The sequence below is a fragment of the Pleurodeles waltl genome, chromosome 12, assembly GCF_031143425.1.
Source record: "Pleurodeles waltl isolate 20211129_DDA chromosome 12, aPleWal1.hap1.20221129, whole genome shotgun sequence".
In the NCBI taxonomy this organism is placed as follows: domain Eukaryota; kingdom Metazoa; phylum Chordata; class Amphibia; order Caudata; family Salamandridae; genus Pleurodeles; species Pleurodeles waltl.
The window spans coordinates 241,565,182-241,637,270 of NC_090451.1; the positions used below are offsets into that span (position 1 = coordinate 241,565,182).

The 72,089-nt window shown below is 50.2% G+C and overlaps 1 long non-coding RNA gene across 1 annotated transcript; it reads right to left on the bottom strand.

Moving 5' to 3' along the window:
- Window positions 1-24,707: 24,707 nt before the first annotated feature.
- LOC138267443 (uncharacterized) lies at window positions 24,708-30,439 on the bottom strand. Its single transcript, XR_011199803.1, has 3 exons — window positions 30,251-30,439; window positions 29,477-29,618; window positions 24,708-25,026 (listed from the first exon to the last, which is right to left on the bottom strand). It is a non-coding gene; the product is annotated as an uncharacterized lncRNA (long non-coding RNA).
- Window positions 30,440-72,089: the final 41,650 nt, after the last annotated feature.

Below are 72,089 nucleotides of genomic sequence, written 5' to 3' on the forward strand. Positions count from 1 at the left end.
CTGATGCTATGGCCACTGTTGTTTGAAATGACCCACTTGCAAGGAAATGGAGCACTGACAGCACCTGCACTTGAGGGGGGATTCCTGTGGGATGGCGGATAGCTGACATCAGGTCTGGCTCCAACTGGGTACACAGTTCCTCGATTGTGGCACGGTCAAACCTGTATGTGATGATCACATGTCTTTCCTCCATTGTCGACAGGTCCACCAACGGTCGGTACACCGGAGGATGCCGCCATCTCTTCACATGTCCCAGCGGACGGTGTCTATGAAGGACAACAGCGAGCACAGAGTCAAACACCTCAGGTACGTACCCACAGCATACCCAGAACACCATTCATAATCTAAAGAGTGGCCTGTAAGTGTGTTGAGTCTAGGCCTAGGTATGTGTGACGCAGTTTAAATTGTAGGCATGTGGGCCCCTGAAATGTCGGCTGCCTGACCTGTAAAGTGGGACAATGGAATGTGAGGTAACTGCGCTGGTGTTGTACACTGTCGCAGTAGGCGGTCGAAGACTGCGGTGCAATGCTGCATTGGTTAACATTGGACCCTATGGGTCCCAGGAGGCAGTGACGATGTACGCCGGCGGTGACGGTACGCTCCACCACGGATGTGACCGCCATTTTCTATCTGTTCAATCACTCGATACCTGATCTTCGACAGGAGAGGACCTACACTGCAAGCGCTGCTGTGACCTCGGTCTGGAAGAGACAATGGCTCGAGTGTCTGGGGAAAGGGCCCCTGCCTTCACATCGGAGGAGTTGGAGAAACTCGTGGATCGGGTCCTCCCCCAGTACACGCTACTCTACGGTCCTCCAGACAAACAGGTAAGTACACTGGGAGCATGCTGTATGGGCTATGCCTGTGTTGAGAGGGGTGGATGTAAGAAGGAAGGGGGGAGAGTGCGGCGTGCATGAAACAACGGTGAGTGCATGTGCCACATGGCAAGGGTAGGGATGGGGGCCAATCACTTTGACGGTGCAGTTGGTAATAACTTTCTCTTCCCCCTTTACAAATCATGTAGGTCAGCGCCCACCAGAAAAAACATATTTGGCGTGCCATCGCCAAGGACGTCCGGACCCTGGGGGTCAACCACAGACGGAGCACCCACTGCCGGAAAAGATGGGAGGACATTCGCCGCTGGAGCAAGAAGACGGCGGAGGCCCAGCTGGGGGTGGCCTCCCAACGTGGGAGGAGTGCCCGTCGCATCATGACCCCCCTGATGTTCAGGATCCTGGCGGTGGCGTACCCAGAGTTGGATGGGTGCTTGAGGGCATCACAGCAGCCAAAAGGGGGTGAGTACACTCGCATTCTGCTGATTTAGCGTGCAGTGGAGGTGTCTGGGTGGGGAAGGTGGGCTGTGGGTTCCCCTAAGCCAGGGGGAGTTCCGTAGGCAAGGTCCATCCGTAAGGCAGGCCATGTGGCACCCCACCGCACCTCTGTAGAGTGCCAACTACACCTAGTCATGCCCCTGTGTCATCCATGTGTGCAGATGTCATCCATAGCCTAGTAGGCCATTTCCCAGGAATTGAACAGTGGAGCACAAGGGCGCAGCATAGTGCAGGGGGCTTCTGTGTCTGTCGTGTCCACCAACGGTAGAGGTAATGCATGCACTCAACATGTCTTTCTTCTGTCGTCCCCCCCTTTTTGTGGTTTCCCTGTTCTTGTGTGCATTAGCATCATCAGGCAGAGGAGCAATGGCACCGGAGCACGAGGGGGCTGCATCCCACATGGCCATGGAGGGCCACACTATGGAATCGGACTTCACCAGTGGGACAGAGGGCGAGGGGAGCTCCACGCGGGGACAGGAGCTGAGACCAGCGACACGGACTCGTCCTCTGATGGTAGCTCCCTTGTGGAGGCGGCAACATCTGTGCCCCGCCCCATCTACAGGCACAGCCGCCACCCCCCCTACAAGCACCGCCCTCCCAGCAGCCCCTCAGCCTTCGCCCCGTGCCCGCTTACCCGGGAGGGTGGGCATCACCGTCACTCCAGGCACCTCAGGCCCTGCCCCAGTCACCACTGCTGCCCTCAGTGAGGAGGCCATTGACCTCCTCAGGTCCCTCACTGTTGGGCAGTCTACCATTTTGAATGCCATCCACGGTGTAGAAAGGCACTTGCAACATACAAATGCATTCCTGGAGGGCATTCATTCTGGTCAGGCGGCCCTTCAGCGAGCTTTTCAGACTCTGGCCTCAGCACTGATGGCAGCCATTGTCCCTGTGTCTAGCCTCCCCCCTCCAACTTCCTCCACCCAGGCCCAATCCCCTGTACCTCAGCCTATCCCAAGCACACCTACAGACCAGCATGCACACACGTCAACACACAAGGGAAGCTCAGGCAAACATAAGCACCACACATCCCACAGGCACTCCCGCAAGCATCACACACATGCAGACACACCAACATCCACTGCCTCCACTGTGTCCCCCTCCTCCTCGTCTCCCTCCTCCCTCCCAGCCTCGTCTACACTCACACCTGCATGCACTACCTGTACAGCCACTACTACCATCACCAGCACACCAACCACCACACCCCGCTCACGTGCAGTCACCACCCCCACTACCATTCACACGTCCCCTGTGTCCTCTCCCAGTGTGTCTGTGACACCCCCCCCAAGATACACAAACGCAGGCACACACCCACCCAACAGCCATCCACCTCACGACAGCCTCCAGCGCATGCACCTTCACCCAAAGTCACCAAACGAACACCTCCTACAACCGCAACGTCTTCCTCCACTCCCAAACCCCCTCCAGCTACCCTTCCCATTGTGTCCAAAAAACTTTTCCTGTCCAACCTTGACCTCTTTCCCACACCTCCCCCACCCCGTCCGTCTCCTAGGTCCCGAACTAGCACCTCAGCCACAACATCTCCGGGACCAGTGGTGCCTGTAGTCACCGGAATCTGGAGTGCACCGGCCACCAGGGCAGCCAGTGTGGCACGGAGCCACAGCACAGACAGTTCCCCACCTGTCAAGCATCAGAAGTTGGCCAGTGCCCGGCGGGAGAGGGGAAAGACTCCAGCCACCAAAGCCGCTCCCAGGAGTACAGGTGGGAGTGTAGAGTCAGCTGCGGCAACTTCCAAGGTGGGGAAGGGGCACAAGAAAGTCAGCAAGTCTGGGAAGAGCAGCACGGCGGAGAAGACTGTCATCATCCCAGCTGCCCAGGAGGCCACCACCGGCACAAGCCTAGCTGCCCAGGAGGCCCCCGCCAGCACAAGCCCAGCGGCCCAGGACGCCACCTCCAGCAAAAGCCCAGGAGGCCACCGCCAGCACAAGCCCAGCTGCCCAAGCCCAGCTGCCCAGGAGGCCACTGCCAGCACAAGCCCAGCTGCCCAGGAGGCCACCGCCAACAAAAGCCCAGCTGCCCAGGAGGCCACCGCCAGCAAAAGCCCCGCTGGGACATGAAGGCCCGCCAGCAGCTGAGTCACTGCAATGGAGACCGCCGCTCCAAGCACCGCTGAACAGGGCACCGCCGCCTCAAGAACCGCTGAACAGGGCACCGCCGCCTCAAGAACCGCTGAACAGGGCACCGCCGCCTCAAGAATCGCTGAACAGGGCACCGCCGTCTCATGCACCACTGAACAGGGCACCGGCGGCTCATGCACCGCTGAACAGGGCATCGCCATCTCATGCACCGCTGAACAGAGCACCGCCGTCTCATGCACTGCTGAACAGGGCACCGCCACCTCATGCACCGCTGAACAGGGCACCGCCGCCTCATGCACCGCTGAACAGGGCACCGCCTCCTCAAGAACAGCTGAACAGGGCACCGCCGCCTCAAGAACCGCTGAACAGGGCACCGCCGTCTCATGCACCACTGAACAGGGCACCACCGCCTCAAGCACCGCTGGCCCATGAGCGCCAAGGACACTGACGCTACTGAGTCCGTCACGGGCAGTATGAAGCACTCTGGGCACCATGCCCCCTCCAGAACCAGTGGAGAGATCCATCCACTTTCTCTGTCCTCAGCAGGATGAAGCACTCTGGGCACCATGCCCCCTCCAGAACCAGTGGAGACTGTTATCCACTTGAGAGACTGTGGCTTTGCACTCCCCAGGATAAGGCAGTGGGCAACCCACCCACTGTAGAGACTAGAGAGACTGTGGCTTTGCACTCCCCAGGATAAGGCAGTGGGCAACCCACCCACTGTATAGACTAGAGAGACTGTGGCTTTGCACTCCCCAGGATGGAACAGTGGGCAAACCACCCACTGTATAGACTTGAGAGACTGTGGCTTTGCACTCCCCAGGATGGAACAGTGGGCAAACCACCCACTGTATAGACTTGAGAGACTGTGGCTTTGCACTCCCCAGGATGGAACAGTGGGCAAACCACCCACTGTATAGACTTGAGAGACTGTGGCTTTGCACTCCCCAGGATAAAACAGTGGGCAACCCACCCACTGTAGAGACTTGAGAGACTGTGGCTTTGCACACCCCAGGATTGAAAGTGGGCATGTGGCCCTCTCGTGGATTTGGCGTCGTGCACTCAACCGGCTGAGGTGCCCCCCCTTTCCCTCCCCCTGAGGTTCCTGTTTTCTTGCTCTCTGATGCCCCTGCAGTGTTCTCTCCGTCATGGTTGGGGATTTTGTGTGGGCCTCGCCCATACCGTGTGGGCCCAGTGTTCCACAGACTTAATTGGAGCGCTACCTGGACTACTATGCTTGGTATATATTTTGTACATGGTGTATATATATATTTTTGCGTACTTGATTTTAATATATTACACTGGTTGCACTAATTTTCTGTTGTCTTTGCATTCTTCCAGGGGGGTTCTGGGGGGGGGTAACTGTGATGTATCAATATGCATTAGCATGTGTGTTGTAGTGGGTGAGGGTGGGGGTGTTGCGTGTGTGTGTCCCTGATTTTTCCCTGTGTCGTAGGTGCAGTACTCACCGTGGTCTTCGCCGCTGGCGTTCGTGTTCCTGGTAGAGGAGCAGGAAGACTATCGTAGGGAGAATTTGGAGTTCCGGGTCCATGGTGTCCTGGTTCCTCGTGGGGTGTGTAGAGGTGAGCGTTTTCCATTCGGAATCCTGTTTCCGCTGTGTTTTTATCTGCGGTGAATCCGCCCCGGAAAAGGTGGCGGATTGGTGGGTTGTAATAGTGTGGGAGGTACAATGTCCTCCGCCTGTCTGTTGGCGGTGACCGCCGCGCTGTTTGTTTGTACCGCCGTGGCGGTCGGAGTGTTAAAGTGGCTGTCTTTGTTGGCAGTTTCCGCCACAGTCGTAATTGCAAACTTTTTACCGCCGGCCTGTTGGCGGTCTTATCGCCGCCTTAACACCGTCCGACAGGGTTGTAATGACCACCATAGTCTGCAATGGCAGTGTGCATGTGTTAGGTGAGGCATCCCTTAGGGTGGCACAACACATGCTGCAGCCCTTAGGGACCTTCCCTGGTCACAGGGCCTTTGGTACCACTGTTACCTTTTACAAGGGACTTATCTGTGTGCCAGGGGTGTGCCAATTGTGGAAACAATGGTTCATTTTTAGTGAAAGAACACTGGTGCTGGGGCCTGGTAAGCAGGATCCCAGCACACTTCTCAGTCAAGTCAGCATCAAGATCAGGCACAAAGTGGGGGGTAACTGCAACAGGGAGCCATTTTCCTACAGTCCTCGTCTCTTTGGAGACAAGGCGGACTTGGCTTTGGAAAAGTTCAAGGACTCCCGGGCTACGGCTCAGCCCCTCGGCCTTTCTACTGCCGCTCACCCCCAAAAGTCCACCTTTCACCCCTTTCGTGGCCAAGGAAGGGCCTCCCTGTCGCGTCCACAACTCAGCCACCATGCCACCCATGCTGTTCAGCCGCTGAGTGGCCAGGGAATCCCACATGGGCGTGGGACAGGGAACCAGAGGTCTGCCCAGTCCACCCCTTGCCCTGATGCAGCCTCCAAGCCTTCCTAGTCTGTCCCCTCACTCCAGTCCAGTTGGCAGCAGGATTCGCCATGACCTGCCCCACTGGGAATCCATCACTATGGACAGGTGGGTTTTCCAGATCTTTCGAAGGGGCTACTCCCTCCCCTTCCAATCTGCCCCACCAGCCATTCCTCCATCAGTCAGCCATATTCTGGAGGATCATTTGGCACTTCTCCACCAGGAAGTTGTGGCTCTCATGGCCAAGGCAGCCATAGCGAGAGTCCCTGCACCAGAAGTAGGCCGTGGTTGTTATTCCCACTACTTTCTGGTGCCCAAAAAAGACAAGGGCTTATGTCCTATTCTAGATCCTCTGGACCTCAATCTCTTCCTCAAGAAGGAGAAATTCAAAATGCTCACCCTGGCTCAGGCCCTGTCTGCCTTGGACCCAGGAGACTGGATGGTAGCGTTTTAATTGCAGGACGCTTATTTCCATATTCCAAACCTGATGGCCCACAGACATTACCTACGATTCGTGGTAGGTCATAAGCACTTTCAATTTACTGTGCTCCCCTTCGGCCTTACAAGGGCCCCTCGGGTGTTCATGAAAGTGATGGCAGTGGTTGCAGCTCATCTGTGCAGGTTGGGGGTTTCAGTCTTCCCCTATCTCGACGACTGGCTGTTGAAGGCGGACTCACCCCAGAAAGTCGTCTCCCACCTTCAGACTACGGTGAACCTCCTGCACACACTGGGGCTCAGTATAAACGTGCCAAAGTCACACCTGACTCCCTCTCAGATGCTCCCTTTTATCAGAGCTGTTCTGGACACAGTGCAGTTTCGGGCCTATCCTCCCATAAAGCGAGTCCAAGATATTCAGGTGATGATTCTGATCTTTCAGCCTCTGTCTTGGGTTTAGGTGAGGCGGACTCTGAGGCTGCTGGGCCTGATGGCCTCCTGCCTCCTGCTAGTAACCCATGCCAGATGGCATATGCGGGCTCTGTTGTGGGAGTTGACGTTCCAGTGGGCGCAACATCAGAGAAATCTCTCCAACATGGTCCAGATCTCAGAGGGGACTGTGAAAGACCTGCAGTGGTGGCTTTCGAATCCACATTGGGTCAAGAGCAGCTCCCTCTCCCTTCACCAGCCAGATCTTTCCATAGTGACGGATGCGTTACTTCTGGGATGGGGCGGCCACATGGGAGCGGTGGAGATCAGAGGCCTCTGGTCTCCAGCGGAGTCTGGGCTCCATATCAATCTTCTGGAGCTCCAGGCAATCAGGATTGTGTTGAAAGCATTTCTTCCCTCTCTCAAAGGGAAAGTAGTGCAAGTGTTCATGGACAACACTACCGCAATGTGGTACTGCAATAAATAGGATGGGGTAGGGTCCTGGACCCTTTGCCAGGAGGCACTGTGACTCTGGACATGGCTGGCACATCAGGACATTACCCTGGTGGTTCAACATCTGGCAGGTTCTCTGAATGCCAGAGCAGACAAATTCAGCCGTCAATGCATAGCCGATCACAAATGGCAACTCCATCTGTAGGTGGCACAAGGTCTCTTGAAGCAGTAGGTAGAGCCTTGGTTAGATCTGTTTGCCTCTGGAGAGAACGCTCAATGTCAGCTGTTTTGCGTGTTGGAGTTTCTAAGGCGGCACTCGCTCAGAGACACTTTTCGTCTCGGCTGGAACTCCGGCCTCCTTTCCGCCTATACCACTTCTGCCCAGAGTTCTCAAGAAGATCAGAAACGACTGGGCCCAAGTTATCTTGGTGGCTCTGGACTGGGCACAGAGAGTATTGTACCCAGAGCTTTTGAGCATGGCCATCGATCCTCCACTCAGACTGCCTCCTCTGGAGGATCTTCTGTCGCAGCAGCTGGGGACGGTTCTTCACCCGAACCTGTCCAATCTCTGCCTTCATGCGCTGAGATTGAACGGCAGCAGTTGACGACTTTTGACCTTCCACCCTAAGTCTGTGACGTTATCTTGGTAGCCAGGCGTCCCTCCAAAAAAACAGTATACGCCTGTTATTGGCATAAATTTATGGCATAGTGTGCCAACAAATCTGTTGACACCCTCTCTGCTCCTCTTTGTGAGGTTCTTTTGTTCATTCTTTCTTTAGCCCACCAGGGCTCTGCTTTGGGCACCATTAAAGGTTACTTATTGGTTATTTTGGCCTTTCTGATCAGCCTTCACTCTTTAAGTCTCCTACTGTCAATCGCTTACTTAAGGGTCTCACCCTTTGGTTTCCTCCCACTCCATTTATCATGCCTCAGTGGGACCTCAATCTTGTACTTACTTTCTTAATGTGTACTCCCTTTGAACTGATGCGCAATTGTCCATTATGACTCTTTACTTTCAAAACAGTTTTTCTTGTTGTCATCACTTCTTTCGCAGAGTGAGTGAGCTTCAGGCGCTTTCTTCAAAGCCACCATACTTGTCTGTGCACCCTGACAAAGTGGTGTTATGCACTAAGGCTTCCTTCCTTCCCAAGGTCCTTACACCTGTTAATGTAGGCCAGTCCAGCACTTTGCCGACTTTTTACGCACCTCCACATCCTTCTCATGAGGAGAGACTCCACCGTCTGGAACCAAAAAGAGCATTGGCGTTCTACCTCAATTGTACTAAAGATTTCTGGGTGGACGATCAACTCTTTGTTGAATATGTGGGTGCGAAGAAAGGGAAGGCGGTGCAAAAACATACCATCTCTCGATGGATACATCTTTGCATTAAGATGTGCTATGATTTGGCCACGAAGCAACCCCCTGAGGGCTTGCACGCTTATTCCACCAGAGAGACTGTTGCTTCCACTGCGTTAGTACACAGAGTTCCTGTCCAGGATATCTGCCAGGCAGCTACGTGGGCATCCTTCCACACGTTTACTAAACATTACTGCCTGGACAGTCAGATCCGTCAGGACAGCTACTTTGGTTGTTCGGTCCTGCAGGATTTTCAAGTATGATCTTGGTTCACAGCCCAACTCCGAGGATGGCATTGCTTGGGTATCTATTCTAAGGTAAGGCATCTGCAAGTAGAAGTCTCTATCAGATGTACAAATGACTTCTTTGGTAATGATATATCTGGTAGAGACATATTCTAGTTGCAGGTTCCTTACCGACCCACCCATCCTCCCCGCTTGCAAACTGATTTCTAGGGACAGGGCTTCCCCATTCAGGGCCTTAGCTCTGGCACACCAATCTCAGTGTTCTTCGCGGCTCTTTGTATGAAAAGAAACTGACGTCACTGCGCTGAGGCAGCGTCTATGTACTACTTTCGACATAATCACGGCGACTACGACGCTAGCAACACCCGCGGAGTCGACTGACGCCACCTACTGATGCGCAAGGGTACTGCTCGGAGAAAAAATCTCCGGATCTAGTCTGATGCCTGGGGGAACATTCTAAGGTAAGGAACCTGCAACTAGAATATGTCTCTACCAGATATATTGTTACCGAAGGTAAGTAACTTGTACTTAAAGGAAATAAAGCTAGACCTTGTTCCTTCCATTTAGAAGTTGTTCCTTTCTAAAGTAACTTCATTGACAGTTCAGTTAAGTTACTGAAATGTGCTATGCACTTGACATAATGTGCTACAAACACTATAAAGATGTGATGATATGTGGATTCTTGATGTTTATTTAAAAATAATTTTGAACTTATGCCGTTCTCTAAAATAAAGTTACCCGAGGATTATTTTTCTATTTCTATGAAATTCTACAGAATTAGGCTAGACTTTAACAATGTATCTAAAACTTTGTATAACTCTTTTTTGTGTTCTTCGACGTTCTTTCTAAAACACAAGAAATTATTTAATAATCACTGTAGGAAATTGCCCCCTTTTTGTCATGGTCACCCCCACTTTTTGCCTGGTAATTGATGCAGTGTTGACTGAACATGCACTGGGTTCCTGCTGTTCAGGTCCCCAGTGCCAGATCTCTTCCCCAAAACAGTGCAGTTATTCCCCAATCGGAAGTACCTTTGCCGCCCCTCCCAGAAGTCCATAGTAAATGGTACTCCTGGTACCTCGGGCATGGGTGCCAAAGAGGATCTCCAAGGGCTGCTAAAGGTATTTTGTCACTCTTAGGGACTCCTCACCTGGCACATTTGCTGGACACTTGTCAGAATGAGTTCTCCAGCTAAATGATGTCTTCATTGAAAATAGGAATGTTTGGTATCAAACATCTTGTTTTAATAAGCCCTCACTGATGCCAGTAATGGATCTATTAATGCATGCACCCACTTGGCACCTTAGAGGTGCCACTTGAAAAACCTACCATTTACCAGTGCGCTCGACGACTAGTTCTAACTAGCTTGGCACCATCAGACAAGTTTCTGACTCCCAAGTGTGAGTGTTTGCTCTTGGGTGGACAGGAACAAAGCCTGCTCTGGAAGGGGTGTTAGCACACTCCTCCTAAAAAAATGACCTGCAAATCTGCATTCCAAGGCAGTGGGCTTCATAGAAGCCCACCGCCCTTTGTATGTAGATCTGGCTTCCCTCAAAGGAGAGGATGCAACCCTCGCCCCCTCCCCCGAGCCCAGGACAGGTGTGAAAATTGGTAGTCAGAGAGGTGTGTCCACCTCTCAGGTCAGTCCCACCACTATGGTGAGCTGCCTGATACGGAAACAACCATTTTGGTGGTGGCGGAACTAGGAACTCTGGGACAGGGTTATGCCCAAGTAGTCATACAGGGGGCGTAGTGACCCCAGGCATAAGTAGCCCATTCATTACTACCCTACAATTCCCTAATGCCCATAAATTCAGTATTTAGGGGAGCCCCTGCCACCAGGAAATCAGATTCCTGCTGACCTATAAAAAGGGACACTCAAGAGCCACAAAAGCAACGACTGAGGAAAAAGCAATTGACTTGGCACCAACCCTGCCGGCCTGTCTGCTGTTCCCACTGAATTGCGCCAAAGTCTTCTCGTCCTGCAAGCAGTCGTGCCTCCAAAACCCTGGAAGGACTGCCTATCATTAACAAAGACCCAGGAACTCCTGTGGAGCAGCAGTGCTGGCTCCCTGCATCCTACAGGCACCAGAAGAGACCTGAGAAGACTCTGGACTGCCAAAACCTGACAATCAAAAGCACCACTGCAACCATGCCGCCTACCCGAGCTGAAGTGGGCCAACAGTGCTGGCATGATTCCCCCGGCCCTCTAGAGACAAAGTCCACCTTGGACTTGCCCACTGTGGACTCACCAACGCCACCTGCAGCCTCTGTTTGCAGGCCCTCTCAACCGGGAGTACTCCTGGTGGAGAAAACCCGACCCCTCAAGACACCTCCGCACCCGTCACCCCAGGCCCATGGAGAAGAGGACCTAAGGTGTCCCCACGTCCCTGAGCATCGTATGAGCTGAACCCACTTGCTGATTCAGCCCAGTTAGCCTCCCAGTCCAAACCTGCAGCCTCTCTTTAATTGGACCGATCCACACAGACTAACATTGGGTTCCCGATGCTGTACTGCAATTCTGCATCCAGCCGCCCCAGTGACGCCCGAGTGACCTGTTGGTGTGGCCTTCGACCTTGCCCCATACTTACCTTAAGTCCAGGAGATTGGTCCTGTAAGTTGCTATACTATACTTGTATGCAGTATTTGTTTTTCCTCTATAGGATAACATTGCCACTTCTAAAAAATGTTCTGTCGACTTTTGAAACGTGAAAGTATTTCTCTTGCAAAACTTCCTTACCTGATTGAATTGATTCTGGTGCCTTAATATATATATAGATGCTTGTTATTTTTGTAAATTGGTGTGGATCTCCTTATTTAATTGTGGGTCTCAGTTATTGACTGTGGGCTTAAAGTAAATGTCTAACACTCCTCTCTGATAAGCATAAGGCTGTTCAACCACACCACCCCCTAAGAGAGCACCAAGGGATTGCTAGAGCAAGACCCTGTCCACTGGTAAGGGAACCCCTGGACTCTTTATATAGCATACCAAAATGAGGTACACTGCCCAAAGAGCCAGTTGCCTACAATCACTCTATGAAAAAGGGAGGCTGCTAACACCAAACCAAAAGGAATTTATTTTAAATGAAGCACCTTATTCATTGTGATAAACACTGTTAAATCTTTTGTAGTTGAAAGCAAGTTGATCTGGTGATAAGCTGCATTGAACAAAAGTAACATTTTCCCAAATGTCAGCAGTGGAAAACTATTAATTAATTTGTGTTCAAACTGGATAAGTCAACACAAAATCTTAGTTGGACACCCATGTAATGTGAAATCAAGACTGGGGAAAGCCAACCTCGTCATTCAAGATTCCATCCATTGTTTTTCTTTACTTATGGACTAATCATGAGTGGAACAGATGGCATAGGGTGTTGAACTGGAATTGTGTTTTCTTGGACACATTTCACCAACAATACAGTGTGATACTTTTTCATACTTCTTTAAAATTTTATGTGGCCCAGCATCCAAAAATAAAACATTCTCTCAATCACCCGTATTACCATCATGTCCTTATCATTTTTGTATCTTCAATATTCAGGGCCCTGTATCTGGTACATATATTCTGGGTATGCATTTTCTTACATTAAAAGCAATGTCTGCCTGCTAGGATACTTTAAGCTCGATGAATCCTTCATGGTACCCATCTATCTTCAAATATTTATTTAATAACTCATTAATTTCCTAGTTTTCCAAGTGGAATTGTGTATATGAGTCCTGAATCTACATTTACTAACAATCCTTCAATTTCCTGTTTAAGGTGTCCTGATCTTGGGATTTTCCTCCTGCTGTCCCTCATACACATTATCCTCACAGACAGTCACAATATTTAAACCGTGGGTTATTTCTTATACATCATTGCTTACATAAGACACTGCTCCAGAACCTCTTGTGTTTTAGCTCAGCACACTTTTGGAAACTGTCCACAACTGTCACAAGTCATATTTTATTTATCCAGTATTGAATCAGCAAGCCATGTACAGGACTAGAAGAAAATGAGTTACTCACCTGTAACTGTAGTTCTCTAGTATTGTAATCTTTCATAGATTCACATGCTTGAATCATTCCCCGTCGTCATAGTGGGAGTCCCCGGTATCATAATAAGTAGTGTACAATATAATATTAAGCTTCAAAAGGAAAGCAAAGCTCAATTTAATAGCCTATCTATATCCATTCTTAAAAAAGCACCAAAGTTATCCATAGACCAATCAGGCGTCAGCCCCCTCTAGAACCCTCAGCACAGAGGCTCCAGTTCCTCAGATTTTCTACTGCACGTCAAGTGATAGAAGTTTCCCTGAGCTCTCCTCAGCTTTTCTCTTCAGAAGTTACTTCAACTGAATACGTCTCAGGTCAGCTTTAAAAATTTATATTTTATTAGAGCCTGGGACATTCCCACCATGTCAGGATCTCCAAGGAAAGGCCTTTTTAAGCCATGTAACACCTGTGGCAAAAAGAGACTTTACTCAGAAGACCCCCACAGTGATTGTATTTATTGTCTCTATCCAGAGCATAAGGTTGTGGAATGCAAAATCTGTAGAACTTTCTCACAGAAAACCCGAAAAGACAGAGAAGGAAGGCTCCTCTTGTGGTTGCAAAAATGTAAGTCAAAAGAACATACATTCTCTGGCGAAGAGAGTGATGACTCTGTGCAAACTGAGAAATCCCACAAGAGAGAAAGATCTTTGGAAGCGTAGCCTCTAGGGCACGCACAAAAAAGCACTTAAAAAATCTCATGGAAAAGAGATGGTGCCACATAAGAAATCTTCCTCAAAAGTCTCTTCTGAGCCTTCAACACCAGCTACCAAAGAAAGTTCTGTTAGAAAAATGTCGAAATCGCTTCCTTCTACGGCAAAAATAATTCCTGATAAAAATTAAAAACTTCAAAAATTCCTTCACCGTCGATGACAGTCTTTTTGACGACATCTATGACCATAACACTGACTTTCCCAACAGCGACATCGCCTATGATAAGGTCCTCTTCTCCATTGTCATCGAAGACCATTGTATCTTGCAGGATTATGACGAGACCTCCGTCGACGAAGGTATTACTGTCGACGAGCGCTACAATGGCAGTAACGCCGCTGCCGTCGACGATACCTCCGTTGACGAGGGTTATCAAAAGATCATTTTCACTGACGAAACGACCGTTGACAACCTCATCGTCTATGAAGCCCCCTGTCTACAACACCATCATCGACGATACTATTGTCGTCACCATCTACGAAGTTACCTCCAACAACCATGTTGCCTTCAACAACCTTAATGCTTGTAACTGGCCTGTCCCCTGCAGACCAACTATTATGTCCGGAGCACACATCCCTAAGTAAAGTCACGCCATTTCCACTGTATCATTTATCTGACAATGAGTCAGAGGATGAAGGACCTTTTGGTGTAGCGCACAGACCATCCGAATTGCGGGTGAAGTGCCAGGATGATGACCAGTACTATCTTTCCAACGTTTACCTCACTGAGAATGTACAACACACCTAAAAGCCTAGCACACCAATACAGGATCAAACAGTCCAGGTGCCACAGGACTTGATTTTTAACTTGCAAGCAATGCTGCAGGATTACTATAAACGCTTTCCCGAACCTGCACAATCTGCACCTCCATCGCAGCTTCAAACACCAGCAAGATCACCTCTACAAATGCCGCCTACTCACCCTTCTTCGCTGTCCTTTTCAGGGATTCCGCTGTCTACAATGCCATTAGCGGATCCACTGTCAGACGATCAACATACATTGCAGGACTAATGGGAAGAAGAAGGGGAAATAAGGGATCAAGCCTCCATGTCTTCAGAATGGGACAACTACGTCATACAACCACCATCACCACCACAGCTGCCTCCAGTTGACTCTCCACCGGACGACATTGGTGGTTTTCATAGTATAATGGAGCGTGCAGTAAATAGGTTTCAGTTACCTCTAACCTCTAAACAGATTGTTTTTTGTACGATTTTAAGGAACCCAGAGAGACGTCAATGTAAGCAATAACCATAAAAGATTTCATCTGGCAAGAGGGTTATTCGTACTATAAAGAATCCAGCCACTATTGCAGCAGTCATGCCAAGACTGGTTAAAAAAATAGAAATTTCCAGACAATGCACCAGCATGTTTATTAGGACATCCGAAACCAGACTCTGCGATAAGTCAAGCTGCCCAGTGGTGTTCCAAAACCCATCAGCACCCATTACAACACCACCTGATAGAGATGGGCGCCGGCTCGATTCTATCGGAAAACAATTCTCGAGTATGGCAGGGCTGACACAGTTCGTGCAGCTAATTCTCTTGTGATTCTGGCAAGGTTCGACAGGCAAATGTGGTTGGATATGTCGCAATACATAGATCTTCTTCCAGAGGAGCCTAGAGAAGAAGCCAGATAAATTCTTCTTGAGGATCAGAAGGCGTCTTCCGAAATCATAGACTGCGCTATTGATATCTCTGCAACAGGTTTTTGGCAACTAGCAGGAGCACCTGTGCTCAGAAGACAAGCATGGTTAGAGGCCACATTCTTTAAAATTTTGGACATGCCTTATGATGGCGAATCACTATTCGGAAAACACATAGACGAAGCATTACAGACTATTAAGACTGATACTGACACTGCCAGATTATTGGGTGCGTTGAGGTCGAAAAGGCAACCCTTTTGGGGAGCCAGAGGCAGGAGTACTTTTACCTTTCGTGGAGGTTTTCAACCTTATAGACAGCAATATCAACCCTTCCAAGGATAGTACCATTCTCAATACACTCAGCAGTAGAGACAACTGCCTACGGCAGCCTACAAGCAGCAAGCTAGGGGAAAACAACCCACCAGAGGTAGAGACTCATCAAGGAAGCAATGACCTAACATCTGCGCAGGCTACCCTACATTCCCAGTTAGTACACAAATTAGGAGGTTGTTTCTCCCAATTTTTCCACCAATGGGCTACTATAACAACAGACAAATGGGTCATAGATGTCATATCTCGAAGATACACCCGCAAATTTATCAACAAACCTCCAAATTTCCCTCCCAAGGGTCCACCTCCTCCACGTCTAAAGCAGCTACTAAAGGAAATTTCACTCATGATATCAAAAGTAGCAATAGAAAGAGTACCATTTACTCAAAAGGGAATGGGTTTTATTCCTGTTTCTTTCTCATCAAGAAATAAATCAGGAGATTGGCGTCCGATATAAGATCTTCGTAAACTAAACAAATATCTGAAAAAACAATCTTTTCGGATGGTCACCTTACAGGACATTCTACAACTTCTAAACCACGGCAACTATATGTCATCTATAGACCTCAAAGATCCGTATTTCCACACACCCATTCATCTAAATCATCGAAAATACCTATGATTCCAGGTAGCCGGCGCTCATTTTCAGTTCAAAGAGCTCCCCTTCAGTTTAAAATCAGCCCCTCGAATATTTACAACGATGCTAGCCCCAGTAGCATCACGTCTGAGGCAAAAAGGAGTTCAAGTAGTCCCATACTTGGACGATTGGTTGATCAAACCTCCTTCACTGCAAGCAAACACAGCCCACACAAACATGTGTCTACAACTGTTCAAAACCTTGGGTCTCACAGCAGATCTTCAGAAGTCTTCTCTCACTCCAAAACCAAAAATTGCATTCCTCGGTGCATTTATCAACACCATCACTGACAAAGCTATGGCATCTTTGGACAGACAGATAAGAATACAACAATTAGCTCGCAATCTAATCAAAAGAAGGTCTGTTTCAGTTTGGATTTACAAATCATTCCTAGGAATGCTTTCTTCTTGCATTTCTTTAATTCCGAACTGCAGACTTCACATGAGGCCACTGCAAGAGGAGCTAGACAAGTAGTGGAAACAATCTCAAGGCTCTTACGACAACACCTTACAAATAACCCACGTAATGAGATCCTCCGTGCAGTGGTGGATGCAGAAAAATAATTTGGCAGAGGGATTAACTTTTCTGTCCCCAGTGACAGATTATGTAATAACGACAGATGCGTCACTACAATGTTGGGGCGCGAACTTGCAAGATCTTTCCATCAGTGGGAAATGGACCAATCTCGACAAGAAAATGCACATCAACTATCTCAAACTCAAAGCCATAGCTCTTGCGCTCCGTTTGTTCCTTTCCAAAATCAAAAAATGATCCACACTCATCGTGCATACAGTACCCAAACAAGCAGGGGGGAACAAGGTCTGAAGCCTTGTCGCATGAAGCGCAGGAAATCTGGAACTGGACAATACAGAACAAAATATCTCTAAGAGCGGAACATTTGCCAGGAGCATCAAATGTGCTGGCAGACACTCTGAGCAGATCGACTTCAACCTGCCATGAATGGGAGTTAGACCAGCAGAACATATTCATCGGATGGGGCATGCCAAAACTAGACCTCTGTGCCACCAGGAACAACAGGAAATGCCAGTACAACAGAAGTTGGCATCACCAAAAAGTGTCATTGGAAAATGCATTTTTCGATAAGATGGTCGAAAATATTTGCCTAAGCTTTTCCCCTGATTCCTCTAATCCCACGGATACTTCGCAAAATGAAGACAGAACCATGCAGGATCATCCTCATAGCTCCCAAATGGCCCAGGAAGTTCTGGTACACAGACCTTCTGCTGCTATCGGAAAAGCTGCATGTACAGTTACTACCCAGTCAGGCAATGCTAACAATGAACAAAGGCCAGATCTTGCATCCCAATCCGAAGCATGGCTCCTGAACACCATGAATTTACAGACCTAGACATTCCACCTGATTGTACAGAGATTCTAGCCAAGGCTAGAGCAGAGTCCATTTTTGTCGGGGGAAGACTGGCGGGCGGCCTCCGCCGCCCGCCAGTCTCAGAATCACCCCCAAAGTCTTGAGAAAACACAGTTTAGCCTCCCTGAAAACTACTTGTTGCGATGTCCCCGACAGACCTAGAAACACATGATGACCATCCTAGGAATCGCTCCAATGTAGATCATGAGCAAGACCTGGAGGCATAGTGACACCCTTGCACCCTTTCTGGAGTTTGAGAGTGGCAAAAAGAGGCCGATTCTGGGATTTCTTTGTTTTACTTACCTGAAGCCTTCGACCGAGACAACAATCTGCCACAGGAATGACTTACGGAGCTAGAATAGGATCTTCCTTTTGAATTCAATAGGGCACTGTGCAGATCCTTATTGTGTTTGACATTATAGAGTTTGGCTGCACATTTTTGTATGGCTTTCCGGTTCATCTGGAAGCATTAGCTATAGACTTTGGAGTCGTGGTCCGACCCCAGACACTACAAACACACACACTTCATGGGGGTCTGCCAGATACATCTGACAGTCTCTGCACGGTTTAAACCCTGTGGTTTTAGGTTGTGACATTTTTCTTGCCCACTGGATGAAATTTCTTTGATTAATCTGTTCAAATACCAGGGAGAAACTCCAGATCAGTGTCTGACCATGCAGAAAGGCACAGAAAGTAAGGAACAGACATGAGTGTGCATGGGTGGTGCTTATATGCAGCTCAGCTCACTTCTGGAGTGGAATGACATTGGTGTGAAGCCAGACACCTCCGTCTAACGATGTGCAGGGGAACTGCTCTACAAGTTTTAAAATACAGTGTGATACATGGGGATTATTCACAAGGTGAGAAATCTACGATGAGAAGTATACATCAGAACTGAAGACTTAGGGGGTCATTACGACCCTGGCGGAAGCCGGAGAACCGGCAGTAAGACCGCCAAGAGGCTGGCGGTCTTTTTTTCCGTATTATGACCATGGCGGTTACCGCCATGGTCATCCGCCGGTTTTCCGTTTCGCCTGCCAGGCTGGAGACCTGGGTCTCCAGCCCGGCGTCCGTCACTATACCGCCGGCGGTATTTGGACCCGGCTTACCGCTGCTGTTTTCCAGCGGTCTGAACCACCATAAAAACCATGGCGGTAAGCACTATCAGTGTCAGGGAATTCCTTCCCTGGCACTGATAGGTGTCTCCCCCCCCCGACTCCTTCCCCTACACCCCCACCACCCCTGCCACCCCCCAAAGGTGGCAGGGCCCCCCTCCCCACCCCGACCCCCAACATCACTGCACCCATACCCACACGACATGCACGCAGGCACCACCTACATACTTACACGCTCACACGCCGACATCCACACACACAGTGATACACGCACACCCACATTCACACATACATGCATACATCCATACAGACATACCCGCAGGCATACATGCACTCACACACCCCCTCTACATACACAGACGCACACCCCCATGCACCCACACAACACCCCCCACCCCCCTCCCCTCACGGACAATCGTCTTACCTGGTCCGACGATCCTCCGGGTGGGGACGGGAGCCATGGGGGCAGCTCCGCCGACACCACACCGCCAACAGAACACTGCCACGTGACTCACAGGTCGTGATTCGCTGGGCGGTGTTCTGTTGGCGTGGTGGTGGAGCAACCTCCACTTCCCCGCCTCCCGCCAGTATGGCTGTTGGCAGCTCTCCGTCGGAACAAGGACGGAGAGCAGCCAACGGTCATAATACGCCGAGCGGAAGACCGCCACCACTGGCGGTCTTCAGCACGGCGGTACCTCGGCGGTCTTGCAAAAAGACCGCCAAGGCCGTAATGACCCCCTTAGTATTCAGCGAGGTATCCTGAGAGTGCAGCCGCCCAGAAGAGGGCCACCAACAGATGCCTCAGCACCTGCCTCTACCCTCTGTGACCGATGTGCTGAGCTGTAGCTGACACGTACTCCTGGGATGATTGTTGTGTACTGTGTGGAGGCTCCTGCTTGCCTGCTGAAGATCCTGCTGCCGCAGGTGGGCTGACCTTCGCCAACACTGCTGCTGGACTACCATGTGCTGCTTGAAGTCTCACACCTGCTGCTAGTGAGATTCTGCTGCTGCAGGACACCTGAAAGCAGGTCCACCATGCAACCACAAATTAGTTGAGAAATGAAAGGGGCCTAGACCTGAGGGAATACTACTGGAGTGCTGCTAATAACAAAGAGGACATGGGCTGTGCCCATATAGCTGACCGTTAGATTCCAAACCTACAACAGGGAGGATCCCAGTGTGAGGGGAGGGTCCCAATAGAGCCAGATAAAGGCCTACTCAGCAGACAGAGAGCACAAAGACTTGTATCCGTGAATCGGGTATTCATGCATGATTAAACGTGTAGAGGAATTCTGTTTTTTTAAATAATAAAGTACTTTCAACAAAGAGAAGCCCTGGGCTGCGCATTGACTTCACTGCGCTGCTGGGTGGGTAATATTGATTTCTGAGTCTGAGTACTCCCACACTAACATCCCTGAGAAGTCTGCGACTGCTCGCCTACGCTACTACAGAGTCAGTTGCTGAAACCGTTGTGCAGCGCCCAGTTTGCAGAGCCACAGTAGGGCTCACCAGAGGACAGCAGTGGTAAAAGGCCTAAACTCCCCTGGCTGTGACTCAGAAGCCCCTGCTAGCCCTGAAGCCTTCTGAATGGGACCTGACACTGCTTTGAAAGCTTTGGGAGGCAAAATAGCTGGTTGTCCTTCCGACCTTTGAAAAAGTATAATCCTTAGTTTGTTGCTGTAGAAAACATTTAGTACACACTCAAATAAGGATGAACAAATTATTCCTGGCCAGAATCAAGGCAGGTGACTTATTTTGTTTCATTAATTGAGCTATTAGCACTCACTGTAGCGGTTCGTAATATTCACTGAGAAAACGAAACCACTTTAAACTTTCCTGATATGTTGTCAGGGTACAAATGCAAGAGTTGCATAACCCTATGTTCAGTATGCTTGTTTTAATTTTGCTAGAAGCTGTCAATACGAAAGAACTAGTGAGGACGCTGCAAAGCTTTTTTTCAGGCATTTCTTTTTGTTGTCATAAACATAAAATAGGGGGACTGGGAGTAATTAAAGTCCAGCACACACTCTCCAAACATATAATATAAAAAAACAGTGTGCTGTTCCTAAAAATGATTCTGGTTAACACCATTTCCGGAGGAAAAGCCCTCACCCACGCCATGCGGTGGCATGATTTATCACTGGGCTAGCTCCACGTTGGGCTGGCACTGCAAGGCCCCGCAGGGCCCTCTACAGGGGCTTTTTGCCTTAAAGCTTTTCTTTCTGTGTGTGCCATCAAGAGTCTGAGGTATCCATCAGAAAGTCAATATTGACTGAATCCACTGATTGGTAAACAAGAGGATAAAATTACCTGGGGTATCCCTCTGAGGATACGTTACTGGGAGGGTCCCTGTTAAAAATAAAAGATAAAGCGGGAATATGTTGGGAAATATTGTCCCCCTATGTTCACCTAAAAGGTCGACATGTTTCTTGCCTGATTAGCCTTAAAAGATCTATGACATTCCTCAGGGATAGATCAACCTAATCTACAAGTAGTGGGGTGCTATGCTAAATCCATAAAGTGTCCCCACACAGAGAGCACTCGGTTATAAAATTATACCTCTTACATGTTGTAGGAAGATTTCTCACCCTAAACCCGGCCTAAAATATAAATATTTAGACAAAATGTCTGTAGAAATATCCTTGATACATCTCAAGGTCATAATTCTGTCATTCCAAATAAAGACCCTGATCCAAAGATCAGTGTCAACACCAATGTAAAAACCAGTAAACAGGTAGGACATACACACATAGACAAAACACTTTGGGCCTGATTACAAAGGTTTGAGGTGGTGGTGGGATTGCTGCCAATGCGACGGTCCACCGCCACATTACGACCACGGCAGTTGTACCACGGTCATCCCGGCAGTCTGGTGGTCCAAGCAGTCTTAATCTGCCAGGGCAGCGCTGCCCAGGGGATTACGACTTTGTTCTCCACCAGCGATTTCTTGGGGGTAGCACCGCCATGAAAAGGCTGGCGGAGAATGGGTGCAGGGAGCCCCCCTCGCCAGCAACGTCACAGTGTTCACTGTCCGCTTTGCAGACAGTGAACATTGCAAGGATGCTGGTGCACACTGCAGCATTTTTCCAATCTGCTCCATTTCTTTTTGATGGATGGGGAGGTCATGAAGTGGATGTTTATCTCAAAGGATGGATACAATTGTACATAGTTTGTAGATTGATTGGCTCTTTTCTTGTGACCTTTTGAAGTAAAGCTCGCCCTTCTGCTGGTTCGGTTGTATAAGTGTTTAGACTCTCTACCAGTGGAAAATCCTGTATTCTAGATATTTAAGAAACAAAGGGCCTGATTTAGACATTGGCGGATAAGTTACTCTGTCACAACGGTGACTCATATCCAGTCCACCCAAATCTAAACCCCTTTAAATCCTATGGGATTTAGATTTAGGCAGAGGGATATCCATCACCGTTGTGATGGAGCAACTCGTCCACCAATATCTCAATAAGGCCCAGAGTTTTTCACTTTTCTTTGAGTTGCTCCACCCCACACACTTGTGTTATTTATTACTATTGTGGGTGGAAATGTCCAAGTAAATGGCATAAAGAGGTATAACCATTAATTAGGAAGTAGCAACCTTGCCTTCAAAGGGAACAGCGACAGAAGGGGGTGTCTGAGGTCTTAGTGTGCTCGTTACCTTAGGCATTGACAAAGGAGACAGATCTATGGTACCGCAACAGAGATAATAATCTCTCTACTGCGGGGTCATTAGTATTTTGCAATACAAAGAGCTTTCTTAGAAGGGTAGCTTACTGCTCCTTAGGGCATGTTTGGTGGGAAGGGTGTAGGATATTGTGTGGACTATAAAAGGAGAGTTTGGGTGTCATGAGTAATGACCCAAGGGATGCTGTTACCTTCATAGATGTAAAGTATGGATTGAGTGTAGTGTGGTGATCAGGAGAGAGATAGGGCTATCTTCACATAGCATCTTTGCGTGTTGTATGAGAAATGTGAGTTTAAGGTGTTATTTATGTCGATTACGAGCCTGAGACAATGCTGTAGGCCCTTTCCTGCTGACCCAGTTGGAAACTCGTAATGGGCCCGGCGGGAGGCAGCCACAATGGCGGCAACCTCCCGGTCAGGATTTAGGCGGACAGGTTTTTCCATCTGCCAAAATCGTAATAAGGCCCTTTGTGAGCCAGAAAAACTACAGGAACACTCTGTGGATTTTCGAATGAAAAACAAGTGATTGGATGAGCGTGTCACCGCTGCCTACCCAATCCTTACTGGGATCAGGTCCCTTGGGAATCATGGGATCGTCAGCCATTTGTAGATATTTCTAAATACATATAGAGTATCTGTGCCATATCCACCATTTCCAGAAGTGGAAATTCACTCACTGTTTCCACTTACATCAACTCTTTGTGGGATTTGCCCAAGATCCACCCCAGTACAAGGCAATATGTGATCATTTGTTGATGCCCTGCATCACTAATGCAAAGTAAATTTGACAAATTGCAGGTTTCTGGATGATGAGTTGACACACCTAAAAATGCTTCTGTAGAGCTTGTGGCATTTACACAAAAAAATCAACCATCATTGTTCTTTCCAAAAATGCCATTCTCTGCAGCGCCCAAAATTAATTTTTCTTGGTGTGATCTCCGTCCTTTTAAGTGTTTCTCCCTGCGACAAGTATTTGGAATTGTATTTACTAAACTGTATTAGATGGCTCCTGTGTCATCACGTAATGCATTGTAGATCCATCTTCTAGTTCCTCCAATAACTGCTACTACCTAATCATTGCCCAATGAAGTACTTGGTCATATACACAGGTTAGTCTTCCATTTGTGTGCACTTGCCACAGTCTTCTCTGCTGACCCATTTAGAAGTTTTTCCACCATACTTAGAGACACTCTTCACCAAATTGTAGGGATGAGGTAAGGCGGTGCGTAGACAAGGAACACACAGTGATGCTTCCCAAGCTTTATTAATGCCAAACAAGGAATATTATTAGCTAGTGGTGGTGAGAAGGCAACTGACCAAATGCTTTTAGGCAACCATAGTTGCACCCTCAACATCCTGAAATATAAAGATCCCATTCTAATCTAGGCAGTGCTGGAACAATCCAACAGAGAATATCACTATAGAAATCAAGGCCCATAAAGATGCATAGAAACCTGTACGGAACACCTAGAAACTTAAAAAACAAAAGGTGATCAGAAAATTCTGAGACAGAAACAAAACTCATCTCACAACTGAGGGGCCCAGCTCATAGGTAATATGTTATAGGTGGCAACAGGGTCTCTAGGCTTAACTTACAAAAGTATTTTGTAGTCAAGAAGTCTGAGATCTGCAAAAACACAGTATTTGTGAATACAAAACACCTTAATATAATGCACTGAAGCCTGTTTGCAAATCGAATTATGACTCACAAAAGTGTTTTTATGACCCTTTCCAATTGCAAATGGGAGAGGGCATTTAAGCATTTAAGAGACGTTGCCCTTCTCTTTATGAGTCAACTGTGGTCACAAACCATTCTGTTACCTGCCTCTGAGTTGGGGTGATAACTGGTTAGCAAAGGGAAAGCCATCCCCTTGGGATCCCTGCACCTCTAGAAACCATGATTAGAAACGCTTGAAATACAGATCTGCTGCTGCTTGCAGACCTTCATTCCAGCATTCACAAGCATTCATCTGGTGCCACAAGTGCCTGCTGTCTCCAACTTATTAAGTAGGAGGCTTTTCGACCTCTGGGATTCCATATTTTGAGATGATGCTGATCAGGACATGATATGCATTGCAAATGAAGGCCATATTGCAGTTCAGTCAGAGCACAGAAACGCCAACTCCATTGCGCCCTGACCAGTAATGCACAAGTCCCTCAGTTCTGTGTCATTAATGTATTCCTAAGATCACATCATATACTTGGTCTTAATGATTTCTAGTTTCTTTTATTGTTACAATTTGAATATTTCTTTCAAGCCTTTTAGTCTATTGCCTTTTTTGTATTACATCCAGCTGGGTTATACATTGTGCCTTGCAGATACGGCCTTCTTGGCCCTAGATGTGCCTCAGCTACTGATAGGTCTAGAGTTATGTTGGAAATTATTCCTGCAAAGGACACTTGAGGCAAATGAGAAGCAATTGACGCTAGAAATATATTTACAGTTACGTTCTTGTATAACTGGGATGGCCAGATTGAGGTATCACGCTAAGGGATTACTTCTCTGCATTTTGCATAAATGACTGTGGCCGTGTCCGACAGCTCAGCTTGTAGGGATGGGGGGCACACACAAGGCCGCTTGTGTAAGAGAAATCAGGACGGCGCTCTTTGTCAACAAGAAAGATGTCCAGATTCTGGAGTAGGCTGGTGAAGAACATGAGTTCCATCCGGGCGAGCTGCTCCCCTGGGCACACCCGCTGACCTACAACAAGAAACTGGGCATGAGAAGAATTCCAGATACAAAATCTCATCACACAACAGAACCCAAGAAACAAGGACACCAGGAGCAGGGCATGAGTAGGGAAAACAGAACAAGATGTCTATAAGGAATAACACCGAGCAAAAAGAAACAAGAAATAGCATATTATTTGTTTCTTTGTGTTTCTTTTTACAGAGCTAGGTGGCTGTGGTCTGCACTTGAATGCTAAGCACATGCATCACTGGCAGAGACAAAATGTTTGAATTTGTGAGGAAGAGAGTAATTGCATAGCAGGCAGCCATGTTCTGACGTGTAGGCAAATTTGCTGGACCCCTCTCCAGATAACACAGGTCCCAATGAGCGGTGATGCAGGAACTTGCCAAACATCTCGCAGAAGATTATAGGAGAAGGGGGAAGAAACAGTGCCGAGGGCAAGGACATCTCGGACACTTCGAGCACAGCTTCTTGAGGCATTAATACCAGTGACATACTCAGGTGATACACCTGGTTCCTGAATCTCTGGGTTCAAACCTGAAATCCAGCACCATCTCCTCAACATCTCATATGACAGCGAGCATCCCTTTGGTCCCAACGTTGATGAGAAGCTTGAAAAGATAAATAAGGACAGACACATTTCAAAATCCATGGATGTCCCAAAAAATCCTGCGCTTAAGGGCTCCCTTTGGAAGCAACAGCTCAGGGGCAGAGCTAAATCCACCTCACCTAACAAGCAGTAATCCTATCAAAGACAGCAAGAGGCTTTCTACCTGCAGGCTGGTATGGGCTACACCAGGGTTGTCTATAGGATCAACATCAAAGGTGAGGGCAGAGGTGGATCCAGTAAATATCTTCCACTGCAGTGAGTTGCCTTATTTCCTCCTCCTGATCACACATCATGTGTTGGAGGCAGAATAAAAGTTTTCCTCCCAAGTTGGGAGGAGATCAGATCACATAGAGGGTTCCAGCTACAGCCTAGTAGCTGTCACTACCCCTCCCAAAATAATAGCCACACACGTCTTCAGCATGTCCTCCCAGAGGAAGAGCTACGAGCGCTGCAGAGACCGTGCCCCCACCTATACTTCCTTATTCCCAAAAAGGAGAGCTCCTTTGGGCTTATTCTAGACCTCAGGCCTCTAAACAAACAAATCCTTTGGCAACACTTGCGTATGACAACTCCCTAGGATGTCTCTCCATTGATCCAACTGGATAACTACATGACAGTGCTTGACCACAAAGATGCCTACTTTCACATAGCCATTCACACTGTCATCGGTGATATCTTCACTTTCAGTTAAGTAGACATCATTTCCAATTCAAAGTGCTCCATTTTGGGGTCACTGCAGTGCTATGGGTATTTCAAAGTGCCTGGCAGTGGTGGCTGCACATCTACAAAATGGGGCCACTCACATCCTCCCATATCTAAATGACTGGCTGATCAAGAGCGGCAGCACTGCCAAGGCTGCCCTCCGGCAGCAATTTCCATGCTTGCAGTTTATCATAAATGCCACCAAGTTCCACCTACAACCTCAACAGATTCAACACTTCTAGGGATCTGTTAACCACAGTTACAGGGGAAAGTCCACCCCAACCAACAAAGATTCTTGGCATTTCAGAAGCTGCTGACTCTTCTGCAGCTCAATCATCAATGCGCAGTCTGAACTATGATGTACCTCCTAGGGATGATGGCCTTATGTATTGTTATTGTACCCCATATTCAAGGCTCTCTCGGAGCCTCCTACAAGACTGCTTTGCGGCTCAGTGGTCACAAGCAGAGGGTCACTGGGGAAATCTGGTGCTAATAAAGGCCAACACTCACAATGTGCTGCAATGGGGAACAATAACAAATTGTTGCTGGGCAGACCTTGGCTCATACATCATTTCACCTGTGACCATCACCACAGACACATTTCTCAAAACCTTGGGAACACATCTTGAGGACATGACTACAGGGAATGTGGCTTCCTCGACAATACAGCTACCACATCAATTAGCTATAAGTGCTAACCATACAAATAGCCCTCAATGACTTCTTCTATGTCATTAGATGGAAGGTAGTCCTCATCAAGGCGGACAACATGACAGACATGTTCTACCAACAGAAGAAGGGTGGCACACACCCTTCCCCGTTCTCATCACTAGCACAGAGGATGTGGCTTTGTGCGATCTGCCAAGACATATTCCTAGAAGAGGACAACAACTTTTGCAGATCCGCTCAGCAGGATGTATCAACATGTCCACTAGAGAGAACTCTGCCCTCAAGTTCTGCAAAGGTATACTTCCAGTGGTGGGGAAACCCGTAAACAGACACCCCCAAAAACACAAAATGATCAAACGTTGCCTCTGGGTGCTCACACCCAGAGTCCATGTGCAATGTACTATGAATAAATTGGTCAGAGATCTTTGCCTGCAGTTTTCAGCCTCTCCCACTCCTCTCATATGTGGTAAAAAAAATGCTACAAACATCTCTGACACTCATCCTAGTGGCCTCAGGAGGGCCTGACAATCCTGATACTCCATGTTTCTGGAGATGTTCATCATCCCCCACAAGCACATTTATTCTCAGAACGGATCTTCTCACACAGATTCAAGGCCACACGAGATACCCAGACCCAAGGCAGTTCAACCTATCACTCTGGCACACAGGGGGTCATTCTAACCCTGGCGGTAAAAACCACCAGGGCGAATGACCGCGGTAGCACCGCCAACAGGCTGGCGGTGCACCGCTGGGCATTCTGACCGCGGCGGTTCAGCCGCGGCCAGAAACGGAAAGTCGGCGGTGTCCCGACGACTTTCCGCTGCCCTTGAGAATCCTCCATGGCGGCGGAGCGCGCTCCACCGCTATTGGGATTCTGACACCCCCTACCGCCATCCTGTTCCTGGCGGGTCTCCCGCCAGGAACAGGATGGCGGTAGGGGGTGCCGCGGGGCCCCTGGGGGCCCCTGCAGTGCCCATGCCAATGGCATGGGCACTGCAGGGGCCCCCGTAAGAGGGCCCCAAAAGGAATTTCAGTGTCTGCCTAGCAGACACTGAAATTCGCGACGGGTGCTACTGCACCCGTCGCACTCCAGCAACTCCGCCGGCTCCATTCGGAGCCGGCTTCATCGTTGCTGGGTCTTTCCCGCTGTGCTGGCGGGCGGCCTTTTGGCGGTCGCCCGCCAGCACAGCGGGAAAGCCAGAATGGCCGCCGCGGTCTTGTGACCGCGGTGCGGTCATTTGGCGGTAACCGCATGGCGGGCGGCGACTGCCGCCCGCCGCGGTTAGAATCACCGCCACAATGTCTTAGAATATGGCTATATGTGGACTTCAAAACCTTGTTCAGTTGTGAAGCAAAGGTGGCATCTTTCATCTGCCTGGGTGCCTAAATCAGGCAATATTTTGTGGAGCAAAATGTACTATATTCTTTGTCACTGAAGATATTTCTGAGATCTTAAAAACCTTACAGACAAATGTGGGCAGCAGGCTACAGGATGCAGATCCCCAGCGAAAGAGATGCAGACAGGTAAAAATAATTCAGAATTTCAGACATTAGACAAGGGAAAGCAAATACAGAGGCAGTGGATGAGCATAACAATAAATTCAGTCACAGAAATAAAAAGGGCACAGGTGAAACGTAGAAAATCTCAGCTGCTTTAACAAAGAGAAACGCCAAAAATCCTAAGATGATCTGCTGCAAGTGTGTAGCACTTGAAGCAGGTAAAGTTATCAATGTGGACGTATGAGGATCTTGCTACCTCGTAAGGCACCTCTAAATTTGTACAGAATGCCCCACATCTTATAGGTAGACTGTCCATGCTCCCATTCAACATCAACCAGTTAGGTTCCGTAGTCACCTAAAGCACATAGGGGGTCATTCTGACCCCGGCGGGCGGCGTTTGCCGCCTGCCTGGCTGGAACCGCCATTTGGCCACCCCACGGTCAAAAGACCGCTGGGGCCATTCCGACTTTCCCGCTGGGCCGGCGGGCGCTCACTGAAGCCGGTTCCGAATGGAGCCGGCGGTGTTGCAGGTGTGCGACGGGTGCAGTTGCACCCGTCGAGCTTTTCACTGTCTGCTACGCAGACAGTGAAAAGCAGGCTGGGGCCCTGTTAGAGGGCCCCTGCACTGCCCATGCCAGTGGCATGGGCATTGCAGGGGGCCCCAGGACACCCGTTCCCGCCAGCCTGTTCCTGGCAGGGAAAACCACCAGAAACAGGCTGGCAGGAAGGGGGTCAGAATCCCCATGGCGGCGCTGCTTGCGGCGCCACCATGGAGGATTCGCCCAGCCAGGGGAAATCCGGCGGGAAACCGCCGGACCCGTTTTTCCAACCGCGGCGGTCGGAATGGGCTTTGAAGCACCGCCAGCCTGTTGGCGGTGCTTCAGTCATTCCGCCAGGGTCAGAATGACCCCCATAATGTCTGAGGCTGGAAGCCTACAAAATAAAATTCCCACCCAAAAACTTCCAGAGTTGACTCACCTGCAGAAAAAGGGATCATAGATTCTGGCTTCTCAGATTGTCCTTGCTCGTTTAGGAAGTTCTGGGGGTTGAAGTGATTGGGGTCTTTCCACACCAAAGGGTCGAAGAAAAGGGAGGTCATGTTAGAGATCACAGAGGTGCCCTGAACGAAGATGAAATGAAAGGCATTAAACAAAATCTCAGGTGTAGAGGATGCAACCTTAAGAAAACTGTGGAACAAACCTGGGATGACATACAAAAAGAACCAGGGGATTGGAGAGAATCAGTGCAACTGAAGAACATCCAAGAGACAGCATGCACACTTGTGGGATTAAATCATTACCTGTGGAGCATTATGTGAAATATCTCATCTTTACAGCATCACCCAGTTTTTTATTTTACATTATGACTCTAGTGACAATGTCACTTTCAACCTATTACACTTTCTCTATCACTTTGACTCAGATGATAAAACAATTGCAAGGAAGCATTGTAGGCCTAAGCTATAACTAATGTGCCAATACTCACTTCATAGTTTAAGGCACGTCTACAGGTATGTTTACAGAGCACAAGTGGGAAAACAGGTGTTGTTGATTTGGTTACAATGGCATGCAGGGACCCAGAGGTTTGCTTAAATGTAAATGATCTAACTTGTAAATCTTCATGTAGTGGCACGTATTTGGGAATTCAGTGTATCTTTCTTAGGGTACCAAATCTAATTCACTTCCTTTTTAGCTTTACCTACTTAGTTCTCTTGAACTGGAGATTGGCTTCAGTCATTTTCTGGGTACTCACTTTGGTCAGGTGGTACCCTCAGAGAGTGGTGTCCTTGGTGACTTCTCTGAAAACTCCAGCAGGGCTGATGTTCCCAAAGCGCAGAATTTCATTGATAGTAGCCTCCACGTAGGGCATCTGGAGCCGATCATCCCAGGCAGGCAGGCGGTCCCAGCCCACCACTTGCTCAATCTCCTGCTGGCACCGGACTAGCATCAGAGATGTGAGGTAGAGAAGAGAAGGCAAGCTCAGTGATAGTGGTGTTATCATCAACACCCCTTGATTGCCTCCCACGTCTGTGAATATGGTGGGATATGGTGAGGAGTCCTACGACCAAACAAACTGAGACATGCTACCAATATTCCAACCTGTAACTTCGGCACTGCATTGCTAATTCAGAATAAACACAGCTCTGCCAATGAATCAGACTCCTCCCACGCAAATCACCTGCCTTTCCAAAACAATGGGACAGCAAAGATCCTCCAATGTGTATCTCAACCTCATGCCTCAGATCCTACTTAACTACCCTCAGCACTCTATTTAGTACATTGGACCAACATAATTCCCCAAGTTATGGTCAGTTTGTTACAGGATGAAGGATACCATGGATGCACTCAATCCAAAGAAAGGGCTCAAAAGGATCTTCCTTCCTGTCATAACCTTGCGGCTTAGCATTACTTTTCAGACCAGTGAACTCTCATTTCATGTCAGGTAAGAAGAGGAATGGTAATATACAACAGCATGTCATGTCATTTGCTTGGAGCACTACACACCCCTAGAATATCCCAATGCAGTCATCGTTATGCAAGAACAAATCTGTCTCCTTTTCATTTTCCTCTTCTGGTCCTTGGCTGTCATTTCCCGACTGCTACTACCTTTTGAATTTATCCTGTACTTAGAGTTTTAAAACCCTGGCTTGTGCAGATTTCTGTTAAAGTCAGAAACCAGCCTTGCTTTTTTCCCCATTATCCCTGTTAAGCTTCTTCTAAATTCTCTGCTGCTATTCACTGTAGAAGTCAGATCATCATCAGAAGGCAGTCACCCTTAACGTTGCATAAAATATATTGTGCCAACTTCACACACAGACTGTTATTGTGTATCTAGTACTTTAGGTATCAATTTGTATTTATTAGCCTTAGGTCATCATTTTGCATATCTTACCTTGGATGTCTGGGTAGGTGATCATGTACAGAAACCCCCATCTGAGAGTGGTGGAAGTTGTGTCTGTCCCAGCTACAAAGAGGTCAGCAATGCAAGCTTGTAGATTTTCAGACGAGAATGTGGAGTCTGGATTTGAGTTTTGCTACAGTCAAACATACAGGAAAAGGGAAGTACAAACAAGTATGTTCAAATGTGACACCGACTCTAGACAGCATTTTCTATAATTTGTACACAGGGCCACGTAACTTTCAAACACCAGTGATGTATATAGGAATGTACAATTTTTTTATCTTTTTAAATATACTTACATTAGGGTGGGGGAAACACTGCCTGGGGGAGCGCTGTTTTTATTTCTTTTAACTGGGGCTTTTTTTACCTTTCTTTGTCGTCTCTTCAGCCAGGCATCATTCTAGAGCCAGCACCGGAAGTGAGGGTCAGTTAGAGCCCTCCTTCCGGCCATCAGAGATTCTGTACCGCAAGTTAGTGGTCCAGCTGTCGGGCTCTTGGCCCGGCGCCATAAATGAATCCAGCTGGGCGGCCGCGCATTGAAGGAGAGCACGTCACTCGCCAGCTTTGCGCGGCATGAGGGAAGTTTATTTTCAACTTTTTAAATATAGTTACATTAGGGTGGGGGAAACACTGCCTGGGGGAGCGCTGTTTTTATTTCTTTTTAACTGGGGCTTTTTTACCTTTCTTTGTCGTCTCTTCAGCCAGGCATCATTCTAGAGCCTGCACCGGAAGTGAGGGTCAGTTAGAGCCCTCCTTCCAGCCATCAGAAACTCTGTACTGCGAGTTAGCGGTCCAGCTGACGTCGGGCTCTTGGCCCGGCGCTGTAAATTAATCCAGCTGAGTGGCCGCGCACCGGGCACGCCAAAGGCGCAAGGCAAGCCCGTCTGCGCCCGAACGGGCCCAGGGGCCAGAGATTCTGCCCATTTTTTTAAATGTGCGGCCCCTCAGGGGTATAGCAGCAAAATCAAGATTAAGAATATGCCCTGTAAGCAGAAGGCGCCATCCGATTACGGGCGCTTGGACCTGGGAGGAATGTAATTGGACACTACAAGCTCCATTAACCTTGAAGGAGGCCAGAGCTCAGCATAGGAGGCCTCTGATGTCTGGAATGGCAGCTCAGGAAAACACGGTAGCTCACGGTCAGCCGTTCCAGTACGCCTTGTTAAATTTCTGCTCACTCCCCAACCACAAACTGGAAATCTGCGAAATGATTGATACTTGGCATATTGATTGTTTTTAACAGAAACCTGGGGCAAAACAGAATCAGACCCGGATTTTGTAGCAGCTCCCCCCCAGGGTATACCTACTACAGATTATATAGACCCCACAATAGGGGTGGGGGCTTGGCTATTATCTGCAGGGCTACTCTTGTGTGCGCTTGGTCTGGCCCCGCCGCTGAAACATGCGAGACAATGGCTTTTAAGATCTCTCAGAACAGTGGAGTACTGTAGGAGGGCCTACTGATTTATCGACCGCTGGGCCCTCCTACAAACCTTGTCCAATCTTGGGTTAAGCTGATAGAACCTATGGTTTTGTTCCCAAAGGCAATTATAATAGGCGATTTTAATATTCATTTTGACGAGATCTGCACTCCAGTGGTTAGGGAGTTCTTAGATCTTATGGAGGCCTTGGATTGGTCCCTCAGAGTCTCGGCAGCTACCCATAGTGCATGACATATATTAGATGGGATCTTTGATCGTACTTCTCTACAGCTGGTGTTAACCAATACCCAGTTAAGTTGGACGGATCATCATCTGCTAAACTTTAAATTTGACATAACGCACTTTCCTGCTCTGTATGAGGTGAAGAGAAAAGTATTTAGGCCATGGAAGCAGATTAAAGTGGAAGAGTTAGTTCCCGGCCTTAGAAGAGGCCTGGGACAGAGCCAAGAAGCTAGCTCGGCCCCTGCTTGACAGTTTTCAGCAAGGGGTTGAAATGTCCATGACTCAACTGGCTCCCCCAAAGATCCGGGGGCCTTGCAGCCGGAAGAAGCTTGGTCAACCTTGGTTTACGAGCGAACTTAAATCTTTCCAGAAAAAGTACAGACAACAGGAGCACCAGTGGAAATTAAAACCAGTCCCAGAGGAAAGAGCTGCATTAAAGTCCACCCTCAAGGCTTACAAAGCGGCGCGTTTTAAAGCCAAATCTAATTTCTATATTGCCAAAGTGAAGGAGGCATTAAATGCCTCTAGAGAACTATTTAAGGAGATAAAGGAATTATCCATTCCCCTTCGATCTGGAAAATTCTCAGGAGTTCTGTGATAAGGTTGCTAGGCACTTTGAGAACAAAATTCTCCAAATACACACAAATTTTGCTCCTCATGAGATCTCTACGGAACTCCCCTATAGGGTACCTACCGACTCCAAAGCTAGCTGTAAAGTTCTATCTGATTTCCATATCCCATCTCATGACAGTATTAGAAAGAGGATCCTAGAAATTAAGTCTGGTTCCCCTTTGGATCCGTGCCCCCATTCTATTTTTCAACTGGCCCCCGACCTGATGGCTCGGGCGTTAGCTCCTATCTTTCAAGAGGTCCTGATATCTGGGGTGTATCCCTCCCTATGGAAAGAAACCATAGTGGTTCCCCTTAAGAAGAAGCCAGATGGCGACAGCCAGGACCTAAACAATTTATGGCCAATAGCACTTCTTCCCTATCTGGCAAAGATTTTAGAGAAAATCGTGAATTTGGAACTGGCTGAATTCTTAGTGGAAGTGGGAGCCCTTGATGCCTCTCAACATGGTTTCAGAAAGGTGCATAGTACGGAGACGGCCTTGATTTCAAGGAGGTCAAGGGGTCATCCTAGTACTATTAGATTTATTGTCGGCGTTTGATACCATCTCCCCCCACCTATTGATGTCCCGCCTTTGTCAAGTAGGGATTAGAGAGCGAGCCCTTAAGCTTCTGGAATCTTTTCTTACTAACAGATGGACCACTGCAAGTTGTGGCGACTTTAGATCCACGCCTTATCTATTACCCTGCAGGATTCCACAGGGATCTTCTCTGAGTCCCACTCTGTTTAATGTGTATGTTGCCCCGCTGGCTAGTCTGATTCACTCCTTTGGCTTCATCCCGTCCTCTTATGCAGACGATGCTCAGCTTATCATCCCAATCAAAAAGCCTTGGGAGGAGGTTGCGGACCGGTTCAACAACTGTATGCAAACAGTTAGTAATTGAATGAAGACTAAGGGCCTGATTCTAACCTTGGCGGACGGCGGAGGCCATTCTAACATTTCCTCTGGGCCGGCGGGCGCTCTCCAAAAGAGCGCCCGCCGGCCCAGAGTAAATGCCCCTGCAACGAGGACGCCGGCTCAGAATTGAGCCGGCGTAGTTGCAGGGGTGCGACGGGTGCAGTTGCACCCGTCGCGTATTTCAGTGTCTGCATGGCAGACACTGAAATACTTTGCGGGGCCCTCTTACGGGGGCCCCTGCAGTGCCCATGCCATGGGCATGGGCACTGCAGGGGCCCCCAGGGGCCCCGCGGCACCCCCTACCGCCATCCTGTTCCTGGCGGGAGACCCGGAACCATGGAGGATTCCCCCGAGCAGCGGAAAGTCGGCGGGAGACCGCTGACTTTCCGCTTCTGACCGCGGCTGAACCGCCGCGGTCAGAATGCTCGTGGGAGCACCGCCAGCCTGTTGGCGGTGCTCCCGTGGTCGGACCCCCTAACTGTCTTAAAATGAATGCCACCAAAACTGAAATTCTCTGTTTCGGACCAGAAAAATAGTTATGGAGCTCACGCTGGTGGCCTTCAGAATGTGGTGCGCTTCCTGTCCCCACCACTGTCAGTAGGAATTTGGGCATTCTTTTTGATGATCGCTTATCCTTTAAAAATCAGGTAAACCACACCTTAAAGACATGCCTCTGGTTCATTAAAATGCTCAGGAAATCTTTTCCTTATCTCCAGCATGAATGGAGTCTCTGCCATTTTAGCATTGGTGATGTTTAAAGTGGATTATTTTAATGCCTTATTCCTTAATCTGGACAAGGCCTTGATCAACAATTGCAATTGGTCCAGAACGCAGCCGCTAGAGCGGTTCTCAACCTCTCACGGCAGGTATCAGTCAGAGAGAGCCTCAAACAATTACACTGGCTTCCGGTGGCTCAGCGCATCATCTCTGTCTAACGTATAGAGCTACTCATGGGATCGGTCCTCGCTACCTCACCACCAGGCTCTGTTGGCATGCTCCTAAGAGAAACCAGAGGTCCTCCAAAGCCTATCAAATTCAGGTTCCCCGTACTTATAAAGCTAAATGGGGGGATAAAGCTTTCACCGTGGCTGCTGCCAAAGGTTGGAACTCGCTTCCCTTGAATATCAGGCAAGAACCCTCTTACCTAAGGTTCAGGAAACTAGGTAAAACTTGGCTCTTCCCCAGATAGCATCCATTTCGTACCCCGGTTTGTACTTTTAAGTAATTTTTTCTCTTACTATTATCTGTTTTTTGGGTGGGTTCCTTGGATTCTTGCTATTTCCCTCTTTTCTCACCTTCTACATTAGCGCTTCGATGCTCTTTGTGAGTCGGAATGCGCTTTACAAATATGACATACATACATACATACATACCATTTACCTGCATCCATTTATTCACATTCTTAAAAAACACATCCAAACCGATTACCATCCTAAACAACTCTACCCCATAACACCTTCACCGTCACAGCACACATGAAGAGTGGGTCAAAGTGACTGAAAGGCATTCTACTACCAGACTTTCCCTATTTGCAAAGTACTAACACCAGAATACCCCAGTGCATCTGAGTTTTGAACTTTGTTAGCTCACACCGCCCCAACTTGCAAGTCCCCCAACCACTGACCAGAATATGAGCTGAGAGACAGTTAGCGCCCTTCTCCACATCCCCACCCAGTAAACCCACATACTTGGAGCCATCAGCTGGTACCCCTTCAAGGTCTAAGCAACAATAACTCAGTTTCATCCTCACCAATTGTCTCCCCTAGATCAGCAACTATTAAACCTTCAGAAATTTGGCATGCGGCCTGGAACTGCATCTCATCCTAAAGACTAACAGCATCCAATGACCATCACTGGTTTCACAAAAAATAATGAAAGCCAAGACAAAAACAATCCTCACAAGAATCAGAAGCATCATGAACACTATATTGCTGAGACTAACACACACCCACATAAATTGGTGAAGAACACAAAATGCCTAGGTCTTTCACAGCAACCACTCAAAACTCATTATAGAAAATTGCTGGCATGGTGAAGGGCCACAATAACCATATTCCCCCTCCACCTTAGAAAACACCTGGTACAGCTAACTCATGTCCACTTAACGCTTTCAAAGATTACACTGATAAACGCAAGATTTCCATTCCTCTATTTTAAGAGGTCCAGTCCATAGGTACAGTGAATGGATGCTTAATAGGACTAAAGCTAATCTTCAACTCTGGGAAAGCACATGCATTTAGAGCTTGAATCCACTGTCTTATTGCTTTCCACAATACATATATTGGCACATACAGAGATGTATGATAGGGCTGCACCCCGTCACATTTCTTGGTTTATATCTATGTAGCACATCTGGGAGATTCTTTGGTGATTCTTGATCCTTCATGTCGGACAGAAACAAGTGTTGTCACTGCCATTCATAGCAAACAATATACTACTAAGGACACACCAACCCATAGATGCTGTTAGATTATTCATCAAAACCAAGGTGATGAATAACAATACTTCAAAGTAATAGTAATAACTTTTAGCTTAAAGGAGAACCATGTCTGGTCCATAGTTAAATGGTGCATAAGGACATCAGTCCAGCACAAACTCATTAGAGTTTATCTTAAAATCATTCTGCTGGGACGAAGGGGCTTTAAACAGAATAACTGGAAGCTCAGTGCCAACTACTGGAGGAAGAACCAGGTGAGGAAGTACATTTAGCTAAATAATGATGGGGAAATGGATGAGCTCATGTTAGATATGCTGAAATCTGCTGTCTAGAGAAGTACATTTCTCTGGTAGCTGACATAAGAATTAAGCAGAATATACAACATGACTTTGAAAAGACTTGAAAATTCTAAAAGGTAAACACAAAAAAATGGTTCTATACAGAATCAGAAAAAGTAGCAGCAATTACGTTTAGGGGCAGTTAAATATTCACATTAACAATGCTATGGCCCACACACTCCTAAAATGCAAACTGTTTTTTCTTTTTAACAAAATGACTAGTCCAGTACATTGGTACCATATAGGCTTTCAGCAAGTGGAGTCCAAACTGCAATTAATTAGCACAATTAAAGGTAGGGGTCAACTGGATACTCCCACTTCACACATTACACCAACTGCTATGACCGTTTGTTCACTGTGTATTTGAGAAAATGCACAAATAAAAGTATTAAACAAATTAGCACAATTAATAACAGGAATGAAGTATAATTTAGTACTGAAAAACGGAGACTGGAACAGTTTAGGAGATTCCACCAGCAGCTTTATATATCTGCTCACTCTGTTGGAGTGAAACAATTGGGTTTCCTTGACAGGTTCAGCTTGCCAAGTACTTCTGAGATAGTTGGTGAGGTGAAAAGTTTGAGACCCTTGAAAATCAGAATGCAGTGTGGAAGGTGATTAAAACTCTGAATATGAAATGTGTGGGGGCAGTGATTACTGCAAAGATCAGTTCTAAGGTACAGTGGAATCAAAGTAATGAAAACTTTTTGCCAGTCTCTGTCATATAACAACATGCATAGTTTGTCTCACAATAGGAGCGGCAATGGTTACTATGTTCCAAAAACCAGAAAAAGGACCCTGTGTTATGTTTGTTGTATTGGCTTATAGCTTTCTCCAGTATTGGATCTTTCATAGATTCATATGCTTGAATCTTCCCCGTCGTCGAAGTGGGAGTCCCACTGTATCACCAGAACAGCAGTGCAATATACACTAATATAGTACACTGTAATGGATAGCCACTGCAATAGCCTATGCATATCCTTTTGTAAAAAATAACTTAACCTAGGTCACAACCAATCAGATGACAGCACCCTGTAGAACCTTTGCAAGAGAGACTGAGTTGCTCACATTTTCTACCGCACGTCATGTGAAAGGGAGTCTCCCTGAGCTCTGCACAGTATTTCTTCACATTTCTGATATCTTCATCCATTTCTCACCATATCAACTCGTCTAAGAAAGGACTCTTCAGGTCATGTGGATCTTGTGGTGAGAAGAGACTTCACCAGGAGGATCCCTAGAGGGATTTTATATATAGCTTCTACCCACAGCATAAGGTCAAAGACTGCAAAATTTGTAGGACCTTTTCAACCAAAACCCTAAAAGACAGAGCGTAGGTTGTTGATTTGGTTACAGAGACTCAAAACTAAATCTGATGTCATCTCTGAAGATGAAGACACTGCTAGCTCTGAACACCTCTTCTGAAAAGCACAAAAAGAGGGAGAGATCACAAGAGGCTCATGAGGGAGAGATCACAAGAGTCTCAAGAGGGTCATAAAAAGGCTGCTAAGAAAACGCACCAGGACCCTCCCAAATCTCCTCACAAAAAAGAAAACCTTTATCTAGTTCTTCATCTGTTATCAAAATCTCCATCAAAGAAGAAACTTGCACTATCGACGGTAGCAAAAACCTCCACTCCCTAGATGGAGATTCCTCAGACACCAGCGAAAGCCTCCTTGGCGAAGCCTTTATTGTGGAAATATCCACCGTTGGTGACGCCTCCACTGTCGACGACACCTCCACCGTCGACGGCATCTCCACCGTCAACAGCATCTCCACCATCGAAGACTACATCGTCGACATTCACTACATCGACGACGACAAAACCATCAGCGATGACAACACAGACAACCTCATCACATCATATCATATAATTCCATCGTCAACAGCATGCTTCTTGTCGACGCCTCCATCATTTAGAATGAAATGACTCTCAAGCTTGCAAGTTATCCCTCTTTTTCAGGCACCATCATCCAGATATTTTTACCAAGATCTTTTGCAGGTATCACCATTACCGCCTGAGAATTTTCTGGAAGAATCTGATGATGTTTTATTTAGCCCAGCACACAGTCCATCACAGCTGAATGACAAATATCAAGAGGATGATGATGACGAATATGACCAATATTACATCCAGGAATTCCGCCCACAATGTGTGGCTGACAAGACCCAGCAATATATAGAACCCATTCAGGTATCCATGGTTCAGCTTCGTGTGGCATTAGTAGAATACTTGCACGCCATGTTAATAGAGTACTGTACACGTTTTCCAACACCTGTGGGATCACAACCACCTCCTCCTCAAAGAACCCCATCGCCTATACCTGCTTCAACACCAAAGGTTGTTCCACCCGCGCACATTGCCGTTCCTTCAATGCAAGATCTGCCTTCAACTGATGATGATGCGGAGGAGGGTGAAATTCAAGACACCAGACCTTCTAGCAATTAATGGGATGAATCACACACCTTCTCCTCCACCTGCCCAACCAGCAGACTCACTACCAGAGGACATGGGTGGTTTTCACGTCCTGATGGAAAGTGACGCAACTAGGTTTCACCTTCCTATAAAGGTCAAGCAGTCTGACTGTTTTCTTTACCATTTTAAGGGCCAGTCAAGAAGAACTGTGAGAGGGATTCCAATAATCTACTATGTATGGGAAGAAGGCGCAAAGGTCATGTAGGCACCAACTACAGTACCGCACCCCTCCCCAAAATAGATAAAAAATTCAAGGCCATAAACAATGCACCTGCATGTTTGGTGGGAGATACAAAGTCAGACTCAGTGATCACCCAGGCTGCACAGAAGAGATCAAAGAATCCTTCCGCGCCTATCACTCCCACTCCTGACAAGGAGAGTAGAAGACTCAATAACATAGGCAAGAGATTTATGACCATCTCCGGAACTACAGTGCAGGCAGCCAATGCCTTAGCAATACTGGGGAGGTATGATCGCCAGATGTAGTAAGATATCACACCATATCTAGACTTTCTGCCAGATGATAAAAAACAGGAGGCACGCAAAATCTTACTAGAAGGAGAAAGAGCAGCTTCCGAAATAATTGATTAATCAATGGACATTACTTCCCTTGCCGTTTGTCAGCTGGCTGGAGCAGCCATCCTTAGATGCCAAGTTGGCTTAAGGCGACCACATTCCGGCCAGAGGTACAAAGTAAGATTCTGAACATGCATTTCGACGGCGATATGCTTTTTGGCAAGCATATAGATGACTCCTTACAGGCCATTGAGGCGGATACCGATACGGCTAGGTCCTTGGTAACACTTCAGTACAGGAAAACACCTTTTCATCGAGCACTAGATCAAGAAACCTACGCCTTCTGTGGGAGCAATCAATAGTACCAACCACAAAACTATCAATCATTTTGTTCCACCTACCAGCAGCACCGATATCCTGCACCACGGCAAGCTGCATTTTCCAGACAGCAGCCCAAACGTAAGCATCCAGCACAATCTAAAGACACATCAAGGAATAAGTGACAGTTCAGTGGAGCCCCCTACAGTTTCTCCTATCCTGCCACCCAAGGAAGCACACACATCTTGTTACTACAACCAATGGAAACAAATTAACACAGACAAGTGGGTTCTAGATATAATAAGATATGGCCATACTTTGGAGTTTGTCCAACTTCCACCTCCTCATCTGCCATAAACATCACCTCTACCCTAAATCCACTTACTCAAAAAGGAAGCAGCCATCATGCTACAAAAGGGTGCATTAGAGAATGTTCCTCGTTCTCAGAGAGGAAAGGAGTTTTATTCTTGTTTCTTTCTAATAAAGAAATGTCGGGAGAATGGCACCGCATTCTACACCTCAGGAAGCTGAACAAAAATCTACAGAAAAAGGCCTCCCGTATGGTAACTCTCCAAGAGAAATTGCAACTTCTCGACCATGCAGATGTTATGGCCACTCGATTTGCAAGAAGCCTACTTTCACCTCACTATCCACCCAAATATCTCTGCTTTACTGTGGCAGGAGCTCGCTTTCAATTCAAAGTCCTACCCTTTGGTCTCCGTTTAGCTTCCCAAGTGTTTACCAAATGTCTTGCCACTGTAGCAGCACATCTGTTGCTCAAAGGACTACAACCTTTTCAGTATCTTGAGGATTGGCTTGTAAAAGCGCTGTCTCTTCAGAAGGTGTCAGAAGCCACGTCAATGTGCCTCCAACTGTTTTCTCTAGGACTTACAGTCCATTTCCAAAAATCGGTATTCTCACCCTCTCACAGGATAACTTTTCTCAGGGCAACTCTGGACACCATACAAAACAAGCCATTCTTGTCCGCAGAGAGACAAAGAAGCATAATATCCCAGGCTCACGATCAGTCCAGAAAAGAGTTCATTTCTGTGTGTATCCTCAAGTCATTTCTCGGCATGATGTCCTCAGCCATCCTCATGCTGCGTCATGCACGTCTCAGAATGAGATCCTTCCAAGAACAGTTGGACAAGCAGTGGCTCCAAGTAACTGGATCATTCAACGTTCTAATTCGAACTACTCAGACTATGAAAAAGGCACTTCTATGGTGCCAATCCGCCAGCAACCTTTCAGCACGGCTAACATTTCTCTCTCCACTTCCAGATTTCATTATTATAGGAAAGTCACTCTTTTTGGCATGGTTTTTGCCTGTTTTGAGTGTGCTTAGACTGTTTTTACTGAGATCCATCTAACCAGGACCCCAGTGATTGTGCTCTCTCCTCTAAACGTGGTTGCTTTGGTACCCTTTACACCCCACAGTTGGCATACTGGTGCACCCCTGTAGGTGTCTAGAATATGGTGCCTAGGTACCCAGGGCATGCGTACACCAGGGGTCCCTGATGACCTGCAGCATGCATTATGGCACCCATGGGAGCCCATTCAAACTGTGTCTGCAGGCCTCCCATTTGCAGCCTGCGTAAAAAGGTGCATGCACCCTTTCACTAATGTTCACTACACCAGGTCACTGTAAGTCACCCCTGTGGTAGGCCTTTCAGCCCAAAGGGCAGGGTGCAGGTTCTTGTGTGTGAGGGCACCCCGCATAAGCAGAGGAGCCCCTATGGGCTCCAGTTCCAATGCACTGGACTTCGTAAGGGCGGGGAGGCCATTTTACCGGTGTACTGGCCACAGGTCACACTACCTGTGGTCCAGCTACATAATGGTAACTCCAAACCTAGGCATGTTTGGAATCAAACATGTTGGAATCATACCCCAATACTAGTGCCAGAGAACCCCCCCCCCCCACAGTATTGCTCCTACCAGTCTTCCAGGGTTTTGCGAGCATCCCCATAGACATGTTTCTGCCCTCCTGCTGCTTGACCAGCTCAAGCAGGGGAAGAAAGAACAAAGGATTTCCTGAGGGAGAGGGGATGCAACACCTTCTCCCTTGGAAATAAGTTATACAAGCCAGGGGAGAGGTAGCGTACCCACGCCACCGGCTTGCTTTGAAGGGCACATTTGGTGCTCTCCTTGCATAATCTGGTTTGTATTAGTCCAGCGACCCCTGATCCCTGCTCTGGCACTAAAACACAGAAAGGAAAGAGGAGTGACCACTCCCCTGTCCATCACTATCCCAGGGGTGGTGCTCAGAGCTCTCCCTGGTGGCCACTTGATTCTGCCATCATCGAAATAAGATGTGCAGAGGCCCCTGAGAGGATCTGGTTGGTCAAGACAGGTAACTGACGTCAGTGACTCCCTCTGATAGGTGGTCAACCTGCAGGGTGACCAAGCCCCATGTTAGGGCTATTTAGGGACTTCCTTGTGGGTGGGTCCCCTGATTCCGCGTGCAAGACACCACCAGGACTCCTTCTGCTCCCGGCCACCGGAACCTCTGCTGAACTTTACTGGAACCAAACAAGTCTGCAAATCCCGAGACTACCTCGCCCTGCAACATTGTTTCTCGGCTCCTTCCAGCAATTGCAACATTTCCACGGCCGTGCATCCTCTGGGGTCGGCAAGACTTCAGCTACACCAAAGAAGCAAGAAGGAGTCTCCCTTGGAGTGAAGGAATCACCTCCCCTGCATCTGCAAGTACCTAATGCAATGACATCTGGCTGCTGGGATCTGCTCACCACTGGAACTGCATGGATCCCTCAATACAGGTGGTAGTTCTGAGTTGTCCTCTTTGTCCTCTCAGCCCTCTGCCCAACTTGGGAGACGGTGAGCCCTTGCCTTTCCTGGCAGGACAGAATCCCTGTGCACTGCGACTCTTGCAGCAATCAAGGCTTATTGACACCAGCTATGAGTGATCTTCAGGCTCCAAGGAGCCCCGGCCCCAGCACTGCATCCTTGCAAGGACAGTCTCCCCTCTGCTGCTCCAGCAATGTGGGACTCCTCTCCAGGTGCGCTGACTGGGCCTCAGTGCAACTTACTGTGCCTACTGCCAGTAAGTTGCCTGTGGGGGTTACAACTACTTCTGCTGACTCTCCTGAGTGCTGAGGGTCAACCTGGACTCCCCTCTAAGGGTTGGGTCCCCTGGACTTTACTGGTCCTCTTCAGCTATGCAAATCCTCTTCTGTCCAGATTTCCATTTGCTAAGGTTTGTTGGTGGTCCTCCTACCATTGACCCGACTGCGACCCGGTGAATGGTGTGGGACAGCTTCTACACGACTTCAGGGACTCTTCTGCAGCTTCTGGACTCTACAGCTGGCCTTCATCTTTTATCATCGATCTGGATCTTCATCCACAGAAGGGTGGGTAGTGGGTCCTGCCCCACCTGGACACTCCTGTATGGACTGGACTCTGCCCCCTTCTTTTGCAGTTCCTCTTCTTCCGGAATCCACCATTGGGTTCCACTAGACTGGTCCTGTTCTTGCAAAGTTCCTTTTCCGAGTCCCCTTGTTAGTCTATGAGAAGACCAAGGGGGTCATTCTAACCCTGGCGGTCCAAGACCGCCAGGGCTAAAATGACAGGGGCACCGCCAACAGGCTGGCGGTGCCCCGCTGGGCATTCTGACCGCGGGGGTTTGACCGCGGTCAGAAGTGGAAAACCGGCGGTCTCCCGCCGGTTTTCCGCTGCCCATTTGAATCCTCCATGGTGGCGCAGCTCGCTGCGCCGCCATGGGGATTCTGACAGCCCATACCGCCATCCTGTTCCTGGCGGTTCGCCCGCCAGGAACAGGATGGCGGTATGGGTTGTCGTGGGACCCCTGCAGTGCCCATGCCAATGGCATGGGCACTGCAGGGGCCCCCGTAAGAGGGCCCCACAAAGAATTTCACTGTCTGCATTGCAGACAGTGAAATTCGCGACGGGTGCCACTGCACTCGTCGCACCTGCCTACTCCGCCGGCTCCATTCGGAGCCGGCGTCCTCGTGGGAAGGTAGTTTTGCACTGGGCTGGCGGACGGCCTTTTGGCGGTCGCCCGCCAGCCCAGTGCAAAACCCAGAATACCCTCAGCGGTCTTCCAACTGCGGAGCGGTATTTTGGAGGGGGAAGTCTGGCGGGCGGCCTCCGCCGCCCGCCAGACTTAGAATCACCCCCCAAGTAACTTACCTCTGCTCTCCTGGTCGCAGGGGGGTCATCTAGGTACTCACCTTTGGAGATGAGTTCTCCCAGCTCCCTCATAACTATACTACATCTTTGGGTGGGGGACCTCACTTCGCATTCCACTATTTTAGTATATGGTTTGGCCCCCTGGAGGAAGCTGGCTCTGTATATACTATTTCAAAGTGAGAGATAGTGTGTGCACAGAGTCCAGGGGTTCCCCAAGAGGCTTGACATAGGCAAAAATAGATAATACTAATGCTCTATTCGTGTAGTGTGGTTGAGCAGTTATGCTTATCAGAGGGTAGTGTTAAGCATTTGTTGTACCCACACAAGCAATAAAGGAAAACACACACTCAATGACTTAACTCCAGACCAATAGGTTTTTATATAGAAAAATATTCTTTTGTTGATTTATTTCTAGAATTACAAGATTCATTTAGCAGGTAAGTACACCAAATGAAAGGTACTTTGCATAGTAATACTTAGGACTTTGATTAGAATCAATATTGTACACAGTTTTCTTTAAAATGGCAAAAAAGCTATTTTGAAAGTGGACACTGCAATTTTCAGTAGTTCTTGGGGGAGGTAAGTAAAGTACAGTTTCTGAGGTAAGTACCACACTTACGGGTTCAGTCTCACGGGCATAGGTAGCCCACCGTTGGGGGTTCAAGGCAACCCCAAACACCCAGCACCAGCAACACAGGGCCGGTCAGGTTCAGAAGTCAAACAGGTGCCAAAATAACATGGGCGCCTATGGAGACGTGGGGTACTCTGATTCCCGTCTGCTTACAGGTAAGTACCCGTGTTGTTGGAGGGCAGACGAGAGGGGTTTGGAGGGGTACTTGAGGGGCCCCAAGTAGGCACAAAAACAACACCCTCAGCGGCACGGGGTGGCCGAGTGCAGTGTGCCAACAGGGTGTCGGGTTCTCAATAGAACTCTATGGAGGGACCCGGGGGTCACTTAGGCGCTGCAGGCAGGGTACAAGGTGGCCTCTCGGGCAAACCACCAACTGGGCAACGGTGAGGGCCGCCTGCTGGTCGTTGCTGCACCGGTGGGTCGGTTTCTCACGGGCTTGGGGGCTGCAGGTGCAGTGCTTCTCCAGGTGTCCGATATCTTCGTCCTGAGCAGTCGCGGTCAGGGGGGTCCTCGGGATTCGCTCTGCAAGTGTCGTCGTGGGGGTGCAGAGAGGTCAGCCCAGGGTGGACAACGTTGTCAGAGGTGCCTTGGGCTCCTATCTGGATAGTTGTTTTCTCTGGACATGGGTTGGGGGTGTCAGGTGCAGAGTAGTTGAACTCACGCTTCTGAGGTGAGGTGAGAGTCCCTTTAAAGTTGGTTTCTTGGTCTTTTCTTTGGGCAGGTCCGCTGTCTATGGAGTTTCTTGGCCCTTGATGATGCAGGCAGTCCCTTGGATGCTTTTCAGGGGTCGTTGTTCCTGCAGAACGCGTTGCTTTCTTTCTTGCAACATTTTGAAGCAGGAGACGGGTCGGTAGGGCAGGGCCGAGTCAGTGTCTCCTTCTCTTCTCTGCAGGGTTTTCAGCTCAGCAGTCCTTCTTTCTTGAGGTTGTCAGGAAATCTGAAGAGCTGGGTTCAGGGTTGCCCCTAAATAATAAATTTAGAGTGTGTTAGGGTCAGAGGGCAGTAGCCAATGGCTACTGTCCCTGAGGGTGGCTACACCCTCCTTGTGCCCACTACCTCTAGGGAGGGGGTACATCTCTATCCCTATTGGTCCTAATCCTCCAAAGCAAGATGGAGGATTTCTCAAGGAGGGGGATCACTTCAGTTTCTGATCACCTTAGGGGTGGACCTGGCTGAGGGGGTGACTCCTCCTTGTTTTTCTCATTATCCCTCCAGACATGCCGCCAAAAGTGGGGGCTGGTCCAGGGGGCGGGCATCTCCACTAGCTGGAGTGCCCTGGGGCACTGTAACACCAGGCTTGAGCCTTTGAGGCTCACCGCCAGGTGTTACAGTTCTTGCAGGGGGAGGTGTGAAGCACCTCCACCCAGCACAGGCTTTGTTTCTGACCACAGAGTGCACAAAGGCACTCACCCCATGTGGTCAGATACTCGTCTGGAAATGGCAGGCTGGCACAGACAGGTCAGCCTTGCACTGCATCTCTAAGATGCCCTCTGTGTGCATTTTCAATAAATCCCACACTGTCATCAGTGTGGGTTTATTGTGCTGAGAAGTTTGATACCAAACTTCCCAGTATTCAGTGTAGCCATTATGGTGCTGTGGAGTTCGTAATGACGGACTCCCTGACCATATACTCAGTATGGCTACCCTGCACTTACAATGTCTAAGAATTGACTTAGACACTGTAGAGGTGCAGCGCTCATGCAGATATGCCCTCACCTGTGTTATAGTGCACCCTGCCTTAGGCCTGTAAGGCCTGCTAGAGGGGTGACTTACCTGGATCCCCTACCGGATCCGTACCGACACCGATCGTACCATCTCGACCTTCTCCATTCCTGTCCCAAATTTCATGCTTGAGAGCCTTGTTATCTAAGCATCCTCGTCATCTGGCGCATTCCCTTCCGCACCTTGGGAAGAAGATGTTTTCTTCCTCCAGTCTGGCGTTGCGGTCAGTGAACACTGCATGACTTTTGGGCCATTGTACTCACTCCCTGTGGGATACGATCGCGCACGTCTTGCCACAAATACAGGAGGAGGCCTGGACTATCACTTCCCAAGCAGTTGCTAATGCGAGAGACACTGCGAAGTTCACTATTCAATGTGTACTGTACACAACTGACTCTTCTGGGTAGATCGGTTGCGTTGACGGTGGCCTTGAGGCGCCACACCTGGTTGAGAACATCTGGTTTCTCAGGGGATGTCCAATAGACCCTTATGGTCATGCCCTTTGATGGCACCTGTCTTTTTGGCGACAAGGCGGACTCAGCGCTTGAGAGGTTCAAGGACACCGGGGCTACAGCTCAGTCCCCCGTCCATTCGACTCCCCCTCATCCCCAACAGTCCACCTTCCGCCCCTTTTGTGGCCAAGGAAGGGGCTCCCTGTCGCATCCCTTTCCCAGCCACCCTGCCACCCATGCTGTTTAGCCCCTGCATGGCAGGGGATGTAGAATCCCACTGGCTTGTGGGACAGGGAACCAGAGGTCTTCCCAGTCCACCCCCAAGCCTTCCTAGTCCGTTCCCCCAACCCAGTCCAGTTGCCAGGATTCGCCATCACCTGCCCCACTGGGAATCCATCACCACGGACAGGTGGGTTTTGCAGATTGTCCAATAGGGCTACTCCCTCCCCTTCGAGACTGCCCCTCTGTCCATATCTCCATCCTATGGCCACTTACTGGAGGATCATCTGGCACTTCTCTATGAGGATTTAGCGTCTCTCTTGGCCAAGGGAGCCTTAGAGGGGGTCCCTGTGCCAGAAGTAGGTTGTGGTGGTTATTCCCAATACTTTCTGGTGCCCAAAAAGGACAGGGAATTACGTCCTATCCTAGACCTTTCGGCCCGCAAGCTCTCCCTCAGAAGGAGATGTTCAAAATGCTCATCCTGGCTCAGGTCCTGTCTGACTTGGACACAGGAGACTGGATGGTAGCGTTGGACTTGCAGGACATTTATTTCCATATTACCGTCTTGCCTGCCCACAGACGTTACCTATGATTCATGGTAGGTCACGAGTACTTTCAATTTACCATGCTTCCCTTTGGCCTTACCAGCTCCCCTGGGTGTTCACGAAGTGATGGCAGTGGTTGCAGCTCACCTGCTCAGGTTGGGGGTTTCAGTCTTTCCCTACCTTGACTGGCTGTTGAGGGCGGACACGCCCCAGAAAGTCATCTCCCACCTTTAGACTACGGCAAACCTCCTGCACACGATGGTGTTCACTATAAACATGCCAAAGTCACACCTGACTCCCTCACAGATGCTCCCTTTCATCGGAGCTGTTCTGGACAAAGTGCAGTTTTGGGCTTAACCTCCCGAAAAGCGAGTCCAGGATATTCAGGCGATGATTCCGGTATTTCAGCCTCTATCCTGGGTTTCGGTGAAAACGACTAGGAGGCTGCTAGTTCTCATGGCCTCCTGCATCCTGCTAGTGACACATGCCAGATGGCATATGCGGGCTCTGCAGTAGGACTGGAAGTCCTATTGGGTGCATCATCCGGGGAATCTCTCCTACATGGTCCATATCTCGGAGGGGACTGCAAAAGACCTGCAGTGGTGGCTTTCGTATCAGGATTGGGCCAGCGCCGGATCCCTCTCCCTTCCCCAACCAGATCTGACAGTAGTGACAGACGCGTCACTCCTGGGCTGGGGCGGCCACAAGGGAGAGGTGCCGATCAGAGGTCTCAGGTCTCCGGCAGAGTTTGGACTCCACATCAGTCATTTGGAGCTCCGGGTGATCGTTCTTGCATTTAAAGCATTCCTTCCCTCTCTCAAAGGGAAAGTGGTGCAGGTCTTCACGCACAACACTACTGCCATGCGGTAATGCAATCTACAGGGCAGAGTGGCATCCAGGACCTTATTTCAGGAGGCTCTGCGCCTCTGGATATGGATGGCACATCAGAGCATTATCCTGATGGGTTAACATCGTTTTCCAAGGCACCACTCGCTCGGCAACGCTTTTAGTCTCAAGTGGAACTCCGGCCTCCTTTATGCCTATACCACTTCGGTCCAGAGTTCTGAAGATAATCAAGAATGACTGGGCCAAAGTAAACCTGGTAGCTCCAGACTGGGCACGGAGAGTATGGGATCCAGAACTACTGAGTATGGCCACCGATCCTTTAGTCAGACTGCCCCTTCAGGAGGATCTTTTGTCACAGCAGCACCGGATGGTTCTCCACCCGAACCTGTCCAATCTTCGTCTTTATGTGTGGAGATTGAGCAGCGACAGTTGACGGCTTTTGACCTTCCACCCGAAGTCTGTGATGTTAGCTTGGAAGCCAGGAGTCCCTCCACCAAAACGGTATATGCCTGTTGGCATAAATTTGTGGAATGGTGTACCAACAAGTCTGTTGATCCCCTTTCTGCTCCTCTCTCTGAGGTTCTTTTGTTCATTCTTTCTTTTGCCCAGCAGGGCTCTGCTTTGGGCACTCTTGAAGGTTACTTATCGGCTATCTCAGCTTTTCTTAGATTGCCTGATCAACCTTCCCTTTTTAAGTCTCAAGTCAACTTAAGCCTCTCACCCATTTATTTCTTCTCACTCCATTTATCATGCCTCAGTGGGACCTCAATCTTGTCCTTACTTACTTGATGTATGCTGCTTTTGAGCTGTTACACAATTGTCCCTTATGGCTCCTTACTTTCAAAACTGTTTTTCTTGTTGCGATCACCTGTGCTTGCCGAGTGAGTGAGCTCCCGGCACTTTCTTCAAAGCCCCCCATTTTTGTCTTTGCACCCTGACAAAGTGGTGTTATGCACTAGGGCCTTATTCCTTCCCAAAGTAGTTACACCTTTGAATCTGAGGAGCCACCCAAGAGGGAAACCCTAAATAGTCCTGGAATGGGGATTGGTCACCTAGCCAGGGGATCACCAATCAGGAGGGGGCTCTGACGACATCTGTCTGACCTGGCCACTCACATGCTCCCAGAGGCCTCTACCCACCTTGGTTTCAAGATGGCAGAATCAAGGGACCCTCTGGAGGAGCCCTCCCTAATCATGTACCACCTATTTCCAAAGGGAGACAGTGTTACCCCCCTCTCCCAAAGGAAATCCTTTGTTCTGCCCTCCTGGGCTTGAGCTGATAACACAGGAGGGCAGAAACCTGTCTGAGGGGTGGCAGCAGCTTCGGCTGCCCAGAAATTCCCAGAAAGCTGGTAGGAGCAATGCTGAGTGTTCTCTAAGAAGCCCCCCGAGTGCATGGAATCATACTTGGGTACGATTCCCACATGTTTGATACCAAACACGCCTAGGTTCGGAGTTACGCTTATGTAGCTAGACATAGGTAGTGACCTATGTATAGTACACACGTAAAATGGTGTCCCCACACTCACGAAGTCCATGAAAATGGAGCTGGAGTTCGTGGGGGTACCTCTGCTCATGCTGGGGTGCCCTCACACACAGGTACCTGCACCCTGCCCTCTGGGCTAGGGGGGCCTACCATAGGGGTGAATTACAGTGACCTGGTGCAGTGACCTGTAGTGAAAAGGGTGCATGCACCCTTTCACGCAGGCTGCAGTGGCAGGGCTCCCCATGGGTGGCATAATACATGCTGAAGCCCATGGGGGACCCTACACCATTCTAGCAAGAAAATGTCTTCAGTAGAGCACAACTCTCAGGCCCCAGACTGTCACTATGAGGGTCTTACCTTCCAAGAGCGTGCCACTAGAAAACTGAAGGCAGGGAGGAATCCCAATAAAAGTCTACTTCTTGGCTTACTTCTCCAAGCTGACCAGGACAATGCTGGCAGCCAGGAGGAGGAAGAAGTAGAAACTGACCCTCCAGTCCTAGACAAGGTAGACTTAGGCTTCACTGGGGAGGGTCAGAGGGAACCTTGGGAACACCACAGCCCTGTTAGGAGCACTGCAGATAATGAGAGAGGGTTCATGTCAGTAGGCCCACCTTCACTCCTAGGGGGTTGATTCAGAGAGTTCTCAGGAGGAGGGATAGATCATCCTCTGTCAACACCCATATCTCCTCAGTATCTGAGGGGACCCACTGCTCCACCTCAGGGGAAGATTTCTTGGACAGGGAGCCTAGGAAACTGAGGTTGGAGGAGGCCAAGCTGAGGCTGCAGCAGCAACAGCTGGCCCTAGATAGGGAGGTCTTGGCAGTGGAGATGAAAAGATATGGTCTGGGGTTAGCACCCTTTGGTGGCAGCAATTCGAGCTTTAGGGACACCAGAATCAGGGAGGACTCATGATTCTAGGAACCTAAGCAAGATAGTCCCACCTTACACAGTAGGAGGTAACATTTACAAATGACTCAGTGCTTTGGAGAGGACCTGTAAAGTCCAAAAGGTCCCCCCAAAGGCAGTGGGCAGTACTCTTGTGGCTCCCCTTCTCTGACAAAGGCAGGGACAAATTCCTTACTGTCAAAGATAAAGATGCAGGCAATTATACAGCTCTAAAAAGTGCACTGTTAGATGGTTTTAGTTTGAGTACTGAACAATACAGGATCAAGTTCAGGGAAAACAAAAGGAGTCCTCCAAAGATAGGGTAGATTTTGCAGACTGTTTTGTGAAAGCTCTGGAAGGCTGGTTGCATGGGTGCGAAGTAAGTGACTACCTGGGCTTATACAATTTAATTCTGAGAGCACGTTTTGAATAACTGTATATCTGATCACCTGCATTAGTACCTGGTGGGCTCTGATCTGACCTCTCCCCAAGAACTGGGAAAAAAGGCAGACAAGCATGAAGACGGTGCAATGCTGTAGATGAATAGATGTATTCTTGTGCTCAAATGGATACAGTCTCTTGTTCGGAAGGATGCACTCCCTTGCTTTGGGTGCAGTCTCATGATTAAAGACGTGCACTCTTGTGTTTGGTGGGATACAATGTTGTGGCTGTTAGGATACAACCCCATCTTTGAAGTGGTGGGGGCAGTTTCAAGCATAAAGAGAAGTGACCTCTTGTTTCAAGACATGCAGTCTCGTGTTTGAAGTCATGCAGTCTCCTGTTTAAAGGTAAGGTGCCTCATGCTTGGAGGGAAGCAGTCTCTTGTTTGCCGGGAAGCAGTCTGTTGGCGGGGGTAGGGGGAGGGGAGCAGGCTCGAACTAAGTTGGAGATTGCAGCAAGGGACCAGCCATGTGCTTGTCTTAGGGATGGCCATGGGGCATGTGGACATTTCATTCTGATCCAAAATCAAGCTTTATCCTTGCAGGCAGCAAAGATTGTGTCCTTTCCTCCATTGTTCATTAATGGAGAATTATAATCACACAAAATTAGTTTGTAAACAAAAAAAAGTACCATACAAATAATCAATGTACGTAGTTTCATACCGAGGTTCATAGTGCAGGAAACCAGGATGCAGTCTAGAACCCAACATTGCTTACACTGGGCCCGGCCTGCACGTGGGTGCTCCCCTCCACACACACACCTTCAAAGAAGGAGCACAAAGGGGCAGAGATACACCCAGCCATGCAGTCAAGCATATACACACATGCAAAAGAACAAACACATAAACACGGACATACCCAAACACAGACATACAAACAAGCACATGCATAGACACGAACGACACACACAGACACTCCCAAGCACACATGTGCACCAAGAACACAGAAGACTCACATTCACTGTCTACCCACAGCGCCTTGAAGAACGTAGGCAACTCACACTACCTCACCAGATAGCACTGCAGTGATGACTCAATGCTGACTTGCAGGCACTAGTTACTGTTGACCTAACCACTCCCCAACATGGCATGCACTAAAGAACTAAGGTCTTGCCCCTCAACGTGCACTTCATTACTTCAAACTAGATTAAATCATCCCTAACTCTTTAACACAGAGCTATAAGGATGGTTTCAAATATGAACATTGTTCACTTACTCCCATCTCTGAGCCTACTGCAAAACCACTAGTTCGAAACACAAATGTTATTCATATGTTTTTGTGCCCTGAGGAAGTGACAAGTTATGAAGTCTTATTTTGAAAAAAAATAAATGTGACTGATGATGGACTCAAACTACTAATGTGGAATTAAGCATACAAACGTGAGATCAAATATATGAAATAAACAATTCTAGAGTTCAAAGTAGCCTCATGTCCTCGTACAATGCCAAAACACTGATTGATTCATTCGTTGGCTGCTCCTTCCTGCAGGTACGCATGAAGTAAATATTTGGGCTCAAGGTCTCGTGTTCGTACATTACTGTGGGCATGCAGGTATCTGGCACAATTTCTTGGGTGCACTAAAGTATTTCAATAGGAGGGACAGATGGTGTGTCCGGGGTGTGCCTAGGCTGAGTGCAGCATGACTGACAGCACCAGCAGGTGTCTGATTGGTTGTATACTTGGAGTGTGGTGACAATATGTTTGGAGAGAATGTTGAATCTGTCAGTTCCATAAGAGCCAATGCACAAGGTAGACACAGTGAAGGGGACAGGGGTGCTGAGAAGGTGTGATTTCTCTTATTGTCTTAACCTGGGAGGGGGCTTTCCAGAGTTTGGGAATGAGGGCAGGTGGGACTCTGCTACTTTCTTTGGAGGGTTGAGGGCGCTCCACACCTTGCATACTTCTAAACACTAGGCAATAGCCCACACATTGAGAGCAGAGTCTCAGCACATTTTTCAGTGAGCGCCTGAAGGAGCGAGGAGGTTCATCCCTCAAACCAGCTCACCCACGCCTTTGTCTCATTACTTTCTGTCTACACTCCGGAGTAGTGAAGGGAACCCTTCAGTCTCACTAGGGTAGGTCGGTGAAAGACAACTTAAGAAGCACTGCCAAGTTTTGCCAATCCATCCATGGTGTGCTGTTGCAGTCCATATTTTTTCTTCACATTCTGGGACTTGTAGTCGTGTTTATTCCTTTGTGAATTCAAAAGGAAAAACCTTAACTGGAGCAGCACACCACGCAAGGACCTCGGAAAATTGGCAGCTATGCCTAAGACTCACATGGGAAAGTGAAAAGCACCAGGGACGACCCACAGAAAGATTTGTTCTGGAAATCACTAGAGTGCGCTAGAGAACAAGATCTATTGTGTCTGGTAATGAACCCTAGATACCCGAGCCAGTGATACATCCCCATGGAGACGAGCCCCACTATCAGCAGAGAAGCAGCCATTGCTCCTGTATGTGATTGGTTTGAAATGATCTCATTGTCACTGAAAAGCGGCCCTCTTTGGGCTCTCTTCTTATGATAAAGACTGGAGCATGACACCTCTATGCGAGTGTGCGCTCGTGTTTGAATGTGTCTGTATGTGTGTATCTGTGCCTGTTGTGCACCTAACGTTGAAAATATCATTTATTTAAACAAGGTCTGAGAAAGCTCCACATTTTAAATGAATGTAAAAGGTCCGCGCCTTTCCAGAAGCAGAATCCTGCGAATGGAACACGTATGACATGCCAGGACCTCCAGTGTGACGTCACTAGGTGCAGGCTATGTGCAGGGGTGGGGGCTCCTCCGCAGCAAGAGAGGCAAGGAGAGGCAACTGAGGGGGGAGAATGCCGGGAAGAGTGGGATCTCTTTTTGGTTCATCGCAGGATCATTTTCGTGACTAAATGATTGTTTATTTTAGGGAAACGGAATTAAACCCGTGCAGTGCCTGCTCCCCCGTTAAACTGAAGCACGTGGCATCACCCATAAACCTGTGACGTGTGATGACAGGTTGAAAAGTCTACATTGTGACGTGTCCTTGGTATAAGAGGCCGGTATCCAGGCAGCTGCAGCACTGCGCGCGAGGACACCGGAGGAGGCGGACACTGCTGGCTCCGGAGCTGAGGCCAGTGAGAGCCCGAAGCCGCAGGGGCCTATCAGGCTCCAAAACGGACAGGCAGGGGTGGGTCCAAGGGCACGAGGTGAGTATATAAACCAAACGAAAAGCGAATTGAAACTGAATTTGAAACCAAACTGAAAACTAACTTGAAACTGGCTTGATACTGGCTTGCAACTGACTTGATACTGGCTTGCAACTGACTTGATACTGGCTTGAAACCCCAGTTTCCCTTCCCCTTCTTCCCTTCCACTCCCCGTTCCCTTTCTCCATCCCCTGCCCCTTCCCTTTCCCTCACCCTTTACCCACACCCGTCCCCTCATTCCCTTCTCTTTTCCCTTCTCCATCCCCTATCCTTAACCTTCCCCTTAAACTTTCCTTCCCTGCCCTACCACCCTTGCCTTCCTCATCCCATTTCCTTCCCATCCCCTTACCCTCCACTCCCCCTCTTCCTACCCTTCCCTTCATTTACCTTCCCCTTTCCTCCTTTCCCCTTCAATTCCCACCCCTTCCCTCCCACTCACCCTTCTTCTTTCACTCCCTTCCCTTCCCTCCTCTACCCTCTGCACCCCTAACATTCCTACCTTCCTTTCATTTCCCTTCCCCATCTTTCTTTCACTATTGCCTTCATTTAATTCTCTACACTTACCTTTCCCATCCTCTTCTCTTACTCACCATACTCAAGCCCCTTCCTTTCCCCTCCCCTCCCCCTTCCTTTACCCTTCCCTTCTCTCACCTTCTCTACTTTTCCCCTTTTCCTCCCCTTCCCTCCTGTTCTCTCCCCCTATTCATCCTTTCTCTTCTCCCCCTCCCTCCCCTTTCCCTCCCTTCTTCCCTTTCCACCTCCTCACTCTATCCCTTTTTTCCTTCACTTCCTCCTCTTTCCTCCCCCTTCCTCTTTCCCCCCTTTCCTTCCTCTTGCCCACCCCTTCCCCATCCTCTTACCTTTCGCTTAGCACCACCCCCTCACCCTCCACATCCCCTCATACGCCCCTTCCTCCCATTTCCTTTCCCTTCCTTTTCCATTCTACCCCTTCCCTTCCCCTTTTCCTTCACTTACCTCCTTTCCTTTCCCCTCACCTCCTTTCCCTTCCCCTCCTCTTCTTCTTGCCCATCCACTTCCCTTTCCCATCCCCTTCCCTACCCCTTCCTTCCCTTCCCCTTTTCCTTCACTTACCTCCTTTCCCTTCCCCTCACCTCCTTTCCCTTCCCCTCCTCTTCTTCTTGCCCATCCACTTCCCTTTCCCATCCCCTTCCCTACCCCTTCTTTCACCCTTTTCCTTCTGCATCCCATAGCCTTTCCCTTCTTCTACCCCTCACCCTACCCCTTCCCTTTCCCCTACCTCCCCACCCTACCCCTTCCCTTTTCCTTCACTTAACTCCTGTTCCCTTTTCTGCCCTCTCTCCCTCTCCCTTCCCTTCCTGCCCCCTCCATTTCCTTCCCTTTCACTTCCCAACCTCTCCCTTTCTTTCCCGTCCAATCTGTCTCCTACCCTTCCTTCTTTCCTTTCCCTCCTTTTCTTTTCTTCACTTCCCCATCCACTTCCTCTTCCCCTCCCTCTCTTGTCCCCTTCCCGTCTTCCCTCTACCTCTCCTTCCCCACCCTCCTTTCCTTTCCCTTCGCTTTTCTTCCTTTCCTTTCCTACCCTTCCGCATCTCCTCACCCTTTCCTTCTCTTCCCCATCCCCTCACCCTCCACTTCCCCTCTACCTCTCAATCCCCTTCTCTTCCATACCCCACCCCTTCTCCCTTCCCCATCCCCTCAACCTAACCTCCCCTTCTTTGCTCCTTCCCTTACCCCTCCCCGTCTCCTTCCCCTGCTCTTCCCTTCCCCCACCCATCCAGTTTCTCTTTCCATTCCCCTTCACATCCTTTCTCCCACCCCACCCTCTTTCCTACCTCTCTCCCCATGTCCCTCCCCTTTCCCACCCCTTCCCTTACCCTTTCCTTGCATTTCCTCATTCTCCCTTCCCTTTTCTTCTTCGTCTCATACCCTTCCCCATTCCCTCACCCTTTCCTTCCCCATCTTTCTTTCACCCTTGCCTTCCTTTAATTCTCTACACTTCCCTTACCCATCCTCTTCTCTTCCTCACCATACTCAAGTCCCTTCCTTTTCTCCTAACCTTCTCCTTTCCCACCTCCCTTCACTTTCCCTCTCCTTTCTTTCTTCCTCTCACTCCCTTCCTTTCCTCCTCTATCTCCAACACCTGCACTTCTCATCACCCTTCACTTCTCCCTATACCCGGGCCTTCCCCACCCCCTCACCTCCCACTTCCCCTCTACCTCCCAACCCCCTTCTCTTCCCCACCCCCCATCCCCTCAACCTAACCTCTTCCCTGCCCCTTCCCTTACCCCTCCGTTTCCTTCCCCTTCTCATCCCTTCCCCCACCCACCGCGTTTCTCCTTCCATTCCCCTTCCCATTCCTTTTCACATCCTTTCTCCCACCCCACCCTCTTTCCCACCTATCCCTCCCCATGCCCCTCCCCTTTCCCACCCCTTCCCTACCCCTTGCATTTCCTCCTCCCCTCCCTTTTCTTCTACATCCCATACCCCTTCCCCATTCCCTCATCCTTTCTGTTCCCTTTCCTTCTTCCCTTTTCCTGCCTCCTCACCCTTCCCCTTTTCCTTCACTTACCTCCTTTCCCTTCCCCTCACCACCTTTCCCTTCCCCTCCTCTTCTTCTTGCCCATCCACTTCCCTTTCCCATCCCCTTCCCTACCCCTTCTTTCACCCTTTTCCTTCTGCATCCCATAGCCTTTCCCTTCTTCTACCCCTCACCCTACCCCTTCCCTTTCCCCTACCTCCTCACCCTACCCCTTCCCTTTTCCTTCACTTACATCCTGTTCCCTTTTCTGCCCTCTCTCCCTCACCCTTCCTGCCCCCTCCATTTCCTTCCCTTTCACTTCCCAACCTCTCCCTTTCTTTCCCGTCCAATCTGTCTCCTACCCTTCCTTCTTTCCTTTCCTTCCTTTTCTTTTCTTCCCTTCCCCATCCACTTCCTCTTCCCCTCCCTCTCCTGTCCCCTTCCCGTCTTCCCTCTACCTCTCCTTCCCCACCCTCCTTTCCTTTCCCTTCGCTTTTCTTCCTTTCCTTTCCTACCCTTCCGCATCTCCTCACCCTTTCCTTCTCTTCCCCATCCCCTCACCCTCCACTTCCCCTCTACCTCTCAATCCCCTTCTCTTCCATACCCCACCCCTTCCCCTTCTCCCTTCCCCATTCCCTCAACCTAACCTCCCCTTCTTTGCTCCTTCCCTTACCCCTCCCCGTCTCTTTCCACTGCTCTTCCCTTCCCCCACCCATCCAGTTTCTCTTTCCATTCCCCTTCACATCCTTTCTCCCGCCCCACCCTCTTTCCTACCTCTCTCCCCATGTCCCTCCCCTTTCCCACCCCTTCCCTTACCCTTTCCTTGCATTTCCTCATCCTCCCTTCCCATTTCTTCTTCGTCTCATACCCTTCCCCATTCCCTCACCCTTTCCTTCCCCATCTTTCTTTCACCCTTGCCTTCCTTTAATTCTCTACACTTCCCTTACCCATCCTCTTCTCTTCCTCACCATACTCAAGCCCCTTCCTTTCCCCTCCCCTTCTCCCCTTCCCTTCTTTTACCCTTCCCTTCTCTCTCCTCTCCTTTTCCCCTTTTCCTTCTCCTGTTCTCTCCCCCATTCATTCTTTCTCTTCTCCCCCTCCCTCCCCTCTCCCTCCCTTATTCCCTTTCCCTTCTACCTCCTCACTCTACCCCTTCCTTTTTTCCTTCACTTGCCTCTTTCCTCCCCCCTTTCCTTCCTCTTGCCCGTCCCCTTCCCCATCCTCTTACCTTTACCTTACCACTATCCCCTCACCCTCCACATCCCCTCCTACACCCCTTCGTCTTCCCTCTTCCTTCCCTTTCCTTTCCTTTTCCATTCTACCTCCTCACTCTACCCCTTCCCTTCCCCCTTTCCTTCACTTACCTCCTTTCCCTTCCCCAGCCCCATCCCCTTCCTTCTCCCTTTTCCTTCTGCATCCCATATCCTTTCCCTTCCCCTTCTCCTACCCCTCACTCTACCCCTTCCATTTTCCCATTCCCTCACCCTTTCCTTCCCAACCAATCTGTCTCCTCCCCTTCTACACTTCCCTCTTTCCCTTCCCTACTTTCCTTCACTTTCTTCCCTTCCCCATCCACTTCCTCTTCCCCTCCCTCTCCTCCCCTTCCCATGTTCCCTCCACCTTTCCTTCCCCACCCTCCTTTCCTTTCCCTTCACTTATCTTCCTTTCCTTTCCTTCTCCATCCCCTACCCTTCCCCATCTCCTCACCCTTTCCTTCTCTTCCCCATCCCCTCACCCTCCACTTCCCCTCTACCTCCCAATCCCCTTCTCTTCCTTACCCCACCCATTCTGCCTTCTCTTCCCCACCCCTTCCATTCCCCACCCCTTCAACCTAACCTCCCCTTCTCTGCCCCTTCCTTTACCCCTCCCCGTCTCCATCCCTTGTCTTCCCCCACCCATCCCATTTCTCTTTCCACTCCCTTTTCACATCCTTTCTCCCGCCTCCATCCTCTTTCCTACCTATTCCTCCACATGTACCTCCCCTTTCCCCACCCCTTCTCTACCCTTTCTTTGCATTTCCTCCTCCCCTCCCTTTTCTTCTGCTGCATCCCATACCCTTCCCCATTCCCTCACCCTTTCCTTTCCCTTCTTCCCTTCTCCTACCTCCGGACCCTACCCCTTCCCTTCCCTTCCCTTACCTGCCTCTCCATTCCCCTCCCCTTTTTTGCCCCCTCTCTCCCTCCACACTCCTTTCCTGCCCCCTCCCTTTTCTTTCCTTTTACTTCACTTCCCAACCTTTCCCTTTCTTTTCCATCCCCTTCACTTTCCCTCCCCCTTCCTCTCTCTTCCTCCTTCCCCTCACCCCTTCCTTTCCTGCACTTTTCTTTATGCCTCCACCTCTCTTAACCCTTCCCCTCACCCTCCCACTCCCCTCCCTTTTGTCCCTTCTCGTCCCTTCTCTTCCCCATTCCCTCTTCTTCCCCATCCCCTTCACTTTCCCTCAACCCTTCCCCTCTCCCTCCTGTCTTGCCTTCCCTTCTCTCTTCCCTACCCCCTTACCTTCCAAATCCTCTTCCCCTTCTGTTCCCCTTCCCTTCTCTCCATCCCCTCCCTTTCCGCTGCCCTTCGCTTCCCCAAGTCCCTTCCTTTTCTCCTAACCTTCTCCTTTCCCACCTCCCTTCACTTTCCCTCTCCTTTCTTTCTTCCTCACTCCCTTCCTTTCCTCCTCTATCTCCAACACCTGCACTTCTCATCACCCTTCACTTCTCCCTTCTCTTCTTCTTGCCCATCCACTTCCCTTTCCCATCCCCTTCTTTCACCCTTTCCCTTCTGCATCCCATAGCCTTTCCCTTCTTCTACCCCTCACCGTACCCCTTCCCTTTCCCCTACCTCCTCACCCTACTCCTTCCCTTTTCCTTCACTTACCTCCTGTTCCCTTTTCTGCCCTCTCTCCCTCTCCCTTCCTGCCCCCTCCATTTCCTTCCCTTTCACTTCCCAACCTCTCCCTTTCTTTCCCGTCCAATCTGTCTCCTACCCTTCCTTCTTTCCTTTCCCTCCTTTTCTTTTCTTCCCTTCCCCATCCACTTCCTCTTCCCCTCCCTCTCCTGTCCCCTTCCCGTCTTCCCTCTACCTCTCCTTCCCCACCCACCTTTCCTTTCCCTTCGCTTTTCTTCCTTTCCTTTCCTACCCTTTCGCATCTCCTCCCCCTTTCCTTCTCTTCCCCATCCCCTCACCCTCCACTTACCCTCTACCTCTCAATCCCCTTCTCTTCCATACCCCACCCCTTCCCCTTCTCCCTTCCCCATCCTCTCAACCTAACCTCCCCTTCTTTGCTCCTTCCCTTCCCCCTCCCCGTCTCCTTCCCCTGCTCTTCCCTTCCCCCACCCATCCTGTTTCCCTTTCCATTCTTTTTCACCTCCTTTCTCCTGCCCCACCCTCTTTCCTACCTCTCTCTCCCCATGTCCCTCCCCTTTCCCCCCCCTTCCCCTATCCTTTCCTTGCATTTCCTCATCCTCCCTTCCCTTTTCTTCTGCGTCTCATACCCTTCCACATTCCCTCACCCTTTCCTTCCCTTTCCTTCTTCCCTTCTCCCTTTTTTTGCCCTCTCTATCCCTACACACTCTTTTCCTGCCCCCTCCCTCCCTTTCCTTTCTCTTCACTTCCCAACCTTTCCCTTTCTTTTCCATCCCCTTCTCTTCCCCATCCCTTTCACTTTCCCTCACCCCTTTTTCCTTACCTTCTCCTTCCCCACCTCCCTCCCCTTTCCCTCCCCTTCGCCTCTCCTCCTTCCCTCACCCCTTCCTTTCCTTGCCCTTTTCTTTACACTTCCACATCTCCTAACCCTTCCCCTCACCCTCCATTCCCCATCCCCTCAACCTAACCTCCCCTTCTCTGCCCCTTCCCTTACTCCTTCAAATCTCCTTCCCCTGCTCTTCCCTTCCCCCACCCTTCCCGTTTCTCTTTCCATTCCCCTTCCCATTCCTTTTCACATCCTTCCTCCTGCCCAATCCTTTTTCCCTCATCTCCCTCCCATGTCCCTCCCTTTTTCCCCACCTCTTCCCTACGGTTCCCTTTTCCTTCTCCTGTTCTCTCCCCCATTCATTCTTTCTCTTCTCCCCCTCCCTCCCCTCTCCCTCCCTTATTCCCTTTCCCTTCTACCTCCTCACTCTACCCCTTCCTTTTTTCCTTCACTTGCCTCTTTCCTCCCCCTTTCCTTCCTCTTGCCCATCCCCTTCCTCTTACCTTTCCCTTACCACTATCCCCTCACCCTCCACATCCCCTCCTACACTCCTTCCTCTTCCCTCTTCCCTTTCCTTTCCTTTTCCATTCTACCTCCTCACTCTACCCCTTCCCTTCCCCTTTTCCTTCACTTACCTCCTTTCCCTTCCCCAGCCCCATCCCCTTCCTTCTCCCTTTTCCTTCTGCGTCCCATAGCCTTTCCCTTTCCCTTCTCCTACCCCTCACTCTACCCCTTCCCTTTTCCTCACCCTTTCCTTCCCCTTCCCTTTCCCCTTCTCCTTCCCTTTCACTTCCCAACCAGTCTGTCTCCTCCCCTTCTACCCTTCCCTCTTTCCCTTCCCTACTTTCCTTCACTTTCTTCCCTTCCCCATCCACTTCCTCTTCCCCTCCCTCTCCTCCCCTTGCCATGTTCCCTCCACCTTTCCTTCCCCACCCTCCTTTCCCTTCGCTTCTATTCCTTTCCTTTCCTTCTCCATCCCCTACCCTTCCCCATCTCCTCACCCTTTCCTTCTCTTCCCCATCCCCTCACCCTCCACTTCCCCTCTACCTCCCAATCCCCTTCTCTTCCTTACACGCCCATTCTCCCTTCTCTTCCCCACCCCTTCCATTCCCCATCCCCTCAACCTAACCTCCCCTTCTCTGCCCCTTCCTTTACCCCTCCCCGTCTCCTTTCCTTGTCTTCCCCCACCCATCCCATTTCTGTTTCCACTCCCTTTTCACATCCTTTCTCCCGCCTCCATCCTCTTTCCCACCTATTCCTCCACATGTACCTCCCCTTTCCCCACTACCCATTCCTTGCATTTCCTCCTCCCCTCCCTTTTCTTCTGCTTCCCATACCCTTCCCCATTCCCTCACCCTTTCCTTTCCCTTCTTCCCTTCTCCTACCTCCGGACCCTACCCCTTCCCTTCCCCTTCCCTTACCTACCTCTCCATTCCCCTCCCCTTTTTTGCCCCTCTCTCCCTCCACACTCCTTTCCTGTCCCCTCCCTTTTCTTTCCTTTTACTTCACTTCCCAACCTTTCCCTTTCTTTTCCATCCCCTTCACTTTCCCTCCCCCTTTTCTCCTTACCTTCTCCTTTCCCTCCCCTTCCTCTCTCTTCCTCCTTCCCCTCACCCCTTCCTTTCTTGCACTTTTCTTTATGCCTCCACCTCTCTTAACCCTTCCCCTCACCCTCCCACTCCCCTCCCTTTCGTCCATTCCCTTCACTTTCCCTCAACCCTTCCCCTCTCCCTCCTGTCTTGCCTCTCCTTCTCTCTTCCCTACCCCCTTACCTTCCAAATCCTCTTCCCCTTCTGTTCCCCTTCCCTTCTCTATATCCCCTCCCTTTCCACTGGCCTTCCCTTCCTTTTCTCCTAACCTTCTCCTTTCCCACCTCCCTTCACTTTCCCTCTCCTTTCTTTCTTCCTCACTCCCTTCCTTTCCTTCTCTATCTCCAACACCTGCACTTCTCATCACCCTTTCCTATTCCCGGGCCTTCCCCACCCCCTCACCTCCCACTTTCCCTCTACCTCCCAACCCCCTTCTCTTCCCCACCCCTTCCGCTCTCCATCCCCTCAACCTAACCTCTTCTCTGCCCCTTCCCTTACCCCTCCCTGTTTCCTTCCCCTTCTCATCCCTTCCCCCACCCACCCCGTTTCTCCTTCCATTCCCCTTCCCATTCCTTTTCACATCCTTTCTCCCACCCCCACCCTCTTTCCCACCTATCCCTCCCCATGCCCCTCCCCTTTCCCCACCCCTTCCCTACCCCTTCCCTACCCCTTGCATTTCCTCCTCCCCTCCTTTTCTTCTACATCCCATACCCCTTCCCCATTCCCTCACCCTTTCTGTTCCCTTTTTCCCTTCTCCTGCCTCCTGACCCTACCCCTTCCCTTCCGTTTCCTTCACTTACCTGCCCTTCTATTCCCCTCCCTTTTTTTTGCCCCTCTCTCCCTCCACATTCCTTTCCTACGCCCTCCCTTTCCTTTCCTTTCTCTTCACTTCCCAACCTTTCCCTTTCTTTTCCATCCCCTTCTCTTCCCCTTTACTTTCCCTCACCCCTTTCTACATCTTCCTCGGCGATCTCAACTTCCATCTGTAACAGAACAACGACCCCAACACCACCGCCCTGATCGCCAACCTCGGTCTCAAGCAACTGGTGAACACCCCCACCCACATCGCCGGACACACGCTTGACCCCATCTTCTCCGCCAGCAACCACGTATCCTTCAGCCAGTCCTCCGCTCTACACTGGATCGACCACAGATGTGTCCACTTCACCTTCCGACGCGAGACTCGCCACCTCCGCACACAACCCATCCCATGTCGACAGTGGAACAAAATCCCCAAAGAACAGCTTCTCTCCACTCTCATCGACAACCAACCCACCTTCTCCTCCGACCCCAATGACGCAGCCCTCAGCCTCACGAACTGGATCACTAACTGCGTAGACAACCTCGCTCCTCTCAGACGCCTCCCTAGACAGACCAACACCAAAAAACCTCTCTGGTTCACTGACACCCTTAAGGAATCAAAGAAAACCTGCCGCACTCTCGAGAAAGCCTGGCGTAAGGACCACACCGCAGATAACATGACTGCCCTCAAGAACGCTACCCGCGAACACCACCACCTGATCCGCGCCGCCAAAAGGAATTTCTTCACAGACAGACTGGACAAAAACAGCCACAACAGCAGAGAACTCTTCAACATCGTAAAAGAGCTCTCCAACGCCAATGCCATCACACCCTCACAAGACCTTTGCAACTCCCTCGCCACCTTCTTCCATCGTAAGATCACCGACCTACACGACAGCTTCGGACACCAGACCCAGCCGACCACCACAGAACCCACAACCCCAGCCATCACCCTCAACGCCTGGACCCACATCAACACGGAAGAGACCAAAGCCACCATGAACTCCATCCACCCCGGTGCCCCCTCGGACCCCTGCCCACACTTTATCTTCAACAAAGCCGACGACATCATCACGCGCACCTCCAGACCATCATCAACAGCTCCTTTTCATCTGCTACCTTCCCCGAGAGCTGGAAACACGCTGAAGTCAACGCCCTACTGAAGAAACCTACGGCTGACCCAAGCGACCTGAAGAACTTCCGCCCCATCTCGCTCCTCCCCTTCCCTGCCAAAGTCATAGAGAAGACCGTCAACAAGCAGCTTACCAACTTCCTTGAAGACAACAACCTTCTCGACCCCTCTCAGTCCGGATTCCGAGCCAACCACAGCACAGAAACCGCCCTCATCTCAGTCACAGACGACATCAGAACCCTGATGGACAACGGAGAAACAGTCGCCCTCATCCTCCTCGACCTCTTGGCTGCCTTCAACACCGTCTGCCACCACACCCTAATAACCCACCTCCGCTCTACCGGGATCCAAGGACAGGCCCTAGACTGGATCACCTCCTTCCTTTCCAACCGCTCCCAAAGAGTCTACCTCCCACCTTTCCGCTCAAACCCCACCGAGATCATCTGCGGCGTCCCACAAGGCTCCTCGCTCAGCCTGACTCTCTTCATTGTCTACATGAGCCCCCTCGCTGACATCGTACGCAAACACAGCATCATCATCACCTCCTACACCGACGACACCCAGCTGATACTTTCCCTCACCAAGGACCCCACCAGCGCCAAGACCAACCTGCAAGACGGAATGAAAGACGTCGCAGACTGGATGAAACTAAGCCGTCTGAAACTGAACTCAGACAAAACGGAAGTCCTCATCCTCGGAAACACCCCGACCTCCTGGGACGACTCCTGGTGGCCCACGGCCCTTGGCACCGCACCGACCCCCTCAGACCACGCACGCAACCTCGGTTTCATCCTGGACCCACTTCTCACCATGACCAAACAAGTCAACGCCGTATCATCCTCCTGCTTCCTCACCCTCCGCATGCTCCGGAAGATCTTCCGTTGGATCCCCGCCGACACCAGAAAGAGTGTGACCCACGCCCTCGTCATGAGCCGCCTGGACTACGGCAACACCCTATACGCAGGAACCACTGCTAAACTCCAGAAACGTCTACAACAAATTCAAAACGCCTCCGCCCGCCTCATCCTCAACATACCCCGCAACAGCCACATCTCCGCACACCTGAGACACCTGCACTGGCTTCCCGTCAGCAAAAGGATCACCTTCCGACTCCTCACCCACGCACACAAAGCCCTCCACAACAAGGGACCAGAATACCTCAACCGCCGCCTCAGCTTATACGCTCCCACCCGTCTTCTCCGCTCCACCAGCCTCACTCTCGCCGCCGTCCCTCGCATCCGCCGCTCCACGGCGGGTGGGAGGTCCTTCTCCTACCTGGCGGCCAAGACTTGGAACACCCTCCCCACCATCCTCAGGACCACCCAGGACCACTCCGCATTCCGGAGACTACTCAAGACCTGGCTTTTCGAGCAGCAGTAACCCCTTCCCCCTAGCGCCTTGAGACCCGCACGGGTGAGTAGCGCGCTTTATAAATGTTTATGATTATGATTTGATTTCTCCTTCCCCACCTCCCTCCCCTTTCCCTCCCCTTCCTCTCTCTTCCTCCTTCCCCTCACCCCTTCCTTTCCATGCCCTTTTCTTTACGCCTCCACATCTCCTAACCCTTCCCCTCAATCAATCAATCAATCAGTCCATTTATAGAGCGCGCAACTCACCCGTGAGGGTCTCAAGGCGCTGGAGGGGGGGGGGGGTTTGTTACTGCTGCTCGAAAAGCCATGTCTTGAGGTGTTTCCTGAAGGCGAGATGGTCCTGGGTAGTTCTTAGGTGTGCGGGGAGGGAGTTCCATGCTTTGGCCACCAGGTAGGAGAATGATCTTCCTCCGGCGGTGGTTCCGCGGATCCGTGGGACGGTGGCGAGGGCAAGGCTGGCTGAGCAGAGCTGACGGGTGGGCGTGTAGAACGAGAGGCGGCTGTTGAGGTATTCGGGCCCATGTCGTGGAGTGCTTTGTGTGCGTGGGTGAGGAGCCTGAAGGTGATCCTCTTGTTGATGGGGAGCCAGTGCAGGTGTTTCAGGTGGGCGGATATGTGGCGAGGAATGTCGAGGATGAGGCATGCAGAGGCGTTCTGTATGCGTTGTAGTCGTTTCTGAAGCTTGGCGGTGGTTCCTGCGTATAGGGTGTTTCCGTAGTCCAGTCAGCTTGTGACAAGGGCATGAGTAACCGTCTTTCTGGTTTCTGTGGGGATCCACCGGAAGATCTTCTGGAGCATGCGTAGGGTGTTGAAGCATGATGACGAGATGGCGTTGACTTGCTTGGTCATTGTGAGGAGGAAGTCCGGGATGAACCCGGGTTGCGTGTGTGATCCGAGGGGGTTGGTGCTGTGCCCAGCGCCGTGGGCCACCAGGAGTCGTTCCAGGCAGATGAGGATTGTCCGAGGATGAGGACCTCCGTCTTGTCTGAGTTCAGTTTTAGGCGGCTGAGCTTCATCCATTCCGCAACGTCTTTCATTCCTTCCTGTAGGTTGGTTTTGGCAGTGGCAGGGTCTTTGGTGAGGGAGCGTATCAGCTGGGTTTCGTCGGCGTAGGAAATGATGTTGATGTTGTGTTTTCGTGCGATGGCGGCGAGGGGGCTCATGCAGATATTGAAGAGGGTTGGGCTGAGCGAGGATCCTTGGGGTACTCCGCAGATGATCTCGGTGGGTTCTGAGCGAAAGGGAGGGAGGCGGACTCTCTGGGTTCTGTCGGAGAGGAACGAGATGACCCAGTCCAGGGCCTTTCCTAGGATTCCAGTGGTGCAGAGGCGGGTTACTAGGGTGCGATGGTACACGGTATTGAAGGCTGCCGAGAGGTCCAGGAGGATGAGGGCGGTTGTTTCTCCATTGTCCATCAGGGTCCTGATGTCGTCGGTGACTGCAATGAGGGCGGTTTCTGTGCTGTGGTTGGCTCGAAATCCAGACTGGGATGGGTTGAGCTTGTTGTTAGCCTTGAAGAAAGTGGTCAGCTGCTTATTGACGGTCTTCTCGATGACCTTGGCCGGGAAGGGAAGAAGAGAGATGGGGCGGAAGTTCTTCAGGTCATTAGGGTCTGCCGTGGGTTTTTTCAGGAGGGTGTTGATTTCTGCGTGCTTCCAGCTCTCGGGGAAGGTGGCTGATGCGAACGAGCTGCTGATGATGTTCCGGAGATGGGGTGCGATGATGGTGTCAGCTTTGTTGAAGATGTGATGGGGGCAAGGGTCCGAGGGGGAGCCGGAGTGGTGTTCATGATGCTTATGGTCTCTTCTGAGCTGATAGGGGTCCAGGAGCTGAGGGTAGTGGTGGGTGCTGCTGGTTCGGTGGTAGGAGGCGGGGTCTGGGGTCCGAGGCTGTCGTGTAGATCTGTGATCTTTCGGTGGAAGAACGTGGCGAGGGAGTTGCAGAGTTCTTGTGACGATGCAATGTCGTTGGAGCTGGCGCTGGGGTTGGAGAGCTCTTTGACGATGTTGAAGAGTTCCTTGCTGTTGTGGGAGTTGTTGTCTAGTCGCACTTTGAATGATGTCCTTTTGGTGGAGCGGATCAGCTGGTGGTGTTCATGGGTGGCGATCTTGAGGGTTGTCATGTTTTCTGTGGTTCGTTCGTTGCGCCAGGTTTTTTTTTAGGGTTCGGCAGGATTTCTTAGATTCTTTGAGGGCGTCCGTGAACCATGGGGTTTTCCTGTTGCTGGTCCCGCCTGGGGGGTTCTTAAGTGGTGCGAGGTTGTCGGCACAGTTGGTGATCTACTGTGTGAGGTTGTGGGCTGCGTTGTTGACGTCAGTGATGTTGGCTGGTGGGTTCTGGCTCAGTGTTGAGAGGAGCTGGTCTGTAGTGATTTTGCTCCAGCATCTGCGGGGGATTTGTTGTGTGCGATGGTGGTGAGTCTCCCGTTTGAAGGTGAAGTGGACGCATCTGTGGTCGGTCCAGTGTAGTCCGGAGGAGTGGCTGAAGGAGACGTGGTTGCTGGCGAAGATGGGGTCGAGTGTGTGGCCAGCGATTTGGGTGGGGGTGATCACCAGTTGCTCGAGTCAGAGGTTGGCGAGGTTGTCGAGCAGGGTGGTGGTGTTGTTGTCGTTTTTCTCCAGATGGAAGTTCAGGTCCCCGAGGACGATGTATTCTGGTGAGGCTAGGACGTGCGGGCTGATGAAGTCTGCAATGGTTTCGCTGAATTGCGCGCGTGGACCCGGGGGTCTGTAGATGAGTGTTCCTCTGAGGGTGGTCTTGGGGTCGCTGTGAATCTGGAAGTGTACGTGTTCGACGGTGAGGGGTGTGTCTTCGGTGGGGGTCGTGATGTTGATGGTGTTCCTGTAGATGATGGCGATTCCTCCTCCGGTTTGGTAGACACAGTCCTTCCGGGCGATCTTGTAGCCGTCGGGGATGGCTATGGCGATGTCTGGGGCCGAGGAAGCATTCATCCAGGTTTCCGTGATGAAGGCGACGTCTGGTGCTGTTGTGTCCAGGAGGTCCCATAGTTCGATGGCGTGCTTATGGACGGAGCGTGTGTTGAGGAGGATGCACTTGAGGTGGTTGTTGTTGCGAGGGCCGGTGGGTGGTCTGCAGGTCCAGAGGCATGTGTATTTGCAGGCTTGACAGGTGAAGGGTCCATGGGTTCGCTTTGGGGTGGCTTGGTAGCAGGTGGCTGTTCGTCCGGTGTTGAGGGCGTTGTGGGAGGCGGAGTCGTATCTCAGTCGGGTGCTTTGTGTGCGGTGGGGGCCAGGGGTTCTGGTGCTGGGCGCGGTCCAGGTGCGGACGGGCGCAGACAGGATTGCCTTTGGCGCACCAGCAGCGCGCCAGCTGTGCGACCGCCATAAGAGGGTAGGAGGGGAGGAGGGGTCAGCTGGGAGGGGGAGGGTAGGACAGCGAATGGGAGCAGGGGGGCGGGGCCGCACGGGAGGCAGCGGCGGGAGGAGCCCGTTGGCGATCGCGACGATCGGAAAATGGAAGGCAAAAAATAGAATAAGAAAACCACTCACACTCACACGGGGTACATGAGAGAAGGGGGGCAGGCAGGCACACGGGGCATAGAAAGCAAGGGGCACAGGCAGTCAGTGGGGAACCAAGGCGGCGATCGTGCAGGCGTTCAGCGCCGATCAGGAAGATAGCAGGTCACTGCGGTCACAGCGGACAGAGCAGACGGAGCTGCAGCGGTGGGGAAGCGACCTACCCAAGGGTCAAGGGTCGCTGTCTCTGCCGCGCAGCGGCTGCCATAAGAGGGTAGGAGGGGAAGAGGGGTCAGCTGGGAGGCAGGAGGGTAGGACAGCGAATGGGAGCAGGGGGGCGGGCCGCACAGGAGGCAGCGGCGGGAAAAAACGGGGCTGCGGAGCCCTTTGGCGATCGCGACGATCGGAAAATGGAAGGCAAAAAAAGAATAAGAAAACCACTCACACGGGGTACATAAGAGAAGGGGGGCAGGCAGGCACACGGCCTCACCTTCCATTCCCAGCCCCTCAACCTAAGTTCCCATTGCTCCTCTTCCACTCTCCTTTCCCCCTTTCTCCCTCCCCTTCTCTTCCCCTTTCCCTTCTCCTGTCCCTTCCCTCCCTTTACTTCCCCTTCCCCTCCACTGACCCTTTCCTTTCCTTTGCCTCACCCTCACACTTCCCTTTCCCTCAACCGTCTGTTCTCTTCCCTTCCTGTACCCCACTCACCTGACCCTCCTTTCTCTCTCCCCTGCCCTCTCTCCCATTCCCCCCCTTCCCCTTTACATTCCCTTCCCCTTCCTCTCTTCCCTTCCCCACCCAGTCACTTTCTCTTCCCCTCTCCTTTCCCTCCCCTCCTGTTCTCTCCTTTCTCCCCTCTCCATCCCCTTCCCTATCCCTTCCCTGTATTCCTTGCCTCCCACCTACTTTCCATTTTTCCTCCTCCCTTCCCATCCCACCCCTCCCTTCCCCTCAACCATTCACGTCCCTCTTGGGGACGGGAAGAACGGTCGGAAGTGTAAGGGAAGGGATGGGGCGGTCAAAAGGGAAGGGAGAGGGGATGTGAACAGGAAGGGTGGGGGAGGGTTGAGCGGGGAAGTGGAAGGTGAGGGGATGGGAATGAGAAGGAAAGAGCAAGGAAGGGAAAGGGGTGCGGGGAAGAGAAGGAAAGGGGAGAGAAAAGGGAGAGAAAGGAGGGAAGGCCCGGGAATATGGAGAAGGGAAGGGTGATGAGATTTGCAGGTGTTGCAGACAGAGAAGGAAAGGGCAAGGAAAGGGAGGAAGAGGAAGAAGGAAAGTGAAGGGAGGAAGAGGAAGAGGAGAAGGTGAGGAGAAAAGGAAGGGACTTGGGGAGGGTGGAAAAAAAGGGAAGGGTGAAGGATGGGGAAGTGAAGAGCAGGGGGAGAGGATGGGGAGAAGGGAAGCGGGAGGGGAAGAGAAGGGGTAGGTAAAAGAAGAGAAGGGGATTGTGAGGTAAAGGGGAAGTGAAGGGTGAGGGGTTTTGGAAGGCAAGGGGGTAGGGGAAGAGAGAAGGGGTGAGGGGAGGGTAGAGAGGAGGGAGAGGGGAATGGGTGAGGGAAAGTGAAGTGGATGGGAAAGAGAAGGGAATGGGGAACAAAGGCAATGGGGAACAGAAGGGATGAAAGAGGGGGGAATGGGAGGGGGCACGAGGGAGAGGGAAAGAGGGAAGAGGTAATGGTCAGGTTAGATGGGATGGGATGGAAAAGAAAGAGAAAGGTTGGGAAGTGAAAGGGAAGGAAAGGAAAGGGAGGGGCAGGAAAGGAGAGCGGAGGCAAAAAATGAGGGGAATGGAGGAGGTAAGTAAAGGGTAAGGGAAGGGGGTAGGGTGGGGAGGTAGAAGGGGGAGAGAAGGGGAAAAGGAAGGAAAGGTGAGGGAATGGGGAAGGGTAAAAGACGCAGAAGAAAAGGGAATGGAGGATGAAGAAATGCAAGGGAACCGTAGGGAAGAGGTGGGGGAAAAGGGAGGGACATGGGAGGGAGACGAGGGAAAAACGATTGGGCAGGAGGAAGGATGTGAAAAGGAATGGGAAGGGGAATGGAAAGAGAAACGGGAAGGGTGGGGGAAGGGAAGAGCAGGGGAAGGAGATTTGAAGGAGTAAGGGAAGGGGCAGAGAAGGGGAGGTTAGGTTGAGGGGATGGGGAATGGAGGGTGAGGGGAAGGGTTAGGAGATGTGGAAGTGTAAAGAAAAGGGCAAGGAAAGGAAGGGGTGAGGGGAAGGAGGAGGAGAGACGAAGGGGAGGGAAAGGGGAGGGAGGTGGGGAAGGAGAAGGTAAGGGAAAAGGGGTGAGGGAAAGTG